Below are 72,089 nucleotides of genomic sequence, written 5' to 3'. Positions count from 1 at the left end.
TTTTGCATCTAATTTCTTCATACAGTTGAAGTCAGAATTTTAGCCCCCCTGATTTAATAGCCCCCCTGTTTATTTTTTCCCCACTTTCTGTTTAACAGAGAGAAGATTTTTATCAACACATTTCTAATCATAATAGTTTTAATAACTCATTTCTAAAAACTGATTTATTTTATCTTTGCCATGATGACAGAAAATAAAATTTGACTAGATATTTTTCAAGACTCTTCTATACAGCTTAAAGTGGCATTTGAAGGCTTAACTAGGCTAATTAGGTTAACTAGGCAGGTTAGTGTAATTAGGCAAGATATTGTATAACGATGGTTTGTTCTGTAGACTATCAAAAAATATATAGATTAAAGGGGCTAATCATTTTGAACTTAAAATGTATTTCAAAAAAATAAAAACTGCTTTTATTCTAGCCGAAATAAAACAAATAAGACTTTCTCCAGAAGAAAAAATATTATCAGACATACTGTGAAAATTTCCTTGCTCTGTTAAACATATTTTGGGAAATATTTACAAAAGATAAAAAAATTCAAAGGGGGGCTAATAATTCTGACTTCAACCGTATATTCAACATATCAATGGCAACATATATTAGCAGACACTTCTATCCGAAGCAACTTACATGTGTGGATAAAATAATCACTTCAAGTCATCAAAGACCAGTATAGAAATGCTTTCTGAGTCTAATTTTTTCAAAATTTACTTACTATTTAGTTTATACATTTCTTGGTGTTTGTGCGCTAGTGTAAGCCCTTTCTATGAAACACCCATTACCTACATTAAAATCCCTGCAATCTGTGTATTACCTCTCTTATTTCCAAAACGACATTAATTTTCTTAAGCGTTTATTGGCTGTCGCTCTCATTTACTGTCCTTTCAGCATCTGGACCAAAACAAGCCCTTAGCTCTTTTAAAGTGTCTGAATTGGATACAGGAACTCTTCAAGGCTTTGTTATGTGTTTGGTTGGCTTCCTCTGTAGTCTCTGGAGGAGATTTTGTCAAGCCAGATCATTAAAAACAGACCAAGTCATTGATTCAAGGTGAAAGGTAGTGTAACACTGTGGAGACAAACACACATTTGTTGTACACACAGAGAGAGAAGGAGAGAGAGAGAGGAAAAAGGAACGAAACCTTTGAGGAGTCTGTCAAGCATCTCTCAAATGAGCAATAAAATCTCAATCTCCGGCAAGAATCAGCTATTTTTTTAAGTAATAATAATAATCAAAAATGAATATTGTTTAATCTACTTCTTATGACCAATGTAATGCCACGGAGCCCATGAAACATTCTTATTGTGCACATTAGTTCCTCAAAATCACTCAAAAGTATTTAAAAATAGAAACAATTCATTAGCAAGGCTGTTAGAAGAGAGCGATTTCTATTTCATCAAAAGATTTGCCGTTCCAAACCATCTGTAAAAAGGCCCGGGCCTTTTGTAAATTTAAAATGGCTTCAGATCTTTTGACAGCAAGATTAAAATCTTCATCATTTACAATTTGATTCATCTTATTACGTCCTTTGTGAGGTCGAGTCTTCAGAGCAGTGGAATATTGTGCTCGCACTATATAATCCAGCCATTAATTTAATTTCGCAAGGTCTGTGGGAGATTATTCTAATTAAATTAGAATGATTAGTTTATTCATGTCATCTCATTCTGGCCCCTGAGGCTGTTTCTCTTCTTTTATTTCTATCAGTCTCACAGATGCTCTTTCATTTTCTCTTCTCTCTCTCTCTCTCCCTCTCAAGTCTTTGGTTTCCTCTTTTTCTATTCTGCTTTCTGGCCAGCTAAAACATATACTCTACTTGTTTCTCTCTCTCTTTTCTCTCGCTCTTTTCCTCCATCTTCCAATGTATGTTTTAGTAAATATGGAGTATTGCAGAAGGGGTAGCAGTTGGATTATGTTATCTTTGTAAGCTCAGGCTGTGCTAATTTTTATTGTTGACGTCCCGTTCACCTAAAGTATCCCTGTCTTGGCTCTTTTTTTCAGCGATCTGGAGAAACTATTAAAAAAAATTAAACATGGAAACCCTTCCAGACTGTTTGTGCGATTCTGAGGCCAAAAAAAAAAGGATAACCGAAAGAACAAGGCATGAAAAAATATATTCGCACATATTTGAATTTGATGAGCAGAGCTATGCTAATGACTAGCCTCTGGACTCTTTTGGTTTCCAGGTAACCACGCTCCTAATTGGTTTTCATGGGCATGGAGGTTTTCGTCGTTCTACTCTTGCTCTCTCTCACTCTGTCTTTCTTGTTTTTTTTTCCTCTGCTTTTCGTTTGATGCCTTTTTTTGGAGTATTGGAGAATCTTTTTGTGGGTCCTTCAGGTTGGATTATAAACCAGAGAGAGTACATCAATACTGATGATTTGTAATGAAAATCAGGCCAGGATGCTCATGGCACAGGAAGATATGCTTTTGGGTTTGTGAATGCCAGATTTGCTGCTTTAATTCATCATGTTAGACTTCATAACCAGAGTAGACTGGTTTGTACTGTAGGCGTGGTCTTGCCACTCACTTTCTGTGGGATTTTCCATTGCGTTCTGTTTAAAGTACCTGATTTTTTTGTACCACCTCAGGTGAGGTTTCAACAGAGCTGTTCATTCATTCATTAATTTTCTTTTCAAATGAGTCCCTTTGTTAATCTGGGGTCACCACAGCGGAATGAACCGCCAACTTATTCAGCACATTTTTTACGCAGCGGATGCCCTTCCAGCTGCAACCCATAACTGGGAAACATCCATGCACACTCTTATACTATGGACAATTTAGCTTACCCAATTCACCTATACCATATATTTTTGGACTTGTGGGGGAAACCGGAATACACGGAGGAAACCCATGCGAACACGGTGAGAACATGCAAACTCCACACTGAAACGGCAACTGACAGCTAATGCTCGAATCAGCAAACATCTTGCTGTGAGGCAAACGTGCTGCCCACTGCGCCACCATGCAGCCCCCAACAGAGCTGTTTTATTACCAAAATGTGACAAAGTATACACACTCCAAATCAACAAGTGAATCGGAGCGAATCATCACAACGACATTAAGGGCTGCATTTACTAACAGCTTGTGCCAGCCAAACTGTCTTTTTGGTGTTAAAACCCAGCAGACACACGTCATAAGACATTAATATTGGGTTAGATTTAGGTCGTCAGTGTTGTTACCTTAAACCGGTCACCACAAATAAGAAAATTAGTTCAATCAAGGTAGAAAAAAAATATATTTTTTATCTCATTTGGCTAAACAAAACATTACTAGCTCTATCCAGACCATGGCCCGACTCAAGAAATAGCCGATCATCAGACTCCGACTCCAGCCGAACTCATCCAAGACAGACACAATGGCTGTTTTTCAATTCAAGAACGCACTTGCATTCTTGTGAAGACCGGTCTTGCCAGGTCACATCGGAAGAATGAACTTAGGAGAGCGTGAGGACAGAGAACGCGTCCTGTGAGAAATGAGATGCTGCGTTCTTCCTGATGGTCAAATGACCTTCATGCGGTTTTAATGGTAAATTATTTAAATATTACAGCACTCATACAAGGATTTATTGTTTTTCCCCTTTTCAAAATATATACTATGCATAGCGACTTTGCAAATATACCTTAAACAAATACAAACAAAACAAATAAACATCCTTAATGTGTTTATTCCTTTATTAAGATTTTTATATTAATGTTTACGTTCACCGTTCCATTTAGGGGAAACTCCTGAGATAAATAAGTTATATCTCTGAATTTAATAATAAACCTATATAAAATGCTGCGCTTCCCACCTCCAGTCGCAATGACTTCTGGGACTTCTAGAGCGAGTTCGGTGCTCAAGTCTGCATCGGTGTGTCCTCGATACCAAGAACACATCCGGAAAATTTTATGCGTCCTCTGTTCTTGCGCTCTTGAGGTTTGTAACTGAACTTTGGCAGTTAATGATGACGTTACACGAGAACACAAGATCGCTAAAGAACGCATATTGAAAGCCACTGCTTTTTACAGGAAGAACCAATCCCAAGAACCAATCCCAATCCCGGTGCAATCAGCTAGACCTGTAAACACACATACACATTCACGCATAGACGCCCGCACCCCAACAAAAAAATGACCACAAGAGATCGTCACATCTTCCCCCTAAAAGTAAAGAAAACCTTTACATAATTTACCCCCCCCCCCCAAATGTCCAATACATAGATCAAACAATAACAAACTGCCATCAACACGCCTCCATCACTTTAAGTGACCGATGCTCGAGGACAATGTCACTTTGACGTCCAATAACGATGTTAAATGATGTTGATATTTTGTTGTTTTAGATGAGCAAAACATCTTAAACAAACATCATATTGACATCAAATACTGACTACTATTTGTCAGGTATGCCAAAATCCAATGTCTGATAATGTTGACATTGACGTTGATGTCGGCCTGACATTGGGTTCTGACGTCAACCTGATTGTCATTCCCAAAAAAATGCAACGTTGGGGTACAACATCAATCTGAGGTCATGTTGATGTCCTGTACCTGCTGGGAAGAGTACTGTTGGTATTTACTAAACATGGCGTGGACACAGCTATTTTTTGCACCAGACCTTATTGAATATGCCTTTGTAGGAACGACAAAGTTTTGTTGTCATTGTCTTGTCACTGATGGTGTGTTTCCACTACTGTGTCAAATCTGCGCTCAGTGCTGCTAAAAACGATACAACGCCACTACTAAGGCATCTCAGATTTACAGCTTAGCATGCATGTTTTAACCAGGGGTCCGTTCTTCGTATGTGGATTAAGTTATTGATGATTTGACACGATCCAGGATAGAAACAATTCTGGTAGCTCAAAACTACTCGGGAGCAGGCTAATTTCATATCAACAGGATTAGATCGGGTCAGTTCAAGGAAAAGTAATACTGAAAGTATGAACTGAATTCTTATATTTTATTACAGTAATAGTTATATACACTTGGGAAAATAGTAAATCTATTTTCTAGCTATATATACAAGTAAAAAATATATATATTAAAAAAACTTATGCAATCTGCACTCCGAAATAAAAGTACAAAAACTGCCACCTGGTGGTTCAAAGAGAAAATTTATTGATATGAACTTTTTAGATACAAACGCGTACAATCGCTTTAGTACAATTTGTGTATGATAATAGACATGCACAATATACAACTTTTTTTAAAGGAATAATACATTTATGCAGTCATAAACAGGTTTTGACAGTTAATATGGTGGTGATTTATGCTTCACAAAAGTTGCAGACGCTTACCGATATCAAAATGCTTTTGTGATGCAAAATTTATTTAAGCATCCAGTTATTCTTTACACTGATTAAGAAACCAGCTACTATAATACTACAAAAAAAATCCGCTCTAACTGTATAACTAAATAAATTGCTAAATACTCTTGACACATGAGAGTGTAAGCTTGCAGCCCACAACAAAGGTGGACAGTTATAGCATATCTTATTTAACTAACCGTTTACTTTGAATTTAATGTAATTTTGCTCACATGGATAATTTAATATTAATTAGATGATGTCATTAAGCTGCTGTGCCATCAGCCAGTCATTGCATTGCTGATCATGATTTCGAGGATCGATAGTTCTGTCCTTCACAACACATGCAGCGATCTCAGATCAGTTCATTCAGACATTTTAATCTGATTTGCAAACTTGTTTGAAGCACCAAATTAGCCAGAGATCAGTTATCAAGATTAAAAGATCCAGGATCTGCCAAATCATCTTAGATCATTTAAGCGAGGTATGAAGAACAGACCCCAGATGGAAAATAGCGTGTTTACACATTTATCACACGTGCATTGTCACATTTTTAAGATGATCAATAATCAATGCTTAAACACACAGACATACATGGCTTAAGATGTTTGTGAAAGTGTTAAGGAATACTGCACATTCTCATAATAGCCTACATGTTAGTGATTTCAGCCAAAGCTCCTTTAAGGCAAATCATTTCACTCAGTGGCCATCTTTGAAACACCTCTCGGGCAGCATTCTTAGGCATTCTGTCTGAATGGGGAACTGTCAACTGTTTGTCAAGTTTATGATTACATATTTGGAATCACCAATAATATTAAACAACTGTCTCATAAGTTAAGCTAGTGCACATGTGCACTCAAAAGATCACGACACCAACCTCATTATTAACCATTCTACACATAATTCTTTATCAGATCACACTGGTCTCCTGAATTGATTCACAACTTTGTCTTGATGGCGAATCTCCTCCCAGAAATGACAGCGACTGTTTGTTTACAAGTTTGTGTGTGTTAGAGTAGTTATTGTCATGTGATGTGCATTTGATAGGATAGTCTGTTTCTCACGTTAGTTTCAGATTAGAAAACCAAAAAACTTTAGTTTTCAAGTGTAGTTGGTTCATTTAAAAGCACAGATTTTAAGCTTTATTTGGATATATTTCTTATGTCTGTGAAGTAAGTATTCGCTGAGATTTCAGTGTGTTTGTTGACCACAAAAACTGTCCTAAAAGCACACGCCTGGTCCGAGCATTTCACCTGGAGAAACGTCAGTCTATAGTGATCGATGATTGGCTCCTGTTCAACTAAAGTAGGCGGGGCTTCATTCGCCATGTTTACGTTACACTTTTCCCCATTTAAAACTATACAAGTGACACATCTTGCATATTCTACAGTCTTTGTTTCAGCTCTGTAATCCAGTTCTGCAAACACTCAGAAACAAACGTCAACATCTTGCCTTGCCAACTTTTCACAGCAATTGGTTGATCTTTGCATCAAGTGGAGAAATGCCCAACATTTCTAATGCTCTCGGCAGCTCTCAACTCTTTCTCCATGCCACTTTCAATCCCATATTGCAATGTGTGGGCGTTTACTCTCAACTTCCATATGAATGAATTGAAAACGCTCGCTACGCTGTGCTCCCAGCATGCCAGTGGGAAGTGCCTTTACATTACAGTCCTGTTCTGGTTACATGATTTTTTTATAGTCAGTTATGACAGTTGCTGTGTCAAATTGTGCAACTTTGACTAGATAAAATCCTGACGTGTCATGGATAACAACTTTCCTATGCCAATATAAAATTTTTATTCAGTCATGGTAATCCCATGATGACATACAATATGAGACAGGTCAGCATACTGTTGCCATAACTCCACAAAAGAATTGGAATAGAAGCAGCACAGTCCTCTCTCTTCATGCATTCATTAATTTTCTTTTCGGTTTAGTCCCTTTATTAATCTGGGGTCGCCACAGCGGATTGAACCGCTAACTTATCCAGCATGTTTTTACGCAGGTGATGCCCTTCCAGCCGCAACCCATCTCTGGGAAACATACACACACACTCATTCTCACACATACATTACGGACAATTTAGCCTACCCAATTCACCTGAACCGCATGTCTTTGGACTGTGGGGGAAACTGGAGCACCTGGAGGAAACCCACGAAAACACAGGGAGAACATGTAAACTCCACACAGAAATGCCAACTGACCCAGCCGAGGCTCGAACCAGCGACCTTCTTGCTGTGAGGCAAAAGCACTACCTACTGCGCCACTGCGTCGCCCCCTCTCTCTTTCATTTTGCTATTTAAAAACAGTGTATGGAAAAAAATTATCTGCTCCTATTGGTCAATGTCACCCATGTGACAGAACCCATCGTAAAAATTCAATTGATAGTGTGATTCATTTAGAATATCATGTCATCATTTGAACCCTGTTTTTACCAAACGTGGACCAAGATGTGATCCTGAAAAGATCTTTAGTCCATTTCTAAATAATCTCTGGTGCAGTTTGACTGAATACAACATATAACAAAGCAAAAACCAGGCATGATGTAACTAGAAATGACCACAATAACGATGAATTCTCAAGCATACCTGGCTTTTCTTATTACAGTCAGAATGTTACCCATTACAGTTCAATACAGGTTTCATAAAAAAAAAAATAATAATTCTGACTTCAACTGTATATATATATAAAATTAAATAAAATAATCGCTAAATCCTTATTTCATCAATGGAACACCATTAATAAATCATGTAAACTATAGCCAATGACAAGTAACAAACATATAAAGATGGAGATGTGTTTGTGGCACATTACAACTGGAAATAATTCTAACATTTTCCAGATTGTGGTCATATTAATCCAAACTATTTTGTCTAGATGTGAACCAGGTGAGTGAATTTAGAAGATTTAAAAAGCAGACATATGAGGCTTGCATATTTGTATGAGCTCCAATGAATTATTCATCAAATCCTTTGTACTATTTGAATTTAGCATTTCATTTGAATTTAAGTCCAACTTCTTCAGTTGGCAACACTAGGTGTTCACTTTACTTTTCTAGGTAGATTAAATTCTGTTTATTTGTTTATAGCTCTACACGTTCAAGGTCACTGCGCAATTCTGTCTTTTGACAGTATGCAAATAATTTATCTTACAATTATGCTTTTCAAATGGTGTATTTTAGTGTTTGTTGTCTGGTATACTTCCAAGCTATCTGTTTAGTACTTTTTAAAATGTATTTATGTAACTGCTAATTAGGGATTATGCATTTTTTGGTTTCTTCATATTGGCAAAGTAAACACAATTATTGATTTATTGAAAATAAAAAAAAAAAAACGCAAGGAAATGTATTTTCTTTTATAAACTGCCAGAAATGCTGTCAATGTCAATAATGGATGTAACAACCATTATCAGTGCCATTCAGCAAATGAGTTTATAATAATCTGTGCTAATATTTCCGTTGGCTGAACATCTCTGCTATGATCATCTGAATCTGCATTCTCGCACATGTTGTGTGTCATAAATAGCATCTGTCTGAAATTGTCGTGGCCTTCCTCTCAGTGTGTTCCAGTGGTTGTGGTGTTGTTCCTGATTTCACATCTCACAGCATGTTTATTAAAACTCCCAAAGGAAAACTAGGTGTTTCGCTTCATGCTGCATGGGCAGGTTTTATGGCATTACTTATTTAAATGTCAGCGTTATTAATGCTCAAGATGAACTTCAAAATCATGATACGTCTCTTAAGCTTTTTTTAATTTGTAATTTCTTAAGAATATTAATATCATGGTGTATATTTGTGGTTTTTACTGTATGTTGCATGGCTCCCCTCTTTTTAATCAAATATGCTTATACTGTATATAGAATACAGAAGTCCTACATTTTAGTTTTGGAGCTTTTTTATGTGTTCTGGATTTTTTTGATTTTCTCCCCATATGTCTGATTAGTCGCAAACAGTGTTGGGTGTAATTAGTTACGAAATATTTACTGTAAATAGCTTTTCAACTGATAAAGCATAATAAGCTCTTTGTCGTTTTTAGGTCATTTAAATAGTTACTTTACATACTTTTCTAAAATACTGTGTAAAAACAATTCTGTTCAGTTCTGTATAAATCACTTTAGAGTAAATGTAATATATAAGTTTTCTTATTGGATATCTTTGATTATATACAGCTACTCAGCTAATATGAAAACGACTGTCATATTTCCTAGTTCCTCCGAAAAGCCCTCACTCAAGAGGCTCTTATTGGTCAGCTAACATAATGTGCTGTAATTTGCAGATCGGCTCCATGTCACCAGGAAAAAAAAAATCTGACAAGTGTCTTTTCACATACAGTATATTCAGAATATATATGATGGTATGACAACCTTGGATAAAAATATCAAGGTATCACGGTATTGTGATTACTGCTCTGAAATATATTCTTTTTAAATGTCTTGGTAAAAAACTAAAACTTTTTCCCCTTTGAAAAAAATATTTATGTTTTGAAAGATTTATAATATTTTGGAGCAGTAAACATGTCAGACTAAATAATTCAAATGAATCATCGACTTCTGCTGTCTTCATTAGTTTCAAAAACACAGATTTTTTTACAATTTAAAACGGCATCTTTGGATATCTTTTCTGCTGGAGATACTGTTGTCCTAAAAAACAAACAAAAAATGTAAATAAAAAATCTTTACGGTATTACAGAAAATTTTGGCGGTTTTAAGACCTTGACTTTTCCAAACCGCGGAATGCCTTGAAAACGGTTATCTTCCCGTGCCTACTGCCTACTACTGTAATATACAGTTGAAGTCAGAATTATTAGCCCCCCTTTGAATTTTTTTTTCTTTTTCTAAAATTTCCCAAATAATGTTTAACAGAGCAAAGAAATTTTCACATTATGTCTGATAATATTTTTTCCTCCGGAGAAAGTCTTATTTGTTGAATTTTACTAGAATAAAAGCAGTTTTTAATTTTTTCTGAACCATTTTAAGGTCAAAATAGTTAGCCCCATTAAGCAAATTTTTTTTAAGACTGTCTATAGAACAAACCATTGGTATACAATAACTTGCCTAATTACCCTAACCTGCCTAGTTAACCGTATTAACCTAGTTAACCCTTTAAATGTCACTTTAAGCTGTATAGAAGTGTCTTGAAAAATATCTAGTAAAATATTATTTACTGTCATCATGGCAAAGATAAAATAAATCAGTTATTAGTGATGAGTTATTAAAACTATTATCTTTAGAAATGTGTTGAAAAAAATCTTCTCTCCGTTAAACAGAAATTAGGGGGAAAATAATCAGGGGGCCTAATAATTCAGGGGGGCTAATAATTTTGACTTCAACTGTATTTGTTTTCATGTTGTTGACGCTAAATTTGGATCCTACCATCCAGAAATCTAGACTCATCAGACCAGGCAACGTTTTTTTAATCTTTTATTGTCCAATTTTGGTGAGCCTGTGTAAATTGTAGCCTCAGTTTCCTGTTCTTAGCTGACAGGAGTGGCACCCGGTGTGGTCTTCTGCTGCTGTAGCCCATCCCCCTCAAGGTTGGACGTGTTGTGCATTCAGAGATGCTCTTCTGCATACCTCGGCTGTAAAGAGTGGTTAATTGAGTTACTGTTGCCTTTCTATCAGCTGGAACCAGTCTGACCATTCTCCTCTGACCTCTAGCATCAACAAGGCATTTGCGCCCACAGAACCGTCGCTCATTGGATATTTTCTCTTTTTCAGACTTCTCTTTTCTCTTTCTCTGTAAACCCTTGAGATGGTTGTGCGTGAATATTCCAGTAGATCAGCAGTTTCTGAAATACTCAGACCAGCCCGTCTGGCACCAACAATCATGCCACATTCAAAGTCACTTAAATCACCTTTCTTCCTCATTCAGATGCTCTGTTTGCAATGCAGCAGATCATTTTGACCATGTCTACATGTCTAAATGCATTGAGTTGCTGCCATGATTAGAAATGTTCGCTAACAAGCAGTTGGACAGGTGTACCTAATAAAGTGGCCAGTACGTTTTTTTTTTTTTTATATTTGCAGAATAGTTCACCTAAATATCGGTTTTTACAATAATTATCGCCCTAAAGCAGCTTCACAAAAGGTTAAATTACAGTAAAAATCAGAAATGTTAAAGCAGTCTATAAATGTAGTTAACCTGCAGTTATACAGTATATAGTGTCTTTAATAATATTTACATGTACAGTAATGATAATACAGTAAGATTTTTTACACATGCTTAAGGAGTCTGTATATAGTACTGTATGTATGAAATATGGTGTCATTATTACTTTGAAACATTGCTTGTTTTGATACCCATGTTTAACATTTCTTAAGTGTTAGTATTTTAAATAAGAGTTGAATTATGTATGCTTTGAGATTTGTAAGAATTTGAAGCAGTATTAAATCAAGTTATTCAATTACTTATTGAGTAATTAAATTACTTTTCTGATTTACATACAATTTTAATGATGTAATTGGTAATAAATTATATTTTTGTACTGCGGTAACTCACCCAACACTGGTCGTAAACCACTTAGTCAGTGTCTTAGTTTGTGGAGTTGACTGACAGAAAAACTGACTCTATAGTGTCTACAATGATAAAGTTAGAGGCTCTTTCTCAAGTGTCGGACAATACATTTTAAGTTGTTTATCAGTGACAGACATGGAGCAGCTTTTATATTGCACTTAGAAAGGGCTTTCGTGACCTCCAAAACAAGATAAACCAAAGAGTGCGAGGAATAACAACTTGACAAGAACTTTTTTGCTGAGATCTTGAGAAAACAACTTATGTTAAGGTCACCAAATAATAACAGTAAGACAGAAATAAATCATAAAGCACAGCATCTGAATTAGATCTTCTGTGTGGCTGCTTCTGAACCTAAAAAAATATCGATCAGGTTTCTTCAACGAATGTTTATGAATGATGGCTTTTACAGAACAATAAAAAAAATGAACAGAAAGAAAAATGTGTTGTCAAATTCTGTCACTCTCTTATTGATCAGATTACATGCAGAAAGCTCACTCAAAAATGAAAACACACCCACCGCTTACTCGACACCAAGTGGATTGGTGCACAAGTTAAGATATTTTGAAGAATGTTAGAAACTTGTAGCCATTGACTTCCATAGTAGGAAAAAAGCTGCTACACTGTAAAAAAAATCCTGGTTGCCTTAAATTTTTAAGCTGAATCAAAATAACCTTATGGGTCAATTGAACTAATATTATGCTACACTGACTTAAAACAGCTTTTGTAACTTATACAATTAAGTTAGAACATGATTAAATTAGTTTAATAAATTACAATGACCTAAAACATATGCTGCCAGGACTAATTGATTATATAATCTTTTACAGTGGACAGAAGTCAATAGCTACCTTTTAACATTCTTCAAGGTATCTTCTTTTGTGTTTAATAAAAGTAAAGGGTTGCCAAGATTTCTATTTGAAATAGATAACCATTTGCTTCGGACTGTTTTTTTTCTGCGTGTTAAAGGTTTAACATTTTGAATGAATAATACTTGTATGCTTGCGTTGAAATGTTTTACTGTACCAAATCAAAATTTTACCAATAATAAAAACTGCCAGGATGATTAAACATGGTAAGCATCATTTTGTGAGGACAGACTGGTGTGTGACAGTTTTCGTTGCAATGGTAAATGATTTGCAGGATTCTCCATGATTTTTAGATTAGATGTCACCTACGCTGTTGTTGTCTATTGGAAGGAATGCGTCAATAAAGCCGCCATTTTAGGACAGGGTAGCGTTCCTTTGAAATGAATATGGAACTAAGGTGCAGTGAAGGACTGGCCATCCGGAGCCAAAGATATATAAACGCATGTATTTATCTATGATCGTGTGATTTCCCAGTGGTCAGTATGCAAATATTTTGTTTAAATTACAAAAATTCAAATTTTGCATCACTTTTCTATATTGATGAATAAGTGAGCGCACGGGCAAGGAGTGTGTGTTTGTGAGCATGGAAATGTATTATCCTGTCCCTGTTAAATTTGATCTAATCCGTGTCCTGAAACATCCCTCCTCTCTTGCTTTCACTTCTCATTCTAATCGGCGGAGCGATTTGTTTGTGAATGAATCTCCGTTATGAATGATTCATATGAACCATCGATATCCCTGCGTCTCAATGTGCACATCCACCTTTCCGATCTAAATGGTATATAACATTTGTAATATTCAATGATCTAGGGTGGACAGTATGCACACTGAGGCGCAGGCTCTGTTATGTTATCAAGTTACTTCAAAAACTAGCTGCTACTTAACGTCACTTAAAGTTTCTGGCACTGCAGCATCTTGTTGTTATATTTCATTTACATTGTTTGCTGATTTTATTCAACAATCGCTAGCATAAGCCTAGAATTTAGTGCAAGTTTGTGCTACTTTGCCTTATGGTCAGTGCAGTAAGTGACTGTATTATCATCAATAACGTTACTTGTTTAGCACAAAAGTTCGTTACATATATACAAATACTTAAAAATAAATAAATAAATAACTAAATAAAAAACGAAATCTTACCTATAAAATGTTCTACCGTCGGCGCAATAGCCTAGTGGTTAGCGCGTCGACATATGGTGCAGTAGCACGTCAGGGCGTCGCGAGTTCGAATCCCGGCTCGAGGACATTTCCCTACCCTACCCCCCTATCTCTCTCCAACTTCGCTTCCTGTCCTAAATACTGTCCTATCTAATAAAGGCAAAATGGCCAAAAATAAATCTTTAAAAAAAAAAAAAAAAGAAAAAAATGTTCTACCTTTATGCTTAGTTTTCTTTGTTTGCTTGTTACTACAACAGTACGCAACACAGAAGCCCAGCATCTTTACATTGGCTTTAGGCTTGACTAGTGCGGTTGAATGACATTTGTCCTGGGAGCCTTGTACCAATGTAGCAGCTATTGATGCATGCTCAGGGCCCGTATGCGATATCTAGTGTATACAGGCCTATATCTATGAATAGTAAAAGCGAAAGTATGTAATCTACAGAGAAAGTCAGTTTATTTACGATTGAAATAAATATCCATTGTAAATTCTGGGGTTTCGACAAATAGCCAGTAAAATGATTTTTATGTATGTTTATTTATTTTGAAGATCACTAACTTTATCAGTTATCTCATTTAAAAAATAAAACATCTGAACTGTACCTTAAATACATACCTGATGTGACATATCAAACATTTTACTCTTAATAATATACAAATACAGTGAGAGCGATTTATATATTTTATATCATTTATCTTTATAAAGTGCTATTTTTTGTATCTACAAATGTATTTATTTCATTTCATTCATTTCTTTTCAGCTTAGTCCCTTTATTAATCTGGGATCTCCACTCCGGAATGAACCGTCAATTTATCCAGTATATGTTTTATGTGGCGAATGCCCTTCCAGCTGCAACCCATCACTGGGAAACATCCATACACACTCATTCACACACATACACTACGGACAATTTAGCTTACCCAATTCACCTGTACCGCATGTCTTTGAACTTGTGGGGGAAACCGAAGCAACCGGAGTAAACCCACGCCAACACAGGGAGAACATGCAAACTCCACATAGAAATGCCAACTGACCCAGCCAAGGCTTGAACTAGCGACCTTCTTGCTGTGAGGTGATTGTGCTACCCACTGCACCACCGTGATGCCCTTATTTAATTTAATTTATTTTTACATTTATTTATTTTTATTATAATTATTATTACTTTTTTTGTGTGTCACACCAAAGGGATCTCAAAACCTAACAATTTTATAGAGATTCCAAAAAAGTTTTTAAAAATTCTGCCAATTTCTGAGACAAAATCTTGACCGGTTCACGTCATGGGCTTCACAGGGGGCTTCAGTCACATGATCTTGAATGGGGTCCTTAGGCTAATTCAAATTTTCTGTAAAATTGCCAGATTTAAATGAGCTTATTCACCTTATTCTTCAGGTACGAGTGGGCGCAGCCATTTGAATCATTTTGGCTCGAGACTTCCGGTCTCATTCACTTCCATTCATTTTTAAACATTAAAAACAGCTCGTTTTGCTGCTTGGTGTTGCAAACTGATATTTTCTTATTATATTATTCTACTTTGTCTGTATTGTCGTGCAAAAACTTGTTTGTGGAGTAAGTAGTTTAACCGTTTTCTGCCGTTTATTATTCCTAGTCATTTCTCCCATAGGCAGCTGAATCGGAAGTTCTAAAACAATCGCAAAAACGCACGCACTTCCGCATTGAAGAATAAGGTCAATAGTGTCACACCAGACTGGGGACATGGTATTCTTAATGGTCCAATGTTTTATAGAAATATATGGCTAAAAATGATTGCCACTTGCAAAATTATGTTTAATAATGAGTTTATGATTTTCTTTTTAATTTATAAGAGCTATAATTTACTGAACTATCGTTGTGACAGTCACAGTTTTGAGATTTGGCTCAAAAATGTAAAACATGTAATTACAGCCATGGAAGGCAAACAAACATTTAACCAATTACGGCATTTTAAATGATGACGATACTAATTATATTGATTTTTGTCATGTGTTACCAAAGAGCATACCCAGCAAGCAATAGCCGTCATTTCACCGGCTAGGTGAAGTGTAGACCAGATCTAGCCCGGCTACGTGTAACCCAATTTTAGCCCGAAAAACCTTAAATTTGGTTGCATGTTGTTTTTTTGCTAAATAAAGCTTATATATGTATGATACTCCATCATGTAAGAAAAGTCAATAACGTTTATGAGGTTCCTGCAAGTAATAGACGTAGTTTCAGTTTCTTGGTGAAGTATAGACCCAATCTAGTCCGGCTATGTGTAACCCATCTCTAGCCCAAAAAAACTTAAATTTGCTTAACTGTTTTTTTTTTTTTTTGGCAAAATACCTTGTGATATGTATGATATTCCTTCAAGTAAGGAAAGTCAATCACATATAGGGTGTTTGGGCTTTTAAAAATATATGCTATTTTCATAGTCTGAGCGCAGCCAATTAGCTCGTCATCTGGCCGTGCAGCGCGTGCATCACGCACGCATTATCAGTAAGTTTTAAGGTGTAATTTCGTAACATGTTCTATTTGTAGCCATAATTTAGCTTTGAATTAGATTGGGCTTTACCCACCTCGCAAAATTGACATAAAAAAATAATTGCAAACTTACTGCCTTTTTATTTTTAATTAAAAGTGAATATGGTATAATATATCTTATTTATAATATATTACATATATCTTACGGCAAAACAAGCCAGATCTAATCAGTTAAGAAAAATCAATGCAGTTCCGTACTCCACACGATAGATGGCGGTATTGCACATTTGTCGAGTCGGTTCGGCTGAAATGGACCAACGAATCAAGAAGAAGCTGTTGTGGTTTGAAATTTGTAGCGCGTTGGATTTGCGAGCGCGAGTGGCCTGCAAGGTAAGTGTAAACTGCTTAGATATCATGTTGTTTAGCAATGTTTTTTATTATTAGTGGGAGTTTTATTATAGTATTACGCTAATATCAATACACAGGCACCATTTATTCCAAAAATCTTAGACAAGCAAAAACGGTGTGAGGGAGTGTTACAACATTTTAAACACGCAAAATTAAACACTTATTAAGCAAAGTTCGGTGATTAAGAGCATTTATTGTGTACATTGTGAGTCGACTTAATTAAATTGCCTCATGAAGTCAAATAAAGTCAGTCATGAGATGAAACTTCTGCAGTTCTGGCTTTTAAATCATGTTTGCTTGTGATTTCATAACAAGAGACTTTTAAACACAAGTTAATTCTGTTTTTAGAGAATCAGTTCAAGTTAATTTCAGATTTTTTTATTGATTTATATTTGATAAATAAACTTTACTATGTTATGGAAAATGTCTTTTTTTTAGTAATATGAGTAACTGTATTTTGACTTGTCACAGTAAAATCTAGTATAAAGAAAGCTGATAGTTATTATTATTATAATGCTTCTCTAATATTTGTAATTATTTGTTTTTCCTCCGCAGATATTTGAGTGTGGCTGTGTGAAATGAGCAGTCTAGCAGGTATGAGTTGCTTAAACACTTTAGACTAAAACATTTACACTGACCACATTTGCTGGTTTCCCTGTCCATATGCAGATTGCCCATGTGCATTCACAAGCTGGATGAAGCTTTCGAGTCACATCAAACACAGAATGAATATTAAACAATATTTATGCATTATCCATATAACTGCTGTTGACAAAGAAACATTGAATATAACACATTGATACTAAAATAGTTAAAATAAGTGAATAAATAATTGAATTTAAATGTGTAAATAAGTAAAAAGCTTAAAGCTGTAAACCTGTGGATAATTATTTTTTATGTTAATAGATGTTTTTTTTTCTTCTAGTTTTAATGCGTAACCATCAAGCGTGATTGTGTCCTGAACACCTACCTCATTTGAAGAGTCTGTGCATCTACCTCAATGAAGACTTGTAAAGGAATATGTGGTAAGCGTTTCAACCCACCCTCCTTTCATAAATGTATTTGTAAAACTCACAGTCACAGGACTGAGTTTGCAACACATCTCAGTATTTTCTCTCCTTTTTCTGCAGGACTGAAAGTGGCTGAATCTCAATGCACACACAACAGTGGAGATCTTTATCATTTGGGCTGAGGATGCTGGTCCAGGGGACAGACCTACAGATGTTGGTGTAGAAGTTTTGCAGAACCTGCTGAGTGTCACATATAGATTGAATGGACTTTTTGGGCTCATGTACACTTAAAGGGTTTTTTAACCAGAAATGAAAATGTTTAATTATTCGTGTCGTACCAAACATTGATTTGTCTTCAAAGTACAAATTAAGATACTTCAGGTGAAATCTGAGAGCTCTCATTCTCTATAGACAGCAATGTTCCCAACTTGTTTAAAGTCCAGATAAAAACCTAAAACATCCTCAAAACAGGCTTTCAGTTGTTTAATTAGAATAGTTTTAAGCTACAAGAATAATTTTGAGTGCATCTAAAGCAAAAATAACAGCCTTTGAGTTTCTTTATTCTGTTGAACAAGATATTTTGAAGAAAGCTGAATACCTGTAACCATTTGTGTATAACCTGTACTTCCATGGTATGTTTTTTACAGGTTTTCAGCTTTCTTTAAAATATCTTCTGTGTTCAACAGGAAAAAAGTCTTAGTTTTTATCTTATTTGTTTTGTCATAACTTTGACATTTTTATATATATTTATTTTGTATTGTTTAATATTGTTAATGTTGCTTTTATTAATAAAAGCTTTGATTAATTAGTTTGAATGGATTGCATTTTTGAGAACCTGTTGATCAAAAATGTTGATATGTATGTGTATTTTTGTTGTTTATTAAATGTATAAACATAATCATTCATTAGCTGAAATTTTGATGACTTGTTTATGCTTGGGCTGTACTTAAGACGTCTATTAGATTTTCATAGCACAGCCCAAATTTAACAATTATTTAACCTAGATCAAATTCACCGGCTTTTAGACGTATATATGTAGCCGTTGAAAAGGCGTCTAAATCACGTCTAATCTTGGGCTATGGTTAGATGTCTATTAGATTTTCACTGACAGCCCAAATTTAGCCGTGATTTAGCCTAGACCCAATTTCACCGCCTAATAGACGTATATATGTAGCCGTCTAAACTTGGGCTATGCTTAGACGTCTATTAGATTTTCACTGACAGCCCAAATTTAGCCGTGATTTAACCTAGACCAAATTTCACCGTCTAATAGACGTATATATGTAGCCGTCTAAACTTGGGCTATGCTTAGACGTCTATTAGATTTTCACTGACAGCCCAAATTTAGCCGTGATTTAGCCTAGACGTCTAGGCTATGTTTAGACGTCTAATAGACGTCTTTTAGACCAAAAAATGCTTGCTGGGTAGAGTCACCAAGAGGTGACACTCAAGTGCGATTTGGTAAACAGCCACTAGATGGCGCGGCGGCCATTTTGGAATAAAAATTCCAATAGAGCAACAGCATATTATAAGTCTGTAAAATAAACTATTAAAAGTGCTGATGATTGTGATAGTAAGTGTTGTATTGTCGTCTTTAGGTTGTATCTCAGCTTAAATGCGCTCTTTAAATAATTTAATAAAAAAACAAAGCAGCTCCTTGCCATCGCGACAGCAATAAGATCCAATGGACAGCTGACGGCTTTTACTCCAAAATGGCGGAATCCCGGGCAGTTGCTGGGCGCTGCTGTTGCAGCGTTCTATTGAGTGTCGCCTCTTGGTTATTCTAAACTCTTTGGTGTTACAGTGAAAATGTAACCATGCCAACAAATAATTGAAAATATATGAATTAATTACACAAGTTTTGAACTCGCTTCTAATAGAGTTGTTTTTTAACTGGACAGCACAACGTAGTCACGAGAGACACATGCTAACCGTGTTTTAGATATTTAGGGTAAGATGTTTTTTATAATAATGTTACGAGTAGTTGTTGTGGTGTGTGTGTATGTGTGGTGTTTTTCTTTCTCTCTCTCACTCTCTTTCGCTTTCTCTCTCTTTCCGAATATTTCTCAGGTGCAGCAGATTACGGCAGATCGTGATAGGTGCTTGAATAGGCGGCGGCTGTATTTAAAACCTCAGAGAGCATGATTAGGCGGCTCCCCGCTCTCTCTCGATTCCCCGCTCGTTAATTCTCTGTCGAGATATTGCTTGAGTGATGAAAATGAGTGTTTGTTGCTGATGTCCCTTGTATGACGTTCTCTGAGATGCCGATGTGAAGTTGTATACATTCTAACCGGAGAAACCCGGTTGTCTGTCTCCCTGTCTGGTTTGGAGCATGGTAGGGAGGTTTGGTGCCTTCTGTTTATTATTTTTTAATTCTCCCCTGTGTTGTTAGTAGGGTGGTAAGTTTTCTGTATTTTATTTTCTTATCTATGTTCCAGGGAAGTTTTCTCTAATTTAGTTAGCTTGGTTTATTGTCATTTATTTTGGCTGATCCCCTCCCAATGTTATTTTGCTCCTTATTTTCTGTAAATAAATCGCATTTTCTTGTTGATTCTCAGTGGTTTGTGTTTTGGTTTCTATTTTGGAGTGAGAGAGTGCGGTGGCACCAGGTATTATATTTTTAATCCCTGTTATCTTGTTACGTTTTGGTTAAACTTTTTGTTGATTAAGGATTTTTTATTTAATTTGTAACAATAACAAAATATTTAATAGTGCTAACACAGTTATTTTCAAAGAAGAAACCATTTATAATGCTTTCAGGGATGTAAAACATAGATATTATGAATGGGTGGTGCCATATTTTGAATTTTTATGTTATTGGGCTAGTTTTATTGGCCATTGGGTTGGCTCAGTGGTTAGCATGAAGGTTACTTTGAGTCCCGGCTGGGTCAGTTGGCGTTTCTGTGTGACGTTTGCATGTTTTCCTCGAGTTCACATGGGTTTTCTGCGAGTGCTTGATTTTCCCCACAGTCCACAGACATGTGGTATAAGTGAATTGGGTTAACTAAATTGGCTGAATGTATGGTTTCTCTGTACTGGGTTGCTGCATAAAAGATATGCTGGAATAGTTGGAAGTTTATCCCACTGTTGCAAGTCAACCCATGATAAATAAGGGACTAAGTGGATCCAGAATGAATGATTGGCCATTGTAACTAGTTTTGAGCCATTTTTCACAGTCCATTGTCTAGCTTTGCTGCAAAAACCTGGCAACCCTGGATCTATCCTTTTAATTTAACAGTTCTTACTTGACAATAGACTGTGGCATCATCCTAACCCAAAACACTGGTCTGATAATCTCTTAATATTCAGTGCATACATTTTGACAAATATATTTTAACTATTCATTGTCTTTTTTTATCGACCTCTAGTGTTTGTCGCACTCCAGCCCTTTATAACATGTTTACCCCCTCTTATCTCTGTCTCTTATCATTCTTTCCTCATGCTTTTCTCTCTGTTTTGTTCTCCGGTGCCATGTGATGTGCTGTAGGGCGCCACCGCTGGTTTGTTTTGAATGATGTTATTAACGTTGGGTTGAGCGGGAGCACACAGCCCAAATTAGAGCAGTTTCATCACTCTCTCCAAGGTTATCCTCAGGCAGGCTGTGCAAGAGGCCGGATTGGGAGAGGATGAGAGAGAAAAAAAGAGGGGAGAGGGTGGTTAGGGATGTGAAAGAACAACAATATATAGATAAAAACGACCAAGAGAACAGAAGGGGGAGCTGAAGCCACTGACAGATACGACGTTGTAATCTGCTTTACGACGACATCATTTAAGCTCATTTGCATGCTATGGAATGTCAGCTTTAATTGTGATCCTGAAGAGATTTACTGTCAAATTTGCAGAGAAAGGAGGGAAAGTGAAAAAGAACACAAAGTTTAGACATTTTGAGTTCACGGTGACGCTGTTTAAGTGTAATTTATTGCACTGTTACATTGTTTGAGTAATTCTGTCATCCTTTTTTCCGTGTCCCTGTGGACTATCGCCTCCTGTTTTCCCCGTTTCTTGCCATGGGCATCGAATACAAGTATGCAAATGGAGCGATAACACTGGCTTTCATGTGAAGCTCATGTCATCCCCCTTGTCAATCAGAAGTCAAAACAAGACGAGACCTGAGACGACATTCACTTTAGCCCTCTGAGCTCGCAAGCCAAACTCAGTGCTTTCCTTCTAGTTTATTCAGTTTTTTTTGTTTGTTGTTGTCAGATGTCAGAAAACCACAATAAATGCCACCATTGTCATCCATACACTATATCAATATGACACACATGTAAAATAAACAATGTAAAAAAATCGAGAAATAAACCAGAGAAAAGTCCACTGTATGTCTGACATGTAATACAGCTTCATCCAGTTCCCGGGAGTTGGATTATTGTATATATATCTGTGTTCATATATATATATATATATATATATATATTCATATATTTATTTATATATTTATGTGCAGTATAAGTCTGTTCAGTACATGTTGTGCCACTCATCTCATCATACAATTTGTTGCTTCCAGAGGCCCGCTGTAGCTCCGTTCTGTTTCTCGGGATTGACCAGGTGTCTGAGGCTTCGTCCAAGCCCGACAGACCAGCCAACTGAACAGTTTCTCCACTTCAACTTTTATCCTTGGCTTGGCAACGGCCAGCAGTGCGTGACAGTGTAGTCTGCTTATCCGTCTTCTGCAGTCAGAGGGAGATTCTGAGACATTTCCCTTGGATATACAGTACAGAGTGTTAACTGTTGCTGTGCATGGGAATAAATATGGTTCGTGGTCAGCTTTGTGGGTAAGCAGCATTTAAAATGGTACCTCAAAGGATTAGTTTACTTCCAGAATACATATTTCCTGATAAATCAGACATTTAACTGACTATAAGAAGCTTTGCAAGTACATGTCAACTTACACTAACCCTAACCCTAACTCCAATCTAGCAGTCTACTTATAATCTAATGAGAATTAGTTGGCATGCAGTTGCAATGTAACTTAAATTCAACAAACGGACCATCAAAATAAAGTGTGACCAATCATTCTAGGTTGTTCTCTATAGAGTGGGTTTCTATGATGCTCAGTGGTTTAAACTTTGAAATTGCAGTTTCAATACTCTTTAAAAGCCTGTCGTTTGTCTTTGAAATTCTATACTTTGACCCTGGACCACAAAACCATGTTATGTTGCTCCGGTATATTTTTGGCAATGGGCAAAAAACACATCGTATGGGTCAAAATTTAAAGATTTTTGTTTTATGCCAATATCAATGAACATGAACTGACATATTGCATTACGTCATGGTCACAAGCCTCTTTAACTACATTGAAGCCTATTGACTCGGTATATAAACAAGCAGTTAGAAATATAGACTTAAAGCCTACAGTTGAAATCAGAATTATTAAACCCTCTGAGTTATTAGCCCCCAGTTTATTTTTCCCCCAATTTCTGTTTAATGAAGAGATTTTTTTCAACACATTTCTAATCGTAATAGTTTTAATAACTCATTTCTAATGACTTATTAATTTTATCTTTACCATGATGACAGTAAATAATATTTGACTAGATATTTTTCAAGACATTTTGTAGATTATCAAAAAATATACAGCTTAGAGGGGCTAATAATTTTGACCTTAAAATGGTATTTAAAAAATTTAAAACTGCTTTTATTCTAGCCGAAATAAAACAAATAAGACTTTCTCCAGAAGAAAAAATATTATCAGACATACTGTGAAAATTCCCTTGCTCTGTTAAACATTATTTAGAAAATATTTAAAAAAGAAAAAAAAAATTAAAAGGGGGGCTAATAATTCTGATTTCAACTGTATGTGATGGCATCGTTGTGATGTTTTGTGTAAACATAACCTCTTTAGTTTTGATAGTTTTATTAAATTTAATTATCTTAAATAGTTTTTTAAATGTTTAAATAATCATGTTCCAATGGTTTTTTCAGATCTAATCATTAAGCATCAAACCTCTCAGACAGTCACACAGGCAACTGCTAATGGTGACTGTCTAGTGCCAAAGTGTACGACCTCTTTTGGTCAATCTGCTTTTTCTGTAAATGGAGCCAAATTGTGGAATTATTTAGCAGTTAACCTAAAATTTGAAAGTAATATACATTTTTTGTAGTGTTCTTAAAAAGTGGTTAAAAACAAAACAGCAGTGTTTGCACAAATAGTCTACTATTCGTTTGTTTGATCATGCCGCCTTTGCTCTTGCCTTACAGTAATTTTATGTAAAGAATTATAATGTTGTGTATCTATTTTATTTTCGTTTTGTTAAGCCTCCAGTGGACAGGTGTTGAGAATTAGCAAGTCTGCTAAAACACATAAACAAATGCATTTGGTTGTCTAGTGTAATTGTGATGTCCATGTCAAATAAATAAACAAACAAACAAACAAATAAACAAATAAATAAATAAATAAATAAATAAATAAATAAATAAATAAATAAATAAATAAATAAATAAATAAATAAATAAATCTAAAGTTTATTAAGGACATTTAGAAAATTCTTTGCTATAAATATACCAAAATCAGATTTGACATTGGCAAGAACTGAATTTGGACAATTTTAAATGTGATTTTCTTAGTATTTTAGATATTTTCCAATAGTTCACTGAAAAATATATAGTTATTTAAAATGAGAACAACTCAAATCTTGAGATTTCCTTGGGACATCTTAATTGTTTTATGTTCAATCCACTTAATTTTGTTAGTAACTTAGTTAACTTCATTCCTTTATGCTGTCCCCACCCAAATTGATTGTGTGGAACCCAGCATTTCTTAAAGTGTTGTATACTAAAAAAAATGTCTGCAAAATTGTTGCAAACAATTTAAATGTGTTGAATTTAAACAAACAAATTAAATTGAGTAATGTTAAACTTCATTTGTTAGTTTAAATTCAGCCCAAATACATTGATTACAAGGACTTAACTTTTAAAAAAATGTAGTAAATCCAAGGAATTATCTTTGAATCTTTTTTTCAGTGTATCTCGACCAAAAAAAAATTCCTATTGTAGTGAAATATTCATCAATGAAAAACTTTATTTATTCACCTTTCAGTTAATGCATAGGTCACAATTTCCAAAAAAGGCACTTATTACTGCTTTTGTGATCAATGATCCCATATACTTTTTAACCACTAAAGCATGTCTTGCACTTGCTCTAAGTTATTGTGGTTAAAAAGTATGTTCATTCTTATTTATCTATTTATTTTTAAGAAAACGGCAGATCGTTTGTTAACACATTTATGTACCAATCCTACTATTAACTAGTGACTTATTACTTGGCCCACACAGAATCTACTGACGCAGAAATACGCAGATTTCCACAGATTTTTAGCCCATCATCGAGTCTATTTATTTATTCAGTTTTGAAATTAATTGCAAAAATATTAGTGACAAATATTAAAATGTTCATATGATTTATTTAAAATACAGTTTGTACAGTTTGTCTTTTATAAGATAATAAATGAGAAACTTGCTTTGTTTACCAATTAAGTGGATCTAATTGGATTTGCATTATAAACATTAAATAAACGTTAAAAAAATGTTTGTTTTTTTTTATTTCATATATTACTTTTTTAGTTATGATACTCCCAAAATCATCCCGCATAAATTCACAGATTTTTTATTTATTATTACCCACCTATTTTTTATTAATTAGTTGTTTATTAGTACTTATAAAGTACATATTCTGCATTATTTTATTCTAAATCCCTAATCCTACCCTACACCTAAACCCAACTACTTCCCTAATAACTAATAATAAGGAGCAAATTACACATTTACTAAGCTAAAAGTCATAGTTAATGATTTGGTAATATCAAGAATTGTACCTTAAAATAAAGTGTGACTGATCGTTTCACTAGATAAGAACTTTATTCCTTGGAGCCATTTGAAGCTGTACTGAAACTGCAATTTGGAAATCCAAACACTGAGCACCATAGAAGTTCACCATATGGAGAAAAGTCCTGTATGTTTTTCTCAAAAAACATAATTTCATTGTAACATAAGAAAGAAAGAATTGAAAATCTGTGCAGGACAGATGTGCTCATGTCCAGCAGTTTAATGTAATTTTTCAGTAGCTATATTTCCATCAAACTATTTTTTAGTCCATTTGATATTATCGGATAAAAACTGTTTAATAGAAACAGCAAGATGCACATACATTTTGAAAATCTGCATGAAAAGCTGAGCAGAATAAAGATTTTGAATGATTAGAACAAAAAAGTGCATACATTATGATGGAAACACATTTTCTGAATAAGTTCTAGCATGTGCATCAAAAAAGGCATGTGATTTTCTTATAACAGATCATTTCATAGCAAAAATTGGCATGATGGGAAGGCATTAATGGACAAACCAGCAGACCGACCATACTGTAAAATATCTGATGTTGTTGTTTTTTAGGTAATTCTAAAGTCCCTTAGCCAAAGTCCAATGGGATTCAGTATTATTAAATCCTAAAGCCACTGTGGGTTTATTCTCCTACATCACCAAATTCCATTTTTCCTTTTAATATTTGGTGCCAGTACATCTGGAAGTGGTGATTTTGTTCTCTTTGACTTATTGAATGAAAACTGTGCTTTATTTTCAAATGTCCTATGTGATATTCCAGTTTTGCGCATCTTTGAACGGATAAGAGATGCTGTTCTCTATCGGTTGCTGAGTTTGGGCATGAACATATTTCACAGGCATCATAGTGGTTAAGTAGCATTAACAGTGGTAAGCGAATAAACCTGTAAATTTTTGTGTTGCTTGGTTTTGCTCATGTTCTGCAGATTAATATAGACATATAGTTGTCAGTGAAGGCTTGTAAGAGAGCGCCAGGGGAACACTTAATGTTCTGCTGTTAGCAAAGAGCGAGTGCGGTGTAAAGGAGGATCCAAAGCATCCTGTGACCGTGAGAAGAGGGAAGGAAACCACTAGAGGTTTGCAGAAGAGCTTTCTTCAGGATCAGAGAGAAGGAAGATTGAATGGAAGAAAGAAAAAGAGGGATGGGAGGAAGAAAGAAGCAAAGAATGAACAAACAAAGAACTGATATGAAGGAATAAGCGAAAGAGAGCAAGTGAAAAAGATCTTCATTCAGACACAAAGAGAGAATTAAATTATGAGAAAAAACTAAGTTGGAACAGAAGAAAATAAAAGGAAAATAATTGTGAGAATGACAATGAAAGAGAAAAAGGAGAAGAATAATGAAAAAGGATGTAAACAAACTAAATAAAAAAAGAGGCAAGCTACATTTACACTGCAAAAAATTAGTGTAAGGTAAAAGAGAAGTAAGTTTATGTAAAAAAAGAAGGTGGGATTAAACAATCTAAGCAAAAAGGATAGAACAAAAAGACAAAAATCAAGAATAGAAACTAAATGATGGGAAGGAAACAAAAAGACAAATGAAAGAGACAGATTCTCACTTCAAGACCACCCGCTTTAAATGTTATCACTCTATTAAACAGGCTTTATCAGTGGTTATCAGCTAATAAATATGGGCCAGTAGGGGCCTTCTGCTGCGCCTACTGGTAGGCTCAGAAAGCTTTTATCATCCATCCACATGGTTAATCAGCTATACTAAGAGAAGACTCCAGATCTGTTTTTACCCCTGGAGGCTCAGAACGTCAACATGATGTCATACTAACGTTGTACCACAACGTGTCCCCAACGTCATGGGGATGTTCAATTTAGTTTGGAAATGAAAATTGGGTTGACATCAGAACCCAGCGTCACGCCGTTGTCAATGTCCAACATAAAATCAACCAAATATCAACCTCTAATCATGTTACACCTTACGTTGTGTGGATGTTATCACTATGACATCTATCAAACGTTGGATTTTGGTCACTTTCCAACACAACCTAAAATCAACCAAATATCAACGCAATTAGACATCGTTATAGGATGTCAAAATATTGTTGTCCTTAGACGCTGACTAGACATTGAATTTTGGTCACCTGACCTAAATCTAACCTAATATTAATGTTGTGATGTTGTGTGTCTGCTGGGTACATTATTGTGACGGTTGGGTTTTAGGGTTGTGGTAGGGTAGACATTAATAAAATACAATTAATGGGAAATGTAATAAATAATATAAATAATTCTCATGGTTAATCAGTTATACTAATAAAGAAGACTCCAGATCCACATTTGTTTTTACATTACTGTGACGGTTGGGTTTTAGGGTTGGGGTACTGGTAGACGTGCACTCAGCACTCACCAGCTATTGGTGGAGTGAAGAGACAGTAATAGAATCAATTTGGTAGATAGGGATGATTGGGAGGCCATGATGGGTAAGGGCCAGGATAAGGGATTCTGCGAGGAGACCGGGGTTACACCCCTACTCTTTATGAGAAGTGCCATGGGATTTTTAATGACCACAGAGAGTCAGGACCTCGGTTTTAACGTCTCACCTCAAAATGGCGCCCACTGACAGTATAGTGAGTATAGTGTCCCCTTCACTTTACTGGGGCATTAGGACTCACACAGACCACAGGTTGAGCGCCCCCTGCTGGCCTCACTAACACCACTTCCAAAAGCAACCTAGTTTTCCCATGTGGTCTCCCATCCAGGTACTGACCAGGCTCAGCCCTGCTTAGCTTCAGTAAATAACCGGTTTTGGGCTGCAGGGTGATATGGCTGTGGCCATATTATCCACATATCACATATTAACCATGTGAATGGATGATAACAGGCTTCTGAGCCTACCAGTATGGCCCCTACTGGCCCATATCTATCAGCTGATAACCACTGATAACGCCCATTTAATCAAGTGATAACATTCAAATCGGCTGTCAAAAGAGAAATGAAGAAATAAAGACTTAATGGAAGCAAAAGAAGAAACAAGGAAGGTTAAAAAAATTAACGAATGGAAGAAACATGAAAGAAAATGAACAAAGGAAATAAACAAAACAATAAATGGAAAAAATATGACAAGAATCAAACTGAATGGATGATATTAATGGAAAAATGGAATAAAAAAGAATGAATAAAAAGGAAAAAAATGCACAAATGACTGCACAAACATGTGGAATTGAAAACTAGAAACAAATAAATGAAGCTGACCAAGAAACAAAAACGAAAATGAAAGATTCCTTCAAGTAATACCATTACAAGAGCTTGTGTGTGTGCGCGCTTCTGTGCAGGCGGTGGTGTAGTTAAGCTGCAAGAGATTAGGAAGCTCAGTCCAGAGCAGCGCCTGAGGGAGAAGAGAGCAGAGAGCTGTGAGCCCCAGCGCTCAGTTCACCAGCAGGGCAGAGCAGACATGCTGCAATGGGCAAAGCCTGGAGCACTCGCAGAGGTGTTGTATTTTCACATGTCTGCCCTGAGAATTACTGCAGACTGAGGCAAATTTGTTATGACTGGACTGACCAAACATTTCAGCGTGGTTGCGCGTTTAGAAAGCAAAATAGACAGATCAAAGCATCACAGTGTGGATCAAACGTTCAATTACAAAAGATCAGACGCGGGCCTGTTACGGGAGTCACGGCTGATTCGTCCTTTACCTGCTTTAGTCATTCTAGGCTACAAAAATGAATGACGTGATTGATATTATTAATTGATATTATAAGGGGCGTTATGCTGGTGCAGTGGGTAGCACAATCGCCTCACAGCAAGAAGGTCACTGTTTGCATGTTCTCCCTTTGGTGTGGATTTTCTCCAGGTGCTCCGGTTTCCCACACAGTCAAAAGACATGCGCTATTGGTGAATTGGGTAAGCTAAAAGTGGCCATAGTGTATGTGTGTAAATGAATATGTATGGGTGTTTCCCAGTGTTGGGTTGCGGCTGGAAGGGCATCCGCTGCGAAAAACATATGCTGTCATTCCCTGAATAATTAAGGGACTAAGCCGAAAAGAAAATGAATGAATAAACTGGATTGGAGAATGAGAGACAAGTCTGAAGCTGAATATATTCTTTCTCCTATTGTCTTTAAAGTTTGTCCTCTGATTTAGTGGAAATAATCACTTGCGTCCTAAATGCAAATCAAGCCTGAGTATAGATTGTTGCTTTTCAAGTGATAAACTTTAAAATATGTGGATATTTTGACTGAAAAAGACATTTATTAAAGTGGTAGTTCACCTACATATGAACATTTTTGAAGAATGTTGGAAATTCTTAGTAGGAAAAACAAATACACTGTAAAAAATATGCATAAATTAGCAGTTTTCTGTATTTTGTGATTCGTGTTTTTATTTTTATTTCCCCCCATTTATTTATGCTTTTGAATTGCATTATGACCTTTCTTCTAATAATTTTTAAACTTGAAAAATCCCAAAAGTCACTTTTATTAACATGTTTAATACTTTATGGCAGGGGTGGCCAAACCTTTTCTTATGAAGGGTCAAAAACCAAATATCACTGAGAGCCGCAGGCCGAAAGTAAATATACCAAACTATTTTACATTAAAGCTGCCATGAATAATTTCTTAATTCATTTAATAATATTTTAAAATAAATCGAAAACATTACTTTAAATCAAATGAACTAATGCAGTATAACTTTTCAATGATGACTTATTGCAATAAAACATAAACAATCATTTATAACACAGTGCAGTTCAATGCTCAATACACTAGTCAAGCAGAATCTGCATTTGACTTGATTTGCTCACTAAAGTCTCTGCATTGTTAGGTGACAGTATGTACAATTAAACTAAATCTGATAAATTTACACCACTTAATTGAAACATTTAATTTCTGTTAGCTTTTAACAGTAAAACAAACAAACAAAGGGTTACATTAAATTTGAATTGACAATCTCTAAACCATCCCCATCACTCTTCCTCTCTTCCCAGAAAGGATGGTGGGCCAAATCAAAGGTTACCATGGGCCAACTTTAGTCTAGGTCACAGCCCTAACTTTGTTCACTAGTTCACAGCCCTAGACTAGTTTGGACATCTCTGGTTTAATGTAATATATTGTCTGGGTTGCCATTGTATATTATGGTACAAATACCTTATAATAGACTGGCAATACATTTACTGTTAATTTACACACTTATTTCTCTGTTTATTATTACTTATACATATGTCACATTATTAGTCACTTTGTTAAACTTTAGAGTTGAATTTTCAACATCAAAAGTCAACAGAGCAGAGATTAAGATTCCATAATGCAATTCACAACCATAAATAAACATTAAAAAGCTTGTCAGTCACTAAATATGGATATTTATAGTGTACTGAAAGTCAGTGGCTATTGGTTTCCAATAATCTTTATAATTTCTTCTTTTGTGATGACCAGAAGAAAGAAACTCAAACAAGTTTGTAATATTTGAAGTGTGAGTAAACAGATTTTTCATATTTGGGTGAATTATCTCTTTAAGTGTAGTGTTTTTTGCTATGTAATGATCCCTTAGTGTGATGCCTAATATAATAATTGATAATATAGTGTTTTTTTGCTATGTAATGATGCCTAATATAATCAGTTTCACTAATGGGTCTTCTCTCAACAGAGCAGTACTTTTTGAAAAACGTATTATCAAACTTCTTTTCCAGGACATTAAAAACCAATGTTTATAGGATGCCATGTGCTTTAAGATGACCTCCCGCTTACATTTTGAATAAGTTCTTGAATTAGTATAAGGACCCTAAACACAATAGCCCCTTTCACACATACAGACAATTTTCCGGAAAGGGATCATGTGTGAAAATACCGATAAATTAGTTGCGGCAATTTCCAGAAAGAGAAGTTGTAACATTACCGATAATTTACTGTAATGCTGTGCTGCGTGAATGCAGAAGGAAAATTGCAGAAAAGAGCGCATTCATGATTAGAACTCTCTGACGTGAGACGTCTTCTGTTTACGAAAATAAAAGTCTTTGGTTATTTTTCCATACACATTTAGCTGCTAGCTGTTCATAAGATAATGTTTCTATGTTCCTTCTGAATGCCAACTGTGAGAAAAATTATTGATAAAATGCTTTGATAAACCGCTGTCTGTTTACCTTCAAACTCTGCTTCAGTTGCTTGACGCGTGTGCACGTGAAGCAGCCGGTAAGCACCAGCACACATATTTTGTCCCATCAACCATCAACTAAAGCCAGACCTCTTCTATATTTACAAATACAAGCACAGCCATTTAGAGGTCATTTCTGGTTAGTAATATCAGAATTTACCAGTATTTTGGAATGGATGTGTGAATGTTTTTTTTCCGGAAAAAATCCAGAACGTTCTTGCCTGTGTGAACAGCGCTTTTATAAATTTACTGGTAAAGTCATTCCAGTAATTTTCCTGATATTTATTGGTATCACTGTGTGAAAGAGGCTAATGACAGCATTACACAGGATACCACTTTTGCCTGTATGTCAAACAATACATTTCAGATTAGAGGGAGATAAATAGTAGATCTTTTAAGAACATAGATAAGCAAATCTATCCGGCAGGATGTTTCAGTCTTCACAATTCTAAATTGTGAAGCCACAGGGATATATATTCACCGTACTGAATTTAACTTCAGGCAAAGACTGTTTTCTTTTCTTCATGTGCTTATAAAAAGCTTCTTTCCCCCAACTCTCTTGGTGCAACGACACTTTGATGTTCCATATTGTGCTTTTATGTTACTCTATTTAGCATCCTGAGTTTGTTTTTTAGTCCCTTTTTTCTCGACTCTCTCCATTTCCCCTTCTCTATGTTCATTATGTCCCTTTCTCATCTGTTTGTTCCCAGTCCATCTCCATGTTACCCCCTTTCAGATCCTCTTTTTCTCTATTTTGCTCTGTCATGTACGCTCGTCACTGCAGACGTCACAACTCCTACTTTGTCTTTTACCTTCCACTCATCCTCTCTGACTTTTCTCTTACTTTGTTTCGATGACGTCAGTTCACCTGCCTTTTTTTATTCACAATTGATTTGGCTTGAAACATAAGAGGTCTGTTTGGTTTTGTTTGAATCTACTTGAATCTTATACTAATGATTTCCCTGAACAATAAATATCATTAAATAATATGTTCAGTGAAGGTCAGCTTGAATGTTGTTGTCCTTGTAATTTTACATCCGGAAAAGACCTCAGCCAGGTGGCTCAGAATGTGCTGTAAGCTTTCCCATTTAGCAGTGTGATTATGCAAAATTAACATAATAATGTTTTTTTTATAATTTTCTTTTTAGCGATAAACTGGCTGACTGTGAGGGAATGCTCATGCAAGGACGAAGCAACCGTGCTTTCAGCAGAACACTTATCACAGCACAAAGTCAGTATTCCTGACCAAACAAAACGTCTTTTCTGCTCTTCTGTAACAGTCAGAACAATAGAGAGATCGGGCTCAATGCAGACTCAACATCTCTTTTCCTGTGCTGTATTTTAATTAAAGTGCTTTCTGTCTTTCTCCTTGGTATTAGAGAGCTGAGGATTTAATCTTTCTGTGAAATCTGAAATCGGCATTCTGCACCTTCAGCACTGGTGTTTTAGTCTATTTTCTGTGTCGTTTCATTCAAGAATGTATATGTTTTTAATATACAGAGGTGGAAAAACATATCAATAGCTATGTTTCCATCTAAAGATGCAAATTAAATTTGGGAATTTCGCATAAAAGTTATGTAAATTAAACAGCTTTTGCATCCAATGTGTCAAAAAGAACAATATCGCCACTTCCTGATTAACTGGAGCCAAATATTAAAGTAAAAATGGAATTTGCTTTGGTAGAAGCTGCGTGAATCTTCTCTTTATTTAATAATTGACTTTTGTCTCAGAAGACAAATGCCGACATGTAATGATCGTGTGGTGCCGTTTGAAGGTGTGAGATGCGGAGTACACGTAATAACATTAATACTGAAATGGTTAAGGTGCTTTAGAATGACCAAAACAACATTTTCAGATGTTTTATAGTGTGCTCAGCCTGCTGGTTTGTCCATTCACACGCATTTTTATCATTACATGATCTCTTATAACAAAATCACATGACTGCTCATACTGGAAGTGTTTCCATCGTAGTTTATGCACATCTTTTCTTATCGAATAAAAAGTTTATCCTATTCAGTTATGCGCATACATTTTTTATGCGCATTTTCAAAACTTATGCACATCTTGGCGTTTCCATCAACCGTTTTTATGCGCATTTTTATATCCAAAATTCTCATAAAAATAAGTGGATGGAAACATAGCTAGTGTGGCATGTGTTTTTTTTTTTTTTGGCGAAAAACAATAGGCTATAGTTGTTAAAATGTTTTGTGAAGCAATTGGTCCCTATAGAACCAATTTTTTTGGTTTCTCTATAAAGAAACTTTGCAATTTAACTGTTGCTACAAATCTCATTTTTAAGAGTGTACAGCAAACCAGCAACATCTTCCACCTCTGCATAGCAGCCTGTGTTAATTTCAAGACTGTCACACTGAACACTGAGGTGCTGTTTACACTAATGCGTTTTTGTTGTAAAATGCATACATTTTGATATGGTTTGACTTGTGACTTGTATCTTTGTGATTTGTGAAAACAGAGAACACTGCAGACCCCGTATTAGTTTGAAAACGCTAGTGTCCAATGGACTGAAACCCAAAATTCTGAAAATGAAGGTGTGGCTATCCACAATCACTCTCAGACTGGTGTTTTGGACTATTGCGTATCATTCCCTGATTCTTCAAGCCCCTCTCATATGACTATTACAGGAACAGTAGACTGTAAGAATGAATTCTGGCAAAATATGCGCATGCCAAGTGAGCGTGAATGGCCACGGTCCATGTGTGTTAGACTGTTCAGTGTACACAGATATTGTTTTTGTCTGAAATGCTATGAAGACACCAGTCTGTGCGAGGAGTGTTTTCATTCTAAAGCAGTGTTTCTCAACCACGTTCCTGGAGGACCACCAGCTCTGTACATTTTTCTTCTCCCCTTAACTAAACACACCTGATTCAGATCATCAGCTCATTAGACTGAATGACCTGCAATGAGTGTAACAGACAAAGGAGGCATCCAAAACATGCAGTCCTGGTGAGGCTCCAGGAACATGGTTGAGAAACACTGTTTTAAATCACTGTTTACACTGTTACAAAATAAAAATGCATTAGTGTAATTACACCTGAGGTGAGCATAGCCAATCAGGCACTCTTATTTTGTTATTCCCATCTATTGATTAGAAGACACTGTGCACTGATGAGCGCAGCCAATTAGGGAAACTGATGTAGTGGACACTCCCACCCTGAGCACCTGGGCCTGACCATTTGGTTTTGCATATATGTGTTTTAGCAGATCACATTTGCCAGGATGCTTTAGAGGTTCCTCAAGACATCAACTGCAGCACATCAAATACTGTACATTCACGTTTTAGAGAACAACCTGTGATTTCGGGTCAAGAGGGGGTGTCCCATAATAGCTCAGTTATACATCTCTGAAGAGTCTTTAGATTAGGACAACTGCGTCCTTCGAAACCTTTCTCCCAATGAGCATTTCTCATTGATCTTCACATCCATAATTGAACCAATCCCTCAAATGTTGACTCCTTCCCCCCCAAACTTCCCTCGTTGTCCTTCTAGTCCATTACTCCCCACAGCTCTACCCTGAAGGTAGGTAGGGCATCTCGTTATGATAATTATAGTCTGGACAGACCTTCTGCACCAGTCTGTAGTCTGTGCTGTAGAATGAAATGTAAATACAAATGACCTTAAAGGGTTTGGAGCAGATCCAGGAGACGTGGCTTTGTGTCTGCTCCTGGAAGCAGGTCTTGGAGGGGTCATAGTTGCAGAGCGAGGTGCGTTTGCTGCGGTCGACCTTCTCGTAGTCTACGCGGCAGTTGAAGATCTTTGAGTCTTTAGGGTAAACCACACTCTGGCGCTCCAAGTCGAACTCCACGGCCTTCACCGGGGGTACCAGGCTGACGGAGATGTTCCCCTGGCCGGTGGAATTGTGACGGAAGTAGACACTGAAGGTGCCGTTCCCGTGATCCACAATCTTACCCGTGATTAGCAGGTTGAGGCGCACAGTCTTGATGTTGGAGTAAAAGTCACCCCAACCGAACATCTTCTTAAATTTGCCTGTTTTGACAATCGGGGGACGGCGCTTGACTCTGGAGTTCCCCGATGTGTCAGTGTCCGACTTGAGAAGGTCGCTACCCAGCATTTCCCAAAACTCCTGTTTGGAAAAGGGCACCGGTGAGCGGTAGGGCAGCTCCATTGTTGAAGTGTTGGCAGCACGGCCACGGCTGTGCATCATCCAGCGGCTCAGGGGAGAAATTGAACCCTGAGATCCCACAACCCCTAGAGTTTTGGAGGAGTCTGCTGGAGAGGACGACTTTGACGTGGAGGAGGGGAAGGAAGATGACGATGAGTGGGTTTCTTTCTGTCCTAGAGCCAACTGGAGGAAAGAAAACAGGAGCAATAGTGAGTAAATGTATATTAGCGAGGATAAACAGTGATGTGTAAAACCAGAGAAATCCCAGCAGACACACTATGTTATAAGACGTTAATGTTAGGTTAGATTTAGGTCACCAGCTTCTAGGGACAATGTTATTTTGATGTCCAACAACGATGTCAAATGATGGTGATATTTGGTTGATTTTAGGTCGTGTTGGAAAGTGACCAAAATCCAACATCGAGCCAATATCTTAAACTCACGTTATATTGACGTCAAATACTGACATTTATTCATCAGGTATGGCAACCAAAAACCAACATCTGATAGATGTCATATTGGTAACATCCACACAACATCAAGCTATAACATTATTAGACATTGATATTTGGCTGTTTTTAGAGTGCGTTGAAAAGTAACCAAATTGCAACATTGGACATTGACGTCGGCCTGATTTTCATTTCCAAACAAAATGCAACGTCCCACGATGTTGGGGTACAGCTTCAATCTGACATCATGTTGACATCCTGTGTCTGCTGGGATGTCTTACAGACAAGCATTTTATAGGAACTAAATTAGCATTTCTAAGAAATAAAATACAGTTTTTTGCATGGCTGGAAAAAAGTAAATTTTAAGTTCATATGAGCTTAGGTTTTAGACTGGCTCTACATGACATAACTCCTGCTTTTCTGTCAGCTGTGTATAAGAATCAATACATGACTGCCTTTTGTGCTTCTTTTGCAGATGTAGGAAAGGAATTCATTGAAACATTACAGTGTCCTAACAAATACAAGAAAGAACACATGCAAATCAGTTGATGTCAAAATGAAATTCACATTGACATAAAAAAACATGTCAAAAATGTAACTTAGATATCAAAACCTTGATGTCCATTTGACATCCACACAGTGATGCTCTTTTGACCACCAAAAACAAGGCACACAAAATGTATTATAATATAAGAAACGTTTTGTTCATCTCAATTACAAATTTACACTGGATTTTGTATCCCTACAATGCATGTAAACTACCTTGATGTCAAAATGGCATCAAATAGATGTATAAAATTGGCTTCGAAAAGCACATCAAAAATCGAGTACATGACTGTCAATTGCTATGTTTCCACCCATCTATTTTTATGTGCATTTTGCATATGTGCATAAAAAATGGTTGATGGAAACACCAAGATGCGTATAAATTTAGAAAATGTGCATAAAAACGTATGCACATACAGTAACTGAGTTGTATAGACTTTTTATTTGATAAGAAAAAATGTGCATAAACTACAATCAAAACACTTTTACAGAACAAATTCCAGTATGTGCATTAAACCAGTCATGTGATTTTGTTATAAGAGATCATGTGGTGATAAAAATGTGTGAATGGACAAACCTGCAGGCTGAGCACAATGTAAAACATCTGAAAATGTTGTTTAGGTCAATCTAAAATGCCTTAACCATTTCAGTATTAGTGTTATATTATTAATTCCTCCAGAATTGTCAAGAGCGTCTGTGCTCCACGGCTTCAAACCCCACCATGCGTTTATTGCGTGTCTGCATTATCTTCTGAGGTGAAATTTATTTATTAAATAAAGAAAAGATTTACGCAGCTTCTCCTACCTCAATAAATTCTGTTTTTACTTTAGATATTTGGTGGAATTTTGTTCTCTTTGACTCGTTGGATGAAAACGCTGCTTTATTCGCAAATCTTTTATGCGATATTCCTGTTTTGCACATAAATTTAATGCGCTGGAAACTTATAACATAATTAATGGATGGAAACATAGCCAATGTTATGTCAATTTGATGTCATTTTGACATCAAGGTAGTCATTTAACATCATGATTTGCATTTTTGACTTTAAAATTTTTTTTAAATTTGTATATCATTTTAACATCAAGGTGCATTCTGGGCCCTGTATTTTTTTTGTCTGTGTTCTGGATGTGTTTGTGAATTAATGCCCCAGTTTTACTACACACATTAAAGCATTTGTGTGGTGTTTCCAGCAACTTCGAAGCATCTTTAAAATAGCATTGTAACAGAAAATAAAAAGTTTAAGTTCTCAAAATGTAATTACATCTTTTAAATAGGTAAAATTGTATTTAACCTGGCGATCCATTCAGCTGTGGTGCGGCCCCAGATTAATAAAGGGACTGAATGAATGTATTTAACCTTTAAAATGGAGCCAAGAAAAGTTACCAAGAAAAACAAAAGGAATTACATACATTTTACATACATTAGTTAAATGGAATGGTAAAGCCCTCTCAATACGAAATGTTCAAATTAAATTAAAATCTCAGATAGTGAATTCTGAATTACAAAGGAAGACTTTTACATCTCAAATCTTTAATAAGCCTCATGTTTATAAGCCAAAACGGATAAAGTGTTCAAGGATTTGAATGGAGTTAAACTAATTCAATGTATGTTAAGCGGTTTGAGCTGAAGCAGAAAATTGTTGAGAAGATTAAGAAAAATAGCGTGTTTGAGTAATATGAGCACAGGGCTCCCTTGTAAACTCTGTAATTAAAAGAAAAGGAATTTGAATGCAGCGCTCGCCGTCTAATATAGCATGATTGGAACAACTCGAGTAAAAGGAGAAAAAAAAGACTGCTAAAAGGGAAACATCATCAGCACTTGAGTCAACATTCACCCACGGCAAAGCGTCATTGACACCTCACTCACATGTCCAGGCCACATTAGACTCCCGTCAACGGGAATTAATATCTGCCGTCTGACCTGTCCTCTACACTCGCTGCTTCACGATATTGCTTTAGATATTGCGTGGGAATGATTTGATCCCTTTATGGCTTATCTTGTTTTTTTAACAGGAGATCTCTAGGACTCCCAGAGCTAATTTGACTAAGAGAGGGAGTGAGAGAGATTTGAACTCCTCCATTTGCCAGAAACACAGTGCTGGAGAGAGAGGGTGAGCCTAAATTGTGCTTCCAATTAAACCTCATTTTATTTTATTCATGCATTTTAGCATTTTATTTATCAGCCAACGGCATTGGACTGCATGCAGAGAGCATTTTTGGTTTTAAACAAGTACTGCAAGAGGAGAGAAAGATGTTATTATTGTGTGTGTGGACTGGTTTTGGTGTTGAGGACACAAATTTGTATAATACCATGGTATGATGTAGAATTTACAATGTTGATTAGGTTTATGGGGACATGCCTTGTGTCCTCATAATACAAAACCTAAAAAAAAATCACACAAAGTGCCCATGGAATCAAAATAAAAGTTTATGTTAGTATCAAGCGGCAACATCCCGCTCTCCCTTGTGAAGCTAATACAGAAGTAACTGAAACTGCAATTCATCAGAATTCCACTATGCCTGGCTCTAAAATAGAGCACATTTCCATTGAGCCCAATGTTAATATGGCCAACTTTACAGCAGAAAAAAAGGTGTTTACAGCTTGGTATAAAAAAGCGATTTTGGTGTATATAGCTAAATACACTTCATGATAACTTCATGAATTTCTTTATAACTCATTTGTTTAGTTTATATTGTTATATTAAGTCTGCATAATTAAGGGCGTGGCCTCTTGAGTGACAGCTAGATCTCGCTGGTCACCGTCACCTCAGCTGATTCCAGCTGATTAGCCGCTGAACTCGGCATATATATCCTATTTTTGTATTGTTTTTTGTGGCTTTACACAGTCAATTTCCTTTTGGAATTATTTCTTACAATTATCAGATAATATGGCAAGCTGTGTGCACTTTATTGTGCTCACAAATTATTCAAGTGGCCTCCATTTCCTATGTGAGTGAAATTCTTATTTACTTATATACCATCTCTATAAATGTATTAGTTTTATTTAAGATCATTTAGATTTATATTTTTCTTTAGAACTTGGATGTACTCCAGAATCAGAGACAGATTGATTATCTGTAGGCTATAGAACAGTCATCAGTCGACAGTCATACAGTGTTATGCCTTGATTTCATAAATAACCTTGCATTTACTAACACAGACTATATTAAGAATTAATTAGCATTTTCTTCCTGTAGAAAAACAACATAAGAACAATGCTTAGTGGCTCAATGTATTACAACAGTGCTTTTAAAAGACTAAACACTTTATTGATATAGTATACAAACAAGCACAAGTGATCAGAATACAAACGAGTTGCAGGTAATAAAGTATTAAGTGTTTCTCCCAAATAAAAGCCAGTCTAAGCAAAATGCTAGAAGACATTTGTCACGCTCAGTCTCTTTGCTCTTTTTGGGTTCACCCCGGTTGGTGCAATGACACACGAACAAAATGGTGATAGTTGGCCACGCCCACTTGTAGCTTAATAACAAAACACCTATGGATGATGTCACGGATACTATGTCCATATCTTTTCACAGCATGGTTAGTATCAGTATATTAATCTTAGTGATATATTTAAGTTAGTATGATCAAAATCAGTGACAAAATTAGCAATTAGGAAATATAAGAATCCAAAGTTTGCAGTTTGTCACTTCCGCATAAATGGAATGATTTTTTTTTTACGTCAAAAACCAATCAAATGCGATCTAATATCTGACATTCCCCGCCCCCTTCAAGATGCTTTTCATTTGATGCGCTGGAGCTCAACTGCTCTCACTGGCAGAGCTGTGATTAAAAACAAAACTATTGGCTTTTTTAGAGGGGAGGGACTATGTGCCCCACCCTGTCTTTATGATCCATTGAAAATACACCACATCAAATATAAATGCACATTTCAAAGCACTTCACTGGGCCTTTAACAAGATCTTTTCCCATTCCAAATTTTCCGCAGGTTCTTGTTAAGTAGTGATTCTCAACCATTGGGCTGCAGACCGTTATCGGTCCATGAATCAATTGGTACCAGGCCGCACAAAAAGTCATTCATTTTTTCAGTTTTATTTATTATTTGAGTCTGAACCATCTTTTATTTTGAAAAATAACCGTATTCTCTCAGTTCATCTCAGTCACTTGAGTACCAAAATTTAACCCACAAGCTAGTAAAATGAGTAAGAAACAGACTTTTTTGGAAAGTTTCTCCTTGTGAAGGGGAAAAGGCCTTGTAAAAGACCTGCAAACTACCGATGAATAGATCCACAACCTTTTTGTCAACAATTCAGGTGAATCCAGCATGTCTGTGCAAGAAGATCAACTGCTGGAGAGAAACTGCCGTTCACATATTGTACTTTTTTTGAGCACAAGTTATTCATTTCCAATGGAGGTGTGCAGCTTTTGCACACATATTGGGTGCGATGCGCCTTCCAGCCACACTCAGTTGAAAAAATCTTCAGAATACCGCGAGCGCATCGCGAGTCTTATGACAAGAAATGACCGATCATATTTTGTATGGAATATACACATTTCGTTAGACTAATTATCTCAGAAAACACTGCAGTGCTTTTTAAATGGAGTTAACTTGTTAACAAAGGTTCGGCAGCAGGACCACACCTCACTTTGCCTCCTCAACCAATCACCTACTTCCCTAAACTTATTTAAGGCAGACCAGCCCTTTAGCACTGTTCCTCTCGTTCTCTCAAACCCACCCTCCCTGCCTCTATTTCTTTGCTTTCCATTAACAATCCTTATAACCCTCTCTTCCCTCCTAAGTTGAATCAGAATATTGAATGAAGGGAAACGAAAGTAAGAGGGTAAACAGTGAACAGCTAGGTAGGTTAATCGGGTGTACTACAATGATGCCCAAAGACTCAGAGTGGGGGTACCGTCTCTGTAATTTTTTAGTAGAGTGATTGGACCCTCTGATTCAACCTACTGTCCCACTGTCCCCTCACCATCCTACTGTTCTCTTACCATCCCTTACATCCCTACAATAAAGTCTAGCTCAAAGTGTGGCGTGGTTCATGCTGGTGAATTTTCTCCATAAATTAAACTTGTATCAGAGTTGTAGCAATGTTTTGTCAGCTTGTCATCCTCTGAGAAAACGGTTGATGGTTGAAGCCCCTCCCCTGTGTCGTGGTAAAATTGTCAAGCGTTGACTGGTCCACAGTGATAAAAAGGTTGGGGACCACTGCCGTAAGGGTTCAGTTTAGGGGCTGGATAATAAGCAGTTTTTACAGTATAAAAAAAAGATTACGGCTATGGAGAGTCCTCAAAAACCGCCAAAACCAACATATGTGTGTGTGAGTGTATTTATCTCAGTGTCTGTATATAGAGAGCTGTGGAGGTGTTGGCTGAGGTGGCTCTCTGTGTGGGCTCATGGACGGGTTAAGAGCCCCAGAGTGGGTGTAACTGGTAATTACAAGATGGTAATGATCTATTTGAAACCCCTCATACACAGCTAATCCAACAAGAGCTCTCATACCTTGGATCAAACAGTTGGATGTGACTCTTCAGAGGTTTGTGTGTGCTTCACAGGCTTGTTGTGTGTGTGTGTGTGTGTTGAAGAGTGTCAGAGAACAATGATGCTTTGATGCATTGTTTATTATCTGATGAGCTCTAAATTCTGTTTGGTCTGTTCCTCTGAGCTGTGGGACTGGGTTGCGTTGTATCCACAAGGTCAAGTTCAAAGCTGCAACGCCCCCAAAAGACACACTCATTTCTAGGAAACAGTCTCCTTCCTTACAGAAGCTCTCTGACTTCACCGGGGACTAAACTCACTTCCAGTTTTATGGGTTGCCGAGACCTTGCGAGTTGTGTGGGGACATGGACCACGACCAGGAAAATTAATTCCCACTTCCAATGGTGTCCAAGTCCACTGATGGCATCTCACACTACCTATAGTCATGTGACCTCTTGTCTTCACCTCCATCTGTTCCAAGGCATAAAAATATAACTGAGACTTGCCTCTGGAGTGCCAAGTGTCTCTGAACCCAAGGCAGGTTCAAAGGGAGGACATATTTAGCTGTGCCTCTTTTACATTGTTTCACTGATGTGAGCTGGTTTTTGTTGAGCTGACGAGTTTGATTCATTATAGCATACCAAATCTGTTTGGATGGCGTATTACAGTGTATTAATTACTTTATTAATTTAACAGTTATTATTTATTTTACACTCTTTACTTTTTAGTTATGTACACTACCTGACTAAAGTCTTGTTGTTGATCCCAGTTGTAAGAGCAACAAATTATAACTTGACTTCTATTTAATCATTGTGAAAAGTAGCAGAAGGTAGATTTTTTTGAATCATCTGTTTTACTGCATCCCAATCATCACAAATACTGCAGAAGACGTATTGGAACCCACATGGACCCAAGATTCTCATAGAAATCAGTCAAATTTGGTGAAGGGAAAACCATGGTTTGGTGGTTACATTCAGTATGGGGACATGCAAGAGATCTGCAGAGTGGATGGCATAAACAGCCTGAGCTATCAAGACATTTGTGCTGCCCATTACATTACAAACCACAGGAGAGGGCAAATTCTTCAGTTTAATAGCAATCCCTCTTACACAGCCTCCACATCAAAAAAGCAAAGAATAGCAAAAGAAAAGGTCAAGGTGCTTCGGGATTGGCCAACCCAGTCACCAGACATGAACATTATTAAGCATGTTTGGGGTAAGGTGAAGGAGGAGGCATTGAAGATGAATCCAAAGAATCTTGATGAACTCTGGGAGTCCTGCAAGAATGCTTTCTTTGCCATTCCAGATGACTTTATTCATAAGTTATTTGAGTCATTGCAGAGATGTATGAATGCAGTAACTCCCACTTTTGTCTATGCAGAGTCAGACCTTACTGTCCTAATCAAATGATTAAAAATCAAGGCATGATCATATTTTATTTTGGTAAAATAAGCGTAATCTAGAGGCCTTTGCCTTTCATATAAGCCACTTCTGATTCCAGATGATCAACTAGAAGTCAAGTTATTATTTATTGTAACGTGGATAGGCGACAAGGCTTTTGTCAGGAAGTGTATATACACTTACTGCACAATAACTAAATGTGAGAAATAAAGTTTTTAAATGAGTTTTAGATTGTGTAATGTGTTATTTATAGATCCACCATACTGCAGTCTATGGGTGTTCATACTTTTATTCTCTCATTTGGTCTGGACCAATAAAAGAAGATGGTAAATTTAATCCTGGTTTACTTAACTTTTGCTATGTCTGGACCTAAAGATACAATGCAATTTAAAAAAGCCTTATTGTAAGCCTGATTATGAAACTAAAGGCACTTGTATGTTATGATGATATTTATATCAACTGAACTCGTGAACAGCTTCAATAATGTGTGAAAGGGGTCAAAACAGCTCCAGGAGTTCCTTTGACATTCACAAACAAGTGAAGATCTGCTGTAAAGAGATGGGTTTCTGACAGCTGTACTGAACTGTAATGGGCAAAACGGAAACTGATGAGAAAAACAGGTACACTCTAAAAAATGCTGGATTGTCGTAATCCAATTTTGGGTCATGTGGACAAACCATACATTACTTTTCGCACTTTTTAACAAAATGGGTTTGTCTATATTTGACCCAGTGTCAAGTTCCAACAACTTAGCATTGAGTATGTAGCTTTTTGTCTGTTATTAAGGTCTGTTATTGCTTCTTGTGTGTCTTTAGCCAGCATTACATTACATATATTTTCAGTTAAACTGAACCAGAGTTAGTTTGCAATCCATATGCCAGGGGACTGTTGTCAGTTATTCAAATGAACTACACTAAGGGGTGTGTTCACACTTGGTAGTTTTAGTTTGATGACTTTCAAAACGTTTCCATTTTAAAACACACAAGTTGTGTTTCGGTTACACCTGGTGTCCACATTACTCTGGTATTTTTAACCTGCAAAAATGTAGTGTTTTAAAAATGATGAAGACGTAAGAATGATGTTTTAGTTTGAAAAGACTGGTGCTTTCTTTCAGTGATCGATTGTGTAATTACTCTCTGACTGGCCTTCTGGACTATTGCATTTTTTTTTTCCTGATTCATCATGGCCTACTTATGTGACCATTACACAATCGGTACACTGCATGTACAGATGCTGGCAAAATATATGCAAAATATGTGCCCAGTGAGTGTGAATGGTCAAGTATAGTGCGAAGGATATGCAGTGTGGATGGAGCCACAGTTTATTTGTTAAAACGCTGTTTTAGTGGTGTTTTATAAACTAATTTCAGTATTGAGCACACACAATTCTAAATCTCTAGGTTCAGTTTTTCACTCAGTGAACTTACATGTGTTAACACACCTATACAGGGGTGCGTTTCCCAAACAAAGACATAACTTGTGGCTGAACTATCAAAGTACGATGCATCGTTTGGGAAAAGAACGATCTAGTGATGAGTGTTTCCCAAAACACTCAACTGTAGTTGCTTTGTCACAGATCTGTCATTTGAACCACGTTAGTTATAACGTAAAACGTCCATAATTACGCTCTAAACGGGGTTGAGTAACTACTTTAGAGAAAACTCCTTTAGAGAAAATCTTTTTTTTTTTTTTTGTGCAAATTATTGTTTTACATGCACACGCATTTAAAAAAAAATCCAACATTAGTTTTGGTAAAAACAAGCACTCGCTTTTCATATTACTTGAAATATATGTAAATGACACATGTAGGACCTGTATATGTTTCCTTTACAAATATTATTGAGAATATTCCATATAAAATCACTTAGCTAACACGTAATCTAATCTTATATATAATTCATGTACATCATTAATGGTTGTTGGCCTAATTTACAGTAGGCTATTTATTAGGAAATAAAAAATCCTACTTATAATAATAATAATAATAATAATAATGATAATTATTACTATTATTAAGTAGGATATTGTTTATTTATTTAATATTAATGTTTAATATTGTTTATTTATTTATTTAATATTATTTATAAATTAAAACTATTAACATATGCTATATATATATATATATATATATATATATATATATATATATATATATATATATATAATACGTATATGATAATAGGTATAATAATAGGTATATAGCATATGTATATATAATAATAGGTCACCTATAGCTTTCATCATGAGCCACGACTGTGTTCAAAATGGCATAATTGTTTTTAAAGTGCACTACAAAGAGAACGAAATTGTCAATATGAATATCGCTAAAACTGAACTGTAAAAATACTTTGAAAGCAAATTACACCTAAGAGAGATGACTTTAATGCTTTTTTTAATCAATCCAAGTTTAAATGTTAGAATGTTCTAAGTGAATAGGGCATAGGGGGATAACAGGGAGTAAAATACAAGTAGGAGCTATGCTAACCACAGCTCTTGAGGTGTAGCTGCAAGCGTACAAGTCTGCGATGCCGTTTGCGAATGTTTGTTGGAACGATGAATTTGAGAAACGCCAAATAACAAAACTATGTTTGTAACGGCGGAACTTGCGACCTTAGTTAACTAATGATGTTCTTTTGGAAACCCACCCCAGAACAATTGCACCAGGGTTCATGTTACTCAGACCAAACCTGTCAAATGTGAACAGGGCATAATGTACTGCTAGTATGAATCTCTGTACTGATTTTTCACATTTTATGAATAATGATTTGCTTGCAAACTGGACATTTCAAGTTTGCACTGATTATAAAGTAGCCACAAAAACTGCTTATATATAGCTCTTTTCATTTCTCAGTAGAAATACAAATAAAAGCATATACACTAGTATAGTGGATGGCATATTTAAAAGGATCTGTTTTTTTTTGAAAAACTTTGATATAAAATAAAAAATATGTTTTAGTTTGAGTCATTTTTATACATTGCTGAGATTTATTTATTGTTTTATTTATTTATTTTTTTAGATTGACCATTATGCCATTCACTTATGGACTGTTTCCACTGAGTGGTACAGTACGGTATGGTACGGGTCGGTATGGGTCACCTTTATCAGGCTTGCGTTACCCCTGCCAAAAGGGTACCAATGATTTGGTGGGAGTGGTGTACGACAGAAAGTTTCGTCAACGTCATTCTCACTCGAGGAAATGTCAAAATAAAGCTGTACGCTATCATAAAAGAAGCACTTTTCACAAAATACCCATAAATTCTTGTGTTTAAATGTTCGTTACTAACCTTTCTATTAACATGATTTGATCAATGATATAGCCTACTGTAACGTCTGCAATTATATTAAATAAATAAATGCAGCATATATGAACACATAGAGACTCTTACAGTCTGTTACCAATTACAGAAAAACTACACACAGCATACATTGAGTCCTTATTTAGCTTCAAAAACACGCAAAATATAGCTTAGAGTCAGTGAAAACATTACATCTGTGTCTTAATCTCACCAGTACATGTAACATCTGTTAGAAAGCCATTCCGTCATTGCGAGTTCATAATAGTCCAAAAGGTGATGATAATAGTTAAACATGGCAGTCTGTCCATCTTTTAGGTTGCTGAAAGAATCATTTGCTCCTTTGTTTTTTTCGGGCTTCTCAAGAAAGTGAAACCGCTCGCACTTTTAGCCGACCTCGTAAAACAAAAACAAGACAGCAGATTTTGTTCTTATTGGCTTTGTGGCTGTTTATCAAGATGATGACAAGGTTTGTTTGAGCTCGGGTTGACCATGGCTTGTTGTTATATGTATGTAGTAATACGATGTAATGTCTCGGCTGTGTATTTAAAAATGGTGGTTACTTTGTTTTCATTCTCCTGACTTGTGCACGCGCTAATGATGTATCTCTGTAAATCAGTAGCGTTAAGATGCACATCTGGCTCCGCCCTTTTGGTATCCTTTTGTCGTGCTAGGTATCCTTTCAAAAAGGGTACCAAAAAAGTGACACGGTACGGTTCGCTTTTTAGTACCTTTTGTCAGTGAAAACGGCCATAAAAGTCTACAGTATCGTACCATACAACTCAAGTGAAAACAGGCCATTATTGTCATTGAGTATGAGAAGCACTTGAGCTATTAAAGAACAATTGTGATTTTTCTTTCCGTTGGTTTTAGCTTGACTAAAGTGGTCTGCAAGAAAGAATAAAAGGAAGGAAAGAAAGAACAGAATAAGCTAATTCCTTTAGAGACCTTATCTGAAACCCACCTTTATTTCTCAGCGGGTACGACCAGAATATATGCCAGTCCATCCTCACAGCAAATGTATGCAGTCATAGTCAATGTTTGAGGATTCTGCCTATCTTTGTGTGTGAAAGAGAGATCCCGCTGCCAGACTATATACGCATGTATATTCAGACAGTGTGTGTGTGTGTGTGTGTGTGTGTGTGTGTGTGTGTGTGTATGCGTGTGTGTGTGTGTGTGTGTGTGTGTATGAGTCTGTTCTCACTGTCAGAGCTGGCCTGATCCACTGAGCTTAAGGATCTCTCTCTTCCATAATGCATGCGGCCCAGTCTCAACCCTGATCCTTCAGCCCACTCTTGATGCTTCACGTCCATCTCATCTCGTCTTATGCAGGCTTATTCCAGCTTAATCAGGCTTATTCATGCCTGATACTCATTTTACTTTACTCTAAGTGCCTATCTCCAATCTTGATAAGAAAGCCTCCATTTTTATACAGTGCGGATTAGCACAACACGCTCTGGCTAATTCAGTCGTCTGTAGTCGTGCCGTTTTTTTTCTGGGCTCTCAGTCACTTTGCTTGCGTCTTGTGTGGACTTCTTTTGTGCTCTATGAAAGAAGTCTCTATAAAAGAACATGTGGATTAATAACTGGTCCTGACGAGCGTGTAACGCCTCTACAGACTGAATAATTCTACATTAGCTGCGTTGAAGATCTGCTAATCTGCTCAGCAGCTACGCAGAGCGGGTCTTGCATCAATGTCATGCTGGCTAATTGGAAGTATTAATATTAAATTGCATTGTTCTGCTTAGAAACACCTGTCTTGGTGAGCCTTTGCATTTGACATAAGTATTAGACTGTAGCACTGTACGGGATTACTTAGAAAAATTCTACCTTAATCTTACGAATGTGTTGCAAGTACATAATATTATGTATTGTATGTTGTACATAGGTGTCACGGAGGCTCAGTGGTTAGCACTATCGCCTCATAGCAAGAAGGTAACTGGTTTGAGTTCCGGCTGGGCCAGTTGGCATTTGTGTGTGGAGTTTGCATGTTCTCCCTGTGTTGGCATGGGTTTCCTCCGGTTGTTCCAGTTTCGCCCACAGTCCAAAGACATGTGGTGAGGGTGAATTGAATACTAAATTGGCCGTAGAGAATGAGTGTGTGTGTGTGTGTGTTTGTGTGTGTGTGTGTGTGTGTGTGTGTGTGTGTGTGTGTGTGTGTGTGTGTGTGTGTGTAATAGTTGGTGGTTCATCTCGCTGTGGCGACCCCTGATAAATATGGGACGAAAGAAAATTGAATGAATGAGTGGATCAGGGCTTAATTTGTGCCAGAACAAACCGGATCCGGAACCTCTGAAATCTGATCCAGCATCTCATTTTACCAATTCCCCTCTTTACCCCCCCCCCCCCCCTCTTTTTTCGTGACTCCCCAACCCTCTTCACTTTCTTCTGCGACACCCAACCCCCCTAGCTGCTCTTCACTATAGTCCGCAACAATACCCCCCTCTCCCTGCTCTTAATTTTTGTCTACGAGACCCCCCCCCCCCCACCTGCTATTCATTTTCTTCCGTGACACCCCCCTGCTCTTCACTTTCGTCCACGACAATACCCCTCCGCCATGCTCTCCACATTTGTCTGCAACACCTCTCCCTCCTCGGGTAACATGCCGGATCCGTTACCCCAATCCGTTCCAGGACCTCGCAATTTACAAATTAAGCACTGGAGTGAATGAATATCGCACTTTTTTTTTTTTTTTGTAGAATTACTACACCATGTTGTGTATTGTACAGTATGTTATCAACTGTAAAAACTACATTGCTTTGTTAGTCTTTCACACTAATCTCTTCTGATATTTGTTTTTAATATTTTTTTTAATGTAAATTTATATTTAAATTTTATTTCTTCAAGATATTTTAAGGAGCTAATAAATCTATTTTAATATGTTCTGGAAAATGCAACATAGGCTCATTGTGAATACACAGCCCTGTATACATTTTTGGAGAGCATGAATTATGGAGCCAGAGGTATATCTTTAAAATGAACGACACGGCGAATGACGGCGTCGAAGGCTTTTGTTTCTTTTCCGGTTACCAGCTGCCTGCTTACCTCCGTGTTGACAGCTTTTCTGCTGTTATCAGTTTGCCCAGTGGCTCAGCGTGTATATCGGCGGACTCGCGATGCAGAGCGGAGTTAACCGCAGTGATGGGGTTAGAGTCTGGCAAAGAACAGTTCTAGAAAGCAGGTAAAACTAAATAAAAAAATCTAATAAACAAGTAAATAACAGGGCGAGAACGTAGTAAGATCTGAAAACATAATAAAAATCAGGTGGCCGTGAGGATTTTTCTTTTTCTGGATTACTTGTTTTAGGAAGGGGGTGGGCGCTGGTCAATCGGTGCTTTTGTAAACATGATCGGTTGGGTTTAGGGACGGCAGTGGGTGGAGGAATGGTCGGTCAGTCAGTAAACTGTTATGAGAAGCAGACGGACAAGGAAGGTGAGTGAGTTATTGATGATGTTTATTTACAACACTTGAGCACACAAGGAGAACGGAGGAGAAGTGAGTGGAGTCTGGTTGTTTGGATGATCCTTGGTGGCAGGCTGGATGACTGATACTGAGGGAGACCGAATGCACACACCAGAGGGCTTGCGGGGAAGACAGACTGATGACAAACACAAGGCAGACAGGACACCGGGAACACTGGACAAACTAGGAGAGACAAAGAGCAGATAAGTACAATATACTGAGGTTGAAATGCTAGTGATTACCAGGAGGTGTTTCACTCAGAGTCCGCTTCGTAGGAACGAGACCGGACACTGAGTGAAGTGAGGTGTGTGCTTATATAGTGACTAAGTGATTGGGTGCAGCTGTGTGTGGTTAATACTCAGGTGACGGTGATCGTTGAGTGATGCTGGTGGAAGAGCCTGGCCAATCCGTGACATAAACAGCAGCCTCTGATGGATTTACACGAGAAATTTGAGATCTAAAAAGCGTACACAGTGGCCTCTGGTGCATTTACATGAGAAATTTGAGATATGTAAAAGCATACACAGCGGCCTTTGGTGGATTTACATGAGAAATTTGAGAACTTGTGGATTTGTAAAAACTGCAAAAACAACGTACCTTATAGGATGTATTTCACCCTCTCCTGAAATATACAGGGGTACATATCCATAATGAGCCTGGGTAGGGAAAATGATATAAGCACAATTTTCATGTTTCCCCCCCCAGTGCATTATTTGTTTATTTAATGTTAGAGCATAAGACAATTCTAATGTACAATATGAAAAAGTATATATGGAGTGTGTAAATATAGTTGTCACTCAGAAACTACTTGTCAGTCTGACTGAACTGTTTAATAGAATTGGTTGTAGGTTGCATCTTGGTAGTGATATATCTTAGTCCCTTTTACTGCATTCTCTTGATGTCAGATCAGTTTGTAAGATTTGATTAAAAACATGTACTTGTTTATTTCTAATACTACAATACTGCATTTAATACTACACTACTGCTATCATGCATGCGCAGACACACATTGACACATACACAAACACTCTTTGCTGTGTCCCTGTGCTGAATGATGTAATGTTGTTTACACCATCTAAAAGCTTTGTTCTTCATCCCATCTCCCTCTGAGGAGTAAACACTCCAGTCTGGATATACTATTCTGATCACTAGTGTGATGTCACTTCATTCCAGAAGGCAGAAGTAATTCCATAATGGATCTTGATCTTCTAATCAATCAATCAGGTCCTTTTATATATGCACAAAGTTGGGATCTATTCTCACAGTGCTTCAACTATACCTCTCCTTTCAATGCTTATTTTACTTGATCCGCAAAAAACACCTTCAGAAATGGCACATTGGAGGCCCTGCAAGTAAATCCCATTTCTCCCTCATCTCCCTGGAGAAGCATCTCAGCCACAGATTAATAATGAACAGAAATAAAAAGCAGGTAGACATATTGATTTTAATCTATTCAGACTTCACTCTCATTTTCTTTCTCCTCCTTTATTTTTTCGAACAGTAGAGAGGATGAATGTGAAACGGGTTCAAGAGAAGAGAGTTAGGAGGACCAATCGCACCATTACCCCCTGTTCCCATAACCTGATCTCAATTTCAGTCTTCATCTGTCCCCCTTTTACTCTCCATATGTTGAGAAATGCTTGACTTAGCACATTGATCTGTGGCCAGTTTTCTCCAACAAGCTTACAAGCTTTGACCTAATCGGGATAAAAGGAGAAGCTGAACAAGACAGGGACATTGCAGTTTAAAAAAAAACATCACAAAAGTATTTGTTAGAGGAATGGGATAATACTTATTATGACTACCTTCTACAGATACACACTATAAAAAAATCCTGGTTGCTTTAAATTTTTAAGCTGAATAAATTTAACCTTAGGAGTCAATTGAACTTATATTACGTTAAACTTACTTAAAATGGCTTGCATAATTAAAAAAATTAAGTTAGAACATGATTAACTTAGTTTAATATGTTACAATGAACTAAAAACAAATGTTGTCAGGACTAATTGATCATATAATTGTTTACAGTGCACTTTTTAAAAACAATGGTTCCAAAACGGATACCGCAGTGAGGTGTCACAGTGAAAAGACCGCATTGGGTTCCCCAAAGACACTTTCAGTGAACTGTTCCATTTCATTTTGTTTGTGTGAGGAATATTTCATATTGTAAATAACCTTTTTAACCTGTTAGCCAGCACTCGATTTTGGGGATTTACACCTATACCTACAACTACTGGGAAGTAGGAAGATTGATAGCAATGACTGAGAGACATGCAGAAGATGAAAACACTCGACTGCTTTGTTTAGATTTTAGTAACTATAACTTTGACTTTTTAATCAGTTTGTGGTCTCATTTTATCTGTAACACTGTAAGCTATGACATCGACCTTTTATTACAAAGACTCGTATTGTTTTCGCATGCAAGTACCATGGTAAAATTATGTAAACAATAGGTCTCCGGCAGAAACCATGACAAACAAATGAATAACCATCCATTATTCAACACTATTGTGTCGGTGGACTAAATGTGCTCGAGATGTTTTTCTCTGGACTCTTACCTTTCAAAATAAACCGTGATGTACAGCAATGAATGCGTGTGTGGCCTGCTATTACGATGATATGTACTCCATATAAAATTTCTGCAAAACTTACACTAAATTAGCAAATACATTCTTTATAAGCTTTCCATTGAAAAACATTTAGCTACAATGGCTGCTTGAGGGTTGTAGCTTTAAACTGATGTACAGTTCGTCAAGATTACTTGAGTTGATTTTGGTGTAATCTATTCATAAACATTGACATGTGGAAAAACAGCACCCCAATGTGTCTGCGTCGGGGTGCTGGCTAAAGGGTTAAACCATGAAGCGGAAAAGTTCTGCTACAACAATGCCAATAAGAATCTTTATTTTGATAGTGCAACTCCAGATATAAAGTATATGCAGCGCTATAGCGATAATACCATTTGGACATTCTGTTAATTATGAGTTTGTGGGAGTGGTTTGAATAAAAAATAAAAGTGAATGCGGTCATTCAAACCTACATGTGCACCAAACAAGCAGAAAACAGCAGGGTTTTGGTTCAATTCCAAAAAAGAAGTAGACACATTGATGTCCAGGCAGGCACAGGACAGCAACATGACATCAGATTGATGTTGTACCCCATCGTCATGGGGACATTGCATTTCTGGTGAAAATGAAAATTGGATTCACGTCAGACCGACGTCAATATCCAATGTCAAACATATGTTGGATTATGGTCACTTTCCAACGCAACCTCAAATATCAACGTCTACTGATGTTACACCTTGACGTTGTGAGGACGTTATCACTGATCAGACGCTAGATTTTGGTTGCCATACCTGACGAATAAATGTCAGTATTTGACGTCAATACGACATTGGTTTAAGATGTTGGCTCGACGTCGGATTTTGGTCATTTTCCAACACAACCTAAAATCAACCAAATATCAACGTCAATTGATGTCATATTGTAGTTGAACATCAAAATAATGTTGTCCTTAGACACTGGCTAGACATTGAATTTTGGTCACCCGACATCATGACCTAAATCTAACTTAATATTAATGTGTTATGATATTGTGTGCCTGCTGGGATGGTTCAACTACAATATTAGCCTTTAACCCCTTTCACTGAGCAGTTTGCTTTTGCAGTTTGGTACAGTACCAAAAAAATTGAACTGTATTGTAGCACTTTTTACTGGGACTCTTTCATTAGGCTACCTAAAACAACAGTACAGTAACTAAAGGTGGAGCTAGACTCTCTGGTGAATGCTATTGGTTTACAGAAAATGGTCACCAGCGCATTCAAAAAGCCAGGGAACAGAAAAACACAGAAAGCTCATTTTTTTTAAACACTCAACCGAAACAAGACACCCTAAAAGGGCAGACTCTGGATTATAAACAGTTTTCACTGTTAATTAATGAGCACTGTCTCTAAATAAATAAATAAATCAGGTTAACTAATAGTTTATAATAAAGTGCTACCAGTAACATGCACCTAGATTTAAGCATTGTCAATCATATTTAGAAACCCAATACATGCAAAAAAAAAAAAATTATTGCAGTACATAATTAAAACATAATTAATACTGCACACACCCACACACACAAAAAGTGATACAACCGATTAGTTCCATGCTCATTTTCTGTGGATGTGAAGCTAACTTCATTTCAAGGATTCTGTTGACAAATGTCCAGCCATAAATAAATAACAAGGAGGGCACAGTAGGGAATTGACAGGATAATTTAATCCACACTACGAATCAAGTGATAAAATGAAAGTATCTCTATATATGAGATGAACTGGGTTTTGTAAGTTTTTTTCCCTCCTGGTGAAATTAAGGGCATGATTCATCCAATATCGCCGTAATTTCCTGCACCTCTTGACATGGATGTTCCTCCGCCTTTCATTAATAAGATCTGTAACTAAATCAACCATTTCATCACCCCGCAGACCCGATGTGCTATTGACTTCATCTGCTCCCTTCTACCACTTAAAGTGAACAGTGCAAGACGCCACAGCCATGCTAAACACAGCAGGTGGAATAACACAATATGTTTTTTTTTCCCATAGATGAAACACTCGTGGGAGGAGAGGAACACAGCTGGAGGCGTCGGTCGCGCACACAGGACTGAAAAGTGTCTAGACTGACCGGCTCTCTAATCCTACACTCACTTTCATGCGGATTACGGTGGGTTGAAAGAGAAAGGAAGGAAGGGTTAGAAGTGATAAACAGAGGAGGGAAAGACAAGACAATAAGGAAGAAAAATAGCTCTGCGGTGAGGCTCAATTAGGGGAGAGAGAATCTCTTTAATGTTACAATGTGTGGTAAAAGCACACCGGCTTGAGCGCAGTAAAATCCCATTTATTTATGGAGTATTAATTTGTATGAGCTCTTTACGCACCACTGACTTGTTTGTGGGAAGCCAAATAAATTTGGACTTTAATGAGTAAATGGCGACGATGGCTTGACTTAAGTTGCAAAACTTGTTTTGTAAGAACTCATAAGCTCTGCTCTTAGGTATAAAATGTTTTAATATCTTATATCTTATATATATCTATTTAAAAAAGTAAAAACTAAATGTTAACATATATGAGCAGTGATGTAGAATATATTAAATATAAAACAGAAAAGCCTGAGTTTTGTTGTTAGGACACATATACTTCAATAAGAAGTGTACCACAATTTCCTCACAGCAAGAAGGTCGCTGGTTCAAGCCTCGGCTGGGTCAGTTGACATTTCTGTGTGGAGCTTTTGCATGTTTTTTTTTTTCCTGTGTTCGCGTGGGTTTCCTCCGGGTGCTCCGGTTTCCCTCACAGACCAAAGACATGTGCTATTGGTGAATTGAGTAAGCTAAATTGTCCATAGTGTATGTGTGTGAATGGAAGTGTATGTTGCAGCTGGAAAGACATCCGCTGCGTAAAACATATGCTGGATAAGTTGGCGGTTCATTCCGCTGTGGCGACCCCAAATTAATAAAGAGACTAAGCTGAAAAGAAAATAAATGAAACAAAGTCCTTCTTGAGTTTGTTCAATTTACTTTTACTGTATAAGTACGCCCTCTTTAAATAAAAAATAAATGTTAAAATAAATCCACAAAGAACCTTTAAAATTATTTTGATTCCACAAAAAAGGTACTTTATATTCAAATATAAAAAAATTTGAGTAAAAATTAGTAAACCATTTAGAAATTTTGAAGTACGACTCCAAATCAGAAAAAGTTAGGACAGTGTGGAAAACACAAATAAAAAAAAGAAAGTAGTGATTTGCAAATTTACTTTGACTTGTATTACAGTGCAGGCAATATGAACACCAAATATTTCATGTTTTGTCAACTTCATTTCATTTGTAAATACTGTATACTTCCTTTCCTGTCATTCATACCTATAACACATTCTAAATAAAGTTGAGACAGGAGCAGTTTAGGGCCAGTAATCAGGTAAATTGGTTAAATAATGATGTGATTTGAAACAGGTGATGTCAACAGGTGATTGTAATTATGATTTGGTACAAAAGCAGCATCCAATTTAGGTCTAGTTCTTTAGAAGCAAAGATGGGCAGAGGATTGCCAATTTGCCAACAAATACGTGAGAAAATTATTGAAATGTTTAAAAACAATGTTCCTCCAAGAAAGATAGGAAGACATTTGGATATTTCACCTTCAACAGTGCATAACATAATTAAAACATTCAAGGAATCTGGAGGAATTTCAGTGTGTAAAGGACAAGAGCACACGCCTAAGCTGAACTACCATGACCTCCGATCCCTCAAGCGACTCTGTATCAAGAATCGTCATTCATCTTCAAGAGATATCACCACATGAGCTCAGGACTACTTTGGCAAACCTTTTTCAAGTACCACAATATGTAGTTGCATCCACAAATGCTAGTTAAACTGTACTGTGCCAAGAAGAATATGTTAACAGTGTCAACTTCGCTGGGCTCGGAGGCATCTGGCATGGACCATCACTGGAAACATGTTCTGTGGTCAGATGAATCAGTATTTCAGGTATTTTTTTGGAGAAAGAGGCACCGTGTGCTCCAGACCAAAGAAGAGAAGGATCATCAGACTGTTACCAGCAACCAGTCCAAAAGCCAGGGTCTGTCATGGAATGGGGTTATGTCAGGGCCCTTGACAAAGGTAACTTGTGCTTATGTGATGGCACCATTAATGCTGAAAAGTACATAGAGACTTTGGAGCACAATATGCTGCCTTCGTGTCCAGGGACACCCATGGATATTTCAACAAGACAATGCAAAACCACATTCTGCACACATTACAAAGTCCTGGCTGCAGAGGAAGAGGATACAGGTACTTCACGGACCTGCCTTCAGTTCCGACCTGTCTCCAATAGAGAATGTGCATTTTGAGTTGCAAAATGCTACAACGAAGACCCCAAACTGTGGCCCTATCTTATGGGTTGTTTGCAGGAAGAATGGGACAAAATTACACCTGAAACACTTCATCACTTGGTGTCTTCATAACGAATGGCAACATTTCAAAGTGGTAAATGCTTTACTGTTTACTTTTTTTTTTTAAATGCATTGCAAGAATCAAAATAGGTATGAGTTTATTAAAAAAATCATGAGAAACATATTAAATAATGTTTATTGTATTGTCTGCCATGAAACACAAGTCAAAGTAAATTTACAAATCACTACTTTTGTTTTTTTTTATTTGCGTTTTCCATACTATCCCAACTTTCTGATTTGAGGTTGTATATTATATATAAAACAAATATGATATATGTGTGTGTGTGTGTGTGTGTGTGCGTGCGTGCGTGTGTGCGTGCGTGCGTGTGTGTGTGCGTGCGTGTGTGTGTGTATATCGACTGAATATTTCTTACAATGTACATGTGGCCAAACAGAATTTGAGAATGTATTTAATCGTGTGTCTGTGTGTGTGTGTTTCAAAGGAGAAAGAAAAGCTTGAAGATCTAAATGAGATGATGGTGAGTCTAATATTTTTCAATACCATATCCCTATATTGTTTTACTGTTCCTTTGGTATCAGTGTGTATTAAATATGACAAATAGAAAAATCTAACATAAATCTCCTTCATTTGAACTAGAGGCCATTCGGGGTATAAAAGGCACTCGCTGTACATGTTTAAGGAACAAAACATAAATGCTTTTAATAGTTTTGGCAGTGAATAGGCTGAGAGACAGCAATCAGAATGAAAAAGCTGTTATACAACGTGTAATGGGGCATTCACTGTGATTTATCACTGAGGGTCACCAAATGGCTGTATTGTTGGTCATAGTGCGTTGTGTTTTTACTGTTGGATGCCCTAATGCCATTAGTGAAATGACAGCTGGCACAATTGATCACAAATCATTATAAAATATTAGGTATTTTGTTTTATTTTGCAGCATATAAAAGGGGAAGGGGGTCGTGTAAATAGCTGCAGCGATTATAATGCTTGCATGAAACTAATATAGGGCGAATGTGTGTGAACAGTATGTGTTTTTTATAAATGGTCAATGTTTGACTGGTCAGCCAATTCCAAGTCTAATTAGCCCCTGCTGGTTCATTGTGTAACTACACGGCAGTGTCTGTTTCTTTCTTTTGCTGTTAACAATGTAAGCGTCTGGCTGGTCAGTGTGTTTAAAGAGACCTAATGGATGATTAGCAGGGTGATAAAACAAAAAAAAGGACAAGAGCACCGCTTTAGGCAGCAGATGGCAAATAGCTGTGCAAAGGAAGGAAAGAAAAAGCTGAGCAACTGAGTCAGAGCTTAAGGTTGCATAAAGAGAAGTGGATGAGAGAGGAAGAGGAGTAGTGAGAGAATGCCAAGGCTCCATTGGAGGGGAACCCACGTGGGCTTTGCGATTTGGAAAGAACTGCTACGATGCTGACAAGTGCAGAGCCAGATGAGGACAGGTAACACCTCCAATATCTTATTACACCGAACAAATCTAAACGTAGAGGCTGACAGCGCTGGATGATGGTGCGCAACATAAAGGAACAGATTGCACTCCACAAATCATAATTTAAGATGTGTGACTATTAGTCCCTGGGCCAGATTTACTAACAGCTTGTGCCAGTGCAAACCCTCGTTTGGTGTTAAAAACCTATTGTCAGGATTTACAACAGACATGTGCAAAAAAGAAAAGGAATTCAATTTTGGAGATTCCCTTTCAGATGCTAAATTTATGCTAGGAGTGTATTTAAAGGGGTAGTTCACCCTGAAATGAAATTTCTGCCATAATTTTGCCTACTCTGTCTTCAAGTGTTCCAGTTTGAGTTTCTAGATCAGGGGTGTCCAAGCTTGGTACTGGAGGGCCGGTATCCTGCAGAGTTTAGCTCCAACCCTAGTCAAACACACCTGAACCAGCTAAACAAGCTCTTATAGAAATACTAGAAACATCCTTGCAAGTTGGAGCTAAACTCAGCTGGACACTGGCCCTCCAGGACTGATTTTGGACACCCCTGTACTAGATGTTTTCAGTTTCCTTCTTCTGTATGAGACAAAGGGGTTTTTTTCTTCTGTTTTATATTTACAATGTTTCTATTTTTTTATATTTACGTTTCAATGTTTTATTTTTATATCTTCTGCATAACCTTTTTCTGTTATACTTGTATTTTATACTACCTTGTATTTTATATATTTTAAGTTCTAAAGGCGCTATACAAAAAAATATATATATTATTATGATTATTATGATTATTAGAAAGAAAACTGAAAACGAAAAGAAAAAAACATTGACTTCAATGGTATTTTTTTTTTTTTTTTTTACTATGGAAGTCAATCGTTACAGGTTTTCAGCTTTCTTCAAAATAACTTTTGTGTTCAGTAGAAGAAAGAAACTTATAAAGGTTAGTAAATAGTTAAATTTTGGGTGAACTATTCCTTTAAATAAACCACACTGTAAAAAAAATCCTGGTTGCCTTAAATTAACCTGAATCCAATTAGCCTCATGAGAGCATTGCACTTATATTATTTTAAATTGACTTAAAACAGCTTGTGTAACTTATAAAATTAAGTTAGAACATGATTAACTTAGTTAAATAAGTTACTATGATCTAAAAACATGTGCTGTCATGATTAATTGATCATTTAGTTTTTCACAGTGCGTGCAACATGGTTTACTGATGCTATGCTACGTTTACACTAGTGTGTTTTTCATTTTACTTTTGCTACGGTTATGCATAGCATTCACGCTCATATGGAATTTTCAACCCTGCAGACCCCATTTTATTTTGTAAACTCTTGGGTTAAGTTTTAGCATAGACAGACCAAAACAGAGACTTCTGAAAGGCATGACTGCCCACATTTACTCCCTGATTGAGTATTCTGGATCTTTGTACACATAACTGTTACGCTGAGTTTTGCTTCAATTTTCTGAGTTCAAAGATACAAAGATGTCAAAAAGTGCATTACCATGTTTTCTTTATTTTAAAATGCCACAGTATATATATATATGTATATATATATATATATATATATATATATATATATATATATATATATATATATATATATATATATATATATATATATATATATATATATATATATATATATATATATATATATATATATATATATATATATATATATATAGTATGGTGGCGCAATGGGGAACGATGCCGCCTCACAGCAAAAAGGATGCTGGTTCGAGCCTCAGTTGGCATTTCTTTGTGGACTTTGCATATTGTCCCTGTGTTCACGTGGGTTTCCTCCAGGTGCTCAAAGACATGCACTATTATAGGTGAATTGGGTAAGCTAAATTGCAATCGTGTATGTATGTGAATAAGAGTGTATGGGTGTTTCCCAGTGATGGGTTGCAGCTGGAAGGGCATCCGCTGCATAAAACATATGCTCGATAAGTTGGTGGTTCATTCCGCTGTGGTGACCTCAGCTTAATAAAGGGACTAAGTTGAAAAGAAAATGAATGAATTATTGTGAGTATTGACTAAATTTAAGCATTATAGTTTTGAATGACATTTTACTTGTGTCTATGTGACTAAAAATACCTGCTTTTACACTGCGAATGATTGAATGGTTCTGTTTACTTAATCATTCCATTCATTTCACACAGGAATGGTTTAATTTTTCTGTTGCACTTTATAGAATGTAATACATCAATATGGAAGTTGATCAGATTTTTATGTTTATGGATTTATGTATGGTTTATGTTTATTTTTTTTTTATGGTAGATTAATCCTAAATTTGTAATGATCACAGAGATCGCCTCTCCCGCCGTTTAAATCACATGTATGACAGCATTTAGGCTTTCCTGTAATATATATGGAAGACGGAAGAAGTTGTGGTGGGTTATTCAGGATGTGGTGATTTCATTAAAGGTGTCACTACTTGTTTAGCATGCATCAATGCATTCAGTGTAAGCTGCACGATTAATCATTAGAAGATCGAAATCTCAACAACCACGCAACATAAATTTGTATAAATTTTGTAAATGATGGTGATTTGCATATGTTTATTAATCCTTAATCCTTAAATTATGTTTAATTTCAAATCTGAAAATACAAAAATAAATAAAGAGTTTGAATTGTAAGTGTTTTGAGTAAGTTACAGTCAGTCAAATAACACGGAAGTACTGGGATAACAGTTTTGATATAACCACTGATGTTTATGGTAAAGATTAAAATCATCCTCATATGCATTTAACAACGCTCAAAAATCAAAGTTGTAGGCAGCAATTACATTATTTAGCCAATAGGTTGCGACAACCAGCCATTAAAAATATGAATAATTCTTCAAGAATGACACATCCAGCAATGAAACATGTCCTTTTATGAGTGATTAACTGAATCAGTTATTGAAAATGAGAATAAAAATAAATATGGGTTGTACAAATGAATGGTAGAATTCTATATATAGCGTTATCAGCAACAGAAGAAGTAACAGAATATTTTACAGTTTATTTTTATTCAGCTGATTATTTCTTCATTTTATTTTAAATAAAATTACAGGTTCTAAGTTCTGTTTGTTAAAACCAAAAATGTCTTGCAGTGGTGTTTTTGTAACAAATGGAAAGCGAATGACATTTGTTTCCTCCCCTTTCTGGCTCATCCGAAAAATGGTCTGATCCATGACTAAAAAACCATAATGTGATCCGATACGCAGGGTTTATGATCCGTTACACCACTAAACAGAACAAAAGAAAAAGCATGCTTCTGCTTATACAGCTATGAAGATACTACTAGTCAGGCACAGAGTGGCAACGTCACACACACACACATGCACTACCAGCACAGCTCAATACAGTTGTCTAATCATGCCTAGAACTATGGACCGAAAACGATTTGTAATCATGCCATACTAGGCTCATATGCAAAACAACTGGAACTGACTGTTCTTAGAACTGTTCAGCACAATAGTGGAAAAGAGGCTAATGATAAGAATTGTTTTTTGCATTTTAATGTCTCGCATACACAATATTTCATAGCATTACTAACATCAGAGCGCAGGCTTAAGTCAAACAGAATTATGTTGCATGTAGACAACATTTCATATTATTATTATTACAGAGACACCAAACACATCCATGTTACTACTTAAAATAGCATATTTCTCTGTATTTCTACATTTTACAAAACATTAGGGATGATGTAAGAACATATGTCAGCAAAATTATATAACGCTTTTTGTTTTGGGGTATTTTAAATGAAAAAACAAACAAAAAAAAAACGTAGATGTTGTGCCTTTAAGCTTGTATTTACTGAAGTCCACTTGTGATCAGATTAAGGAAAATGCATGGTCTTTGCCCTGTTTAGTACACTGTAAAAAAATGCAGGCTTCCACACAATCCCTTCATGACATTCCAATGCAAATTGATTAAGTTACCTTAATGGTTTTTATATTTGAAGTTGATTGAACATAAAACAATAAGTTTTTGTTTTTCAGCAGATGCCCTTCGAGCTGCAACCTATCACTGGGAAACACTCATACACTCTTATTCACACACATACACCATGGACAATTTAGCTTACCCAATTCACCTATACCACATGTCTTTGGACTGTGGAGGAAACCGGAGCACCCAGAGGAAACCCACGTGAACACGGGGAGAACATGCAAACTCCAAACGGAAATGCCAAATAACCCAGCCGAGGCTCGAACCAGCGACCTTTTAGCTGTGAGGTGACAGCGCAACCCACTGCACCACCACGCCACCCTGTTTCAGTTACTTTTTGAGTGTAAATCTAGCCCCATGTCAATTAGCTACAAAGTCATCTGTGTCATCTAGTTTACGTCAAAAAGTTGAGGAGTCTTAAACTAGCGTATACAGTGAGCCATTAAAATACACAAGGGAAGAAGCCTGCACTCCTCAAGCAATTTCATGTGGTTTTCATCAGTGCACACTATATGAATAAACCAAAAACAGTGCCAGTTGGCTGAAATTTAGTTGTGTTATTGCCGTCTGGTGTGTGTTGTGTGAGTCAGTGTGGATGGAGGCAATGGGGGCATGGGGGGTGGTTCTGTCATTGTGGTTATTGTGACTCATTGAAAGTTATTGACAACAGGCCTTAGGTGCTTCTCCAGGCAACAGAAAGATTGGTTTGGTCTCATGCTTTGGAAGCAGGGATGAAAAATAAGGGGGTAAATAACTCAAAACTGATGAGATAAAAGAAAGACTCTTGAGATATGTTTTGTTGCATGATATTTGTTTATGCTTTTTAATTGCATGGTGGGAATTTTGATGTTGTAAATTCTGAAAAAATGTTTATTGACATTTTAATTGTTTGAAGTAATACATTTACTGTATTGGTGTTGTGGATCACGGTATAACAACCTGGTAATAACCTTATTAATTTTGGTAGTACATATTATTTCTTGACATAAACACCCACCAGCCTGCCAAATGCAGGTAGATTTCAGCTGTGGCGGGTTAGACAGACACCCCCACTAGCCACTTTTTTGATTAAAAATTTTTAAGTTGCAAGAGCAGCCTCGTCCTTAACGACTACAATTTAAGTTTACGTTTGTCAAAATGCTCTTAAAAGTGCTTTTAAAAGCGAGAAGCAGCATGATTGATGTTTCTGCGAGCAAAAGAAAGCAGGTGAATCAGGCGCACGGTGACACTGTGAGCGAGGAACATCTGATGTGATGTGCGCGAGTGCTTAAAAGCTCTCGTTTTTTGCGCAAAACAACTGTGCCTGGAAACGCAACTGGTGCGATCATTTCGCTGTTGCTGTTGCTGCTTTCACTTTAACCATTCTTTGAACAGATCAGACTAGACTGAGAATAGAGAATAGACTGGGTCTATTGTTAACTGTGTGCACGTGTCATTTCACTGTCGCTCACGAAATGTTTTTTTCACCTGCTCTCTTTTGCTTGTAGTTATAATTATCATACTTTACAATAACATTGCTTTAATAGGAGATTAACTCCCCATTTACTTACAGTTAACTGCTCATCTGGGACCTGTGTATAGTTTTAGATAAATGAGATTATTTTTTAAATGTTTATTTTTTATTTGTTGAATAAAAAGTGTATGTACACAGCTATATTTAGCTTGTTTGGCACATTTATAAAAATTTGTGTGCAAGGAAGTAATTCGTTTGGTTTGGCCAGAGAAAGAAAATGGTAAATCCTTAGTGTTGAGCTCTAAAAAGTCATGTGAAATTATATATATATTTTTTAAATTGGTCTTGCCTATTAACCATAACCCTGCATTTCCCCTATCACTTAATGATAAAGCATTTATTTTTTGGCAGAGAGCAGGAATATCGACTGTCAGTGATATTTATATTGATAATATTTTCCCAGCTTTTCACAATAATACAAAAAAATTCTCTTCCTAGCACCCATTTCTTTACATACTTGCAACTTAGAAACTTTGTTAAAAACTCTTATCCAGATTTTCTGAACCTTCCACCAAAATCTCAACTTGACCAAATTTTGAAGTACCCTGAGATAAAAAAAAAGGTATACTGTCTATTCTATACAGGCTGATCTACTCTTTTTCTACTACCTCTTATTCCTATATTAAACAGCAGTGGGAGTCAGACCTTAATCTTACATTTGAGGACGAGACGTGGGACCAGATTTTGTCCTGTGTTCATACCTGCTCTATCTGTGCACAACATTGCCTTATCCAATTAAAATTCGTTCATCGAATATACTGGACAAAATGAGATTGGCAAAAATAACTCAAGACCTGGACCCTATATGTGATTGCTGTAAGCAAGCACCTGCAGACTTAATACAAATGTTTTGGCTTTGTCCCTCAATCACTTCTTTTTGGCTATCAATTTTCAAGTGTTTCTCTTCTGTGACAAAGATATACATCGAACCATGCCCTCTTATTGCACTTTTTGGACTTTCCCCGAATATAGCAGGGTTATCAAGCTGTACTACCAATGCCCTGGCATTTTTGACACTGTTAGCCAGACGTTGTATTCTGTTATTATGGAAACAAAGATTTCCCTCGAGTTTTGACAACTGGTTGCGAGATGCAATGAGCTTCATCCACTTGGAAAAAATCAGGTTTACAATGAATGCCAATACTAGGGCTTTTTCTGAAACATGGGACCCATTTAGAGTTTTATTTTCTGAGCATGTCAGTATCTCTACAAACTTTCAATTTAATTCTTAGGGCCTTTCATTTGCAATGCAAACATAAATAGGTACTTTGTATAAATACCTGAGGATTCATTGTTTGTATAATTGGGTTATCAAAGTATATGTGTATTCTGTACAGATGTTTTATTTTTAATTAATTAATTTTTATTTTGTAATGTATTTTATTTACTTATTTGTTTTTATTTATTTATATATATATTTATTATCATTAGTATTATTATTATTTTTCTTATTTTCTCTCTTAGATAAATGTAATTTCAACTGGTTTAGAGGGTGGGGGTGGTAATAATATTTGTTTAAATCTTTAAAACTTTGTTATATCTGTAAAAGTTTAATAAAAAAAAAAATAAATAAATAAATAAAAATATATATATATATTCCCCCACAACAAAATTGTGGCTAGTGAAAATGGCAAGTAGCTAGTAACGTTGGAAAACTACTAGCCACAGTGGCTGGTGATCAAAAAAGTTAATGTCAAGCCCTGAATATAAGTCAATAAAAGTCACTTTTGTTAAGCTTCAGTATTGAATTTTCAACATTAAAAGTTGTCAGAGCAGAGATCAAGGTCCCATAATGCAATTCATAACCGTAAATTAACGGAAAACACCTGTGAATCACTAAATTCAGACACTGCTATTTATCAATTGCTTTAAAGTGTAGAGTACTGCACACTACTGCATTTATTTTATTTTCATTTTATTTTTATTTTTTCTTTACTTCTATGTGGCAGCAAAAACATGCACACTAGAAAGTTGCATCACTGTCCAGTTTCTGCTCTTTTCATTTATTTTGTTTTTGAAAAAGAGTGCGATAGATTTCATTGTATTCTTTTAAATTTGTGTTGTCTATTGCTTTTCTTGCTTTATTAGTTGTTGTTGATGAATTATTATCGTTACCACTGATTCTTTTCTGACAGTGAAAAAACGCATGGACAATACACACACTCATAAAAATAAATATTCTAAAAGACACCGTCACTCACTTACTAACACTCGGCTTATATTGGTGACTATATTGATGGTTCATTCCACTGTGGTGACCCCTGATAAATCAGGGACTAAGTCAAAAAAATGTTCAACTATTAATTTTTTTTTTCTGTTTGTCTATCCAAAGAGCCTTTCTGTCGATAATTCTTCATTTAGTATCATTTAGTTGTAACCATTTATTATTAACTTATTATTAACCATTTATTATTAGATTAGATTAGATTAGATTAGATTCAATTTATTGTCATCACACATGTACAAGTACGAGGCAACGAAATGCAGGTAAGTGTATAACACAGTAAAAATCACAGTATAAGTGTATAACACAGTAAAAAGCAAAATAATCTTTTACTGACATAAAAAAAACACACACACACAAAATCTACATCTAAATCACACACACACACACACACACACACACACACACACACACACACACACACACACAGACACAGACACACACACAGCTTAACCAAAGTATACTTTTGTTGAAGGTTTTAAAAAGTTTTCTTCTGCATAAATATCTTTTTAAATTTGTAAAATACTATTAATGTTTAAAATAACTTATTCATTCATTTTCTTTTCGGCTTAGTCCCTTTATTAATTATTTATTAATTTATTATATTATTAATTATCAGGGATTACCACAGTAGAATGAATCGCCAACTTATCCACCATATGTTACCCATACACTCTCATTCACACACGTACACTACGGACAATTTAGCTTACCCAATTCACCTATAGCGCATGTCTTGTGGGGGAAACCGGAGCACCCGGAAGAAACCCACGCCAACATGGGGAGAACATGCAAACTCCACATCGGAATGCCAACTGACCCAGCTTGGCTTGAACCAGAGACTTTTTTGCTGTGAGGTGACAGCGTTACTCACTGCACCACCCATTTACAGTAAAATAACTCCTTTTCTATATTCCTGTGTTTACAATGATCCTTCAGGAAACGTTCTAGTATGCTGATTTGGCACTCAATGATCATTTCTTATTATTCTCAATGTTGTATTATTTCTTATTATTATCAAAACATTGTGCTGCTCAATTGAGTTGGAGCCCCAAAATAATATAGTGAAGCAAAATGATGTCCAATAGTGATTTCCAGGCTTATACTCCACAGTCTGCACACAGAAAATGTGTATATTGAACACATCTGCTTTCCGAACATAGCCAGAGGGAGAAGGGGGAAAAGAAGGGTAGAGAATGTGGGATGAGCTGGAGGTACAGCATCTCGGCTAATGAAGAAGGCATCCAGAGAGCAGGCAAACAACATTCAAAGCTGGAATGAGAGACAGACAAGTGTAGACGAGAAGAGTGGGAGCTGGGAGAAAGAGAACAATGCAGGCAGTTTAGAGAAGAGTAGGGAGATGACCGGTGTGGGCCTGTCAGCTCCACAGGCAATAAACAGTCATTTAAAGAGGCAGGTACACAGTTTCACCCCAGCCAATTAAAAACAGACTGGCACAACGTTCTACCTGAGTCTCTTAAAGGGACAGTAACACACCGCACTACCGAGGCCAATTAAAGAGCCGACAGCAGCATTTTACTCAGCAGACACAAGCACCAACCATTCTGCTGATTTATCCGTAGGAGAATCTGTGTGTTTTCCCAGTGTCATAAGGATCTGTATTCTACAGCCTCTTAACTGAAAATCATTTTACTACTGAGGTTTTGTTGCTTTATAATTGAAAATGTGTTGGAGACTAATGTGTCATAAATGAAAAAAATCTCTAATCAGCCATGAGAAGTTGAATTTTCAGCATCATTACTGCAGTCTTCATTGTCACATGATTTTTCAGAAATCTCTGGCTTTTATGTGGAGTTATTTGGAATATAGTGTGTGTGTGTGGGTGTGAGAGTGTATGAGTATCAGCAATAAAAATGAGGATCCAAATGCGGTTTATTAAGAGATTCGTCAGGCAGGCAAATGTCAAAACAGGGACAGACAGGACCATGCAGGTAATTCAAATTGTAATCAAAGTCACAGGCAAATGATCAGGACAGGCGGCAAAACAACATAAACGATAAACTAAGTAGGGATGGCTGACATGAAACTGACGTTTAGACACAGTGTCAAGATCCTGAAGCCCGAATGTTTCGAAACACTGCACCGAAGCATGATCCGAAACACCCAGATTTCGTGACTAAAGTGATTCGAAACACACAGATCACGTGACTAAATTGTTTTAAAACACCTGGTCACGTGACTAAATCTATTCAAAGCTGCGGATACGCACATTAATATAGCAACATTTTTGTAACACTGTATAACAATAATTAAGATGTTTACAGTACTGTGATGGTTGGGTTTAGTGTTGGAGTAGACGTTAATAAAATACAATAAATGGGAAATATAATGAATAATATAAATAATTCTTGTTAACTTCTGGCTGGAAGCAAAACTGATCTAGCAACAACACTGTTTTATGACAAAAACAAGAGGTATTTATTCACAAAGTGTTCATTTGGATGTCAGACCAATGTTAAAACAAAAAAAGTTACAACAACACAGCATTTAAAAACTAACATCTATAGCTGTATCACCCTGGGTTCGAACCCATTATCTCTGCATGCTACTCAGGAACTCTCATCGCTCCACTAAATCACTTCCACTCTACAACGTGGGGTTTAATAACTCAGTTTGTTTAACTGTTTCTTTGCTGAAGCTGTTCCACAGCAATAAAATTGACCAATAGGTGTCACTGTAGATTGGGTTTCCGAAACTTTTCGCTTCGACACATTTGCTTCGACTGTTTCAGTGTTTCATGAGACCTCGCTTTGCCCACCACTAAAACCAAGCAAGGTTCAAAAACACATCTAAAAAAGCAGTGAAAATGCTTTAAAAGGCTCACTTACATTTTACAAGACTCAGCAAAGTATGTGTGAGTGAGATGTCTTTATAGTCCTGTTAACATCAGATGTGTGTGTAATCAGGGAGAGAACTGGAACTGGTGTGTGAGAGGTGCATAATGGGAGTTGTAGTTTATTAAAGTGGCATAAGCGATCTGCAAAGACTCTATTGCTGGGGATTTTGACAGAGAGTGTGCGCACTTACCTTGATATGTTTGAGAAAAATAAGCAACTCAAATGAAGCACTCAATCAAGTTTACATTATTTTGTGTGTTGGATTCCACTTCAATAAAAATATATTAAACAAACTCGATCACTGTAACCATTTAGAAAAAAAACAGCATGTTTTACTATAGCTTTTAGACCTAGGGCACCGCCATCTTGGAATATCATTGCGTCTGACGTCACAGGGTTGGTTCCGTTTCCTCAGCTGAACAGATACAGCGGAAGTAATGGACTAAACACGGAGACTGTAAAGCCTAAATTAACCCAATGAGTGAATTTGTGGGTGTTGAGCTGGTGCAAATTCAAGCATTAGATGTGTGTCTAATATAAAAACATATATCTTAATTCTATTTTTCTTTTTTCCCTTTTAATTACCGATCATTTGATGCACTTTGCTCCACTCTCTGTATTACGCTGCCTGACTGCCTGTATGGGATTCAACCATGGTAATAACGGATTGTGCATCACAGAGCTGGTGCAAATACAACAAATACAAGCATTTAAGTTGTGCCTTAAGTTGTGTATTTTTCTTTTGTTAATATCTTTCTTTTGATGCGCTGTGGTGCACTCTCTCACGATGCTCCAGCGCTGCCTGATGAGGGGATTTACATTCAGACTAATGCAATGATTAAAATGATACATGACTTCATGCTTTACTGAGTCATGTCTTTGTGAATTATGTCAAGACATATTCCCTTTTCAAGTCGATCAGCTCAATCTCTCAACATGTATGAAGGACGTAAAAACTTGCCGTGTGAAAAATCTATAGTAAAACATTCAGTTTTCTGCTACATGGTTACATTAATCGAGTTTGTAATATATTCAGTTGAAGTCAGAATTATTAGCCCCCTTTGAATTTTTTTATCTTTTTAAAATATTTCCCAAATGATGTTTAACAGAGCAAGGAAATTTTCACAGTATGTCTGACAATATTTTTTCTTCTGGAGAAAGTCTTATTTGTTTTATTTTAGGTTGAATAAAAGCAGTTTTTAATTTTTTAAAAGCCATTTTAAGGTCAATATTATTAGCCCCTTTAAGCAAATTTTTTTACCCGATATTCTACAGAACAAACCATTGTTAAACAATAACTTGCCTAATTACCCTAACCTGCCTAGTTTACTTAATTAACCTAGTTGAGCCTGTAAATGTCACTTTAAGCTGTATAGAAATTGTCTTGAAAAATTTCTAGTCAAATATTATTTACTGTCATCGTGTCAAAGATAAGATAAATCAGTTATTAGAAATGAATTATTAAAACTATTATGTTTAGAAATGAGTTGAAAAAAATCTCTCTGTTAAACAGAAATTGGGGAAAAAAATAAACTGGGGGGGCTAATAATTCAGGGGGGCTAATAATTCTGACTTCAACTGTATTTCCATTAAAGTGGAAAACAATTTACAAAATAATGTAAACTTGACTGAGTGCTTCATTTCTGCTTTAAGACTTTTTAAGACCCCGCGGATATCCTGATTTGGGTAATGGAAACTAACATTCAATAATAGCATATTAATTTCATTGAGATGTGTATGCAAACATTATCACATTGTGCTAATGAAATGAAATGTGATTTGTGCTTTCCTAGATGCCCTCTTTCCACCAAACTGCACTGTACTTGAATACAGATTTCTACACAAAATAAATGCCAGCTTTCTTTCATTTCTACCAGTATTAATAACAATAATGCTCTAGGCCCTAATCGTCTCAATACTGTTTGCATTTTCATACTGTGAAACACTGAAGTAGATTTAATTAAATATGTGTACTTATTTTCATATTGTTATGAAAATTCTCCGTTTGAGGGTGAAAAAAAAGAGAAGCATCCAGCGTATAATAACTTGTCGTCTTTGAAGTGAATTTTTCAATATGGATTTAAATGAAGCTCCTATCAGAGGTAGGATTGCAGTCTGCCGTGGGTAACCTTTTAAAACAGCAACCTTGTGGCCTCAGAGGGCTGAAATATTCCATAACGAGTGTGTGAGAGTGTGCAGCCGGCTCTGGCCCTTTGAATCACATCTCCCCAGGCAATAGCAGAACAGACAGATACACTATTACAGAGTTTCAGACTGATAGCGCTGAAGAAAGAGGTACATGTTTTTGCCTAGCCGTTTAAAGGAACAGGCACCGCGATTAATGTAAACCCTCCTGAAGCAGAGAGCTGCTGTCCGCTGACACAAATTTCTTTCTGAAGCAAAGAAATGTGGCGGTTTGTTCAGTTTATGTCCTTTAGCAGAGTAACGGCAAAACTTTTGTTGAATAGCACCACTGGATTGAAGTCTATTAATAGAATGTCTCTGGTCTTTAAAGTCGGGGCATGGTGGCTCAGTGGTTATCACTGTCACCTCACAGCAAGAAGGTCGCTGATTCCAGTCCCGGTTAGGCCAGTTGGAATTTCTGTGTGGAGTTTGCATGTTCTCCCCACATTCACATGGGTTTCCTCCAGGTGCTCCGGTTTCCCCCACAGCCCAAAGACATGCGCTTTAGGTAAATTGGATTAACTAAATTGGCCGTAGTGTGTGTGTGTGTGTGTATGTGTGTGTGTGTGTGTGTGTGTGCGTGTGTGTGTGTGTGTGTGTGTGTGTGTGTGT

At 36.5% G+C, this 72,089-nt stretch overlaps 1 protein-coding gene across 1 annotated transcript; it reads right to left on the bottom strand.

Annotated features, from left to right (window-relative positions):
• Positions 1–35,033: 35,033 nt before the first annotated feature.
• On the bottom strand, positions 35,034–51,746 carry LOC130217459 (neurexophilin-1). Its single transcript, XM_056449574.1, has 2 exons — positions 51,660–51,746; positions 35,034–35,938 (listed from the first exon to the last, which is right to left on the bottom strand). Exons 1-2 carry the CDS (start codon positions 51,744–51,746, stop codon positions 35,141–35,143), a joined length of 885 nt encoding a protein of 294 aa, XP_056305549.1. The 3' UTR covers positions 35,034–35,140.
• Positions 51,747–72,089: the final 20,343 nt, after the last annotated feature.

Source organism: Danio aesculapii, chromosome 3 (assembly GCF_903798145.1).
Source record: "Danio aesculapii chromosome 3, fDanAes4.1, whole genome shotgun sequence".
Taxonomy (NCBI): Eukaryota; Metazoa; Chordata; class Actinopteri; order Cypriniformes; family Danionidae; genus Danio; species Danio aesculapii.
Note: the sequence above shows the minus strand (reverse complement) of the source record. Positions and strands in the feature narration are given on the sequence as shown.

What these genes read in the sequence shown, in the direction of transcription:
- LOC130217459 (XM_056449574.1), bottom strand. Translation starts at nt 51,746, where the DNA reads ATGCTTCTCCAGGGAGATGAGGGAGAAATGGGATTTACTTGCAGGGCC. An exon ending in AGGTGTTTTTTGCGGATCAA is followed by an intron (nt 35,939 to 51,659) that starts GTAAAATAAGCA and finishes TCTTTCCTCCAG; the next exon opens with TTGGCTCTAGGACAGAAAGA.